This window comes from Ammodytes marinus (genome assembly GCF_949987685.1).
Source record: "Ammodytes marinus genome assembly, chromosome: 18".
Taxonomy (NCBI): Eukaryota; Metazoa; Chordata; class Actinopteri; order Uranoscopiformes; family Ammodytidae; genus Ammodytes; species Ammodytes marinus.
The window spans coordinates 15,178,507-15,250,595 of NC_137222.1; the positions used below are offsets into that span (position 1 = coordinate 15,178,507).

Below are 72,089 nucleotides of genomic sequence, written 5' to 3' on the forward strand. Positions count from 1 at the left end.
AAGTGTGCCGTTGTGCATAACCAAAATGCAAACAGTGGTGGCAGTCCTGAGGTAGTCCATCAATTTGAAGTTGGAGAAAAAAGATTGAAACCTGGAGAAAAGAAATAAGTCAATGGAAGGTAACAGGAAAATGAAACAATGGTCCAATGCAGGAAGTGTCTGATGAAGAGACAGCAAAATAACACATGTGAAAATAAAAGATACAAGACCGCCACCACTGGAAATATATCGACGTATACAAGGTTAACACCAGTGCATTGATTCAATACATATGCCCTGTGCGTTTCTTGGACGATAACATTGTGACAGTCATTCAATAGGCTACTGTAAGTCACATTTTCCCTTTGAGCCACAATAACCTGTCCACAGCAAATATCATGCACTGAACATATTGAAGTGGTTTCTCACAATGCTGGTTGACTCAGCTTGATGATGCGTGTGTATTTACATCTACCCGTTACTCATCACAGGAAACCCAATTTCATGGCTCCAGACAGACTGTAGCTCTGCAGAACTCTTGTATATATATGTGTGTGTTGGATATACTGTGTATTAAGGTGTGTGTATGGGTAGAATTGGATTTGCAATACACACAGACCGAAGTTGCAAGATATTGATTCATCCCCCTGGCAATCTTCTCATCTAACCATGTTTTTCATCTTCTCATTATGTGTGAGTTTGTGTGTTTGTGTGTGTGTGTGTGTGTGTGTGTGTGTGTGTGTGTGTGTGACCAATCATAAACACCTTCATATCAGACCTCAGTGGCTAATAAAAGCTCAAAATCTCTCTTAGGTAAGACTTTATCGCAGCATTAATCACTCCTATATTGTGAACAAAGCAGATCAACAGGCCTTTAAAGGTGCCAAAACCAAAATGATCTCATCTACACCATTCTCACACGAAAAAAAATAAAAATAAATCCTGATGGATTTAGCGGGGCCTCGTTTGAGAGAGGGTCATAAATATTCATGCATTCATTTCATACTTTGTCTAACCCCACCTGTGGGAAATAATGATAAGAGCCCAGGGGTCCCATTAGGACTCTTGACTAAATCCCAATAAATCCAATTTGCAGCCGCTGTGCAATCTAACTTGACTTGTCTCGCTCCTAAATAAAAGTGACAGCTACCAGCCCGGCACATTTGTCCCTGTTTCCACATGTCCTGTCCAGCCTGTCACTCATGGAACGGGGTCGCCTGGGATTGATGGCACCAACCTTGACGAGAAAGAGGAGCGTCATGGCAACAAGTCGGTTCCATTCTGACTGTCATACCGTGGGAAGCAGGTGATAAGGAGGAGGGTCAAAGGGTCATTTGTAAGGGGCCTCATGTCTGACATGGCCAGATGGATCCGAGCTGACTGCACTTTTAGCCAATTGGCTACAGTCACAAGGATGATAACAACCATCCATGCTTCTTTTGTAGGAATTTGTTCGATGCACTGTTGGATGCAGTTCGCTGCAACAATAAATCCAATTGTCATATTCGTTTTTTTTTATGCAAGGCTTTAGACTTTTCTTTCCTGTCATGCTAGCGGCGGGTTTTGACATGTGGCGCCAAGCATAACAAGCAAAAAAACAAAGTGACTCAACGTAGGGAGATTTGCAAATCTCATTCATACTGACATACAGTGGTTTGATGCATATGGGTTATGGTTCTCACTGTGGGGAATTGGAAGATTGATATTATTCTCCACAGAGGCAAATCTATCTAATGTGACAGTTTAATCCTCTCTGAAACCCATTCAGCAAGATCAAAGAATAGACTGGAAGCATTCAACGTTTCTTCTTGGTGTTGTTGCTGCATTCTAATGCCCTAATTCTGAGAGATGATTACTAAGGCATCTTTAATATGAGGTTGAAAATGACACTCTTTTTAGATATATTCATCCTCTCTATTAATTTATTTCATATTTTCTCAAGATCACTACTGCAAATCATAAAGAAAGACTGAAAGATGAAAAGTAATATATTTTTGAGAGACATCAAGGTTTACATTTTTTTTTAAAGGTTTAAAAAAAAGGCAAAGCAGTGATCTTTTAATGGGATCATTGGAGAAATACTAAGACCTGTAAAGAGAATTTCTAAAGGATTCTTTTATTACCAGTTCTCAATTTGGACTCACAGCGAAGCGTTGTTCCTGAGTCTCTGTAGACCAGCTATAAAGATGAGGCACTTGGTTGGATCCTGAAAACTCAATCTCACCCTCTCCTTTTAAAATGACGGCACAGTATTTAACAAGGACTGGGGTGAATGTAGTCGACGACAGATAAGACGATTTGCATAATATGCTGCAGGTGCTGCAAATTCGCTCATCATTCTGTTTTTTTTCAGTGCATGCATGATGCTGCATTGTTACAAGTATAATATTATATACTATTTATATAAGGTATAACTAATGTTAGCCTTATAGCCTAGTTTCTAATACCATGGCATATGTTCTAGTTAAACTGGTGAGGATATTTACTAACAAACAAAAAACTGTGTCTATTCGTACAAGAAAGACGAGTGTTCCCTGCAGCACCCCCGAAGCATTGTCTGAATCCTTTAGTGCACTCTGTCCTACTTGTTTCCAGCTGTGCTTTCATGAGTTTGTTAGTCTTAACCTATGGACAAATTTTAACAAAACACAGACAGGGGTTGTAAATAATAGAGGGGAGAGATGAAAGTTGTGTGGCGAGGGCTACGAAGCCAATCTGCTCCATCTCTTTTGTGTTATTCTGGTATATGATCTCAGCTGTGTACTTCATTAGGCTTAATGAGCTATACTCAGATTTTATACGATGTATAATTGGACATTATTTATACCGCTGCTTGTGTGCATGCATGGCAACTAATTAAAGTGTATTAATCTGAGTGTTCTGCATACACACACATAAACACATCATTACTGTCTCACATACAGTCTTTACGATTGATCCACCGAATGATCAGATGCCACGTAAATGTAAAAGATATCGATGCCAATAATAAATGTTTTTGCTATGTTTTCAAAAAGAAAGTCTCAAATAAAGCTTCAAAAACTTTTTTATATTACATTGGCTTTGTATGTCTTTTAATCTTTCTTGATGCATGCTTCTTGTAAGCTTTTATTTGACTGAAATATCCTCAAACAGGTCAAATCTAAGGACTTGAAATAATGGGGGCTACCCCCCAGTTTACTTCAACAATAACTTACACCTGGAACTTGTTTTAAACTGCTGTAAAACCCATTATTTAGGGGGGCGGGGAGGGGTGGGGGGTGATGTCATCAACGATATCTGTGTTGAGGTGGTTCCTCACATGAGAGAAAATAATCATCTGCTCTACCTCCCACAATTTTCCATTATTAATACACACGCTGACTGTGAAAATGTTATGTCGAGTGGTGACTTCGAAGACGAGGGTGCAAAGGAGAGTGTCTTCCCCTGTCGCCTGTGTGCTCCTTGAAGCATTATACAAAACAAATTACATTTCTTCATGAAAGTGTTGCGATTGCTTGTGACATGTTTAGTATGCTGCTGTGGCAACTAACTTTGCTGAATTGCCACTCTGTAAATACAGCTGATTGCGTTCACTAGGAGTGTAAGTGCACCTAGCAGTCCCTTCTTGAAACATAGACCAGAATAGAGAGAGAGGCAAATCAATAGTAATTTGACAACAGCAGATTTTTCTTTTCTATTTCATAAAAGGCCAGCTATTGGGCATCTTCAATCAATTGTTACAATGTTGAGCATCATGTAATTCTTGCTAAGCTACAGTATGAACGTGCCGTTCTGGCCCACTTCTAAAGTGCTTTGTTTGCAGTTTAGTTTAAATTGAATTTACAGCGAAAAAGTCTTGAGGACTGCTATTAATTCCAAAATATGTTTGGGCAATAAAATGTAAAAAATCTGCTTCTGCCAGGTGGCTGCTTTTACTGTCGCTATTTTCTTTAAGACTTTTGGCCCCTTGAAAGTTTAAGTTTACAGAAGGTCCTTTATGCTTTTAAGTACTCAGGGAATGCCATGCTGATTGGCCCTCCCTTCACTGCTTCACCTCGCTACCCACCTCATTTTTCTCCCCCTGAATGCCTAAATCATCCCAATTCAGGACCCCTTGGTATCTAAAATGTACTCACACTGAAGGTGTCAGTCTAACTAAATATATATTCTTTGGCCTCAAAAGCAGGCACATTTACAATTTCAAGACTAAACAAAATGAGGACTGTCTCGTTATATCTCTCTTCTAATTTTGATAACTAAAAGCTGTTAAAAACAGATATTACAATGTTATCTGCCTCAAGCATGTTTTGAGGTTTTGCATGTAAATATCCCACTGACATGAACAAACATCATGCTGTCAGGACGATAGTTTTTTTAAACAGCCCATTAATCAGTTTAAAACTGCTTACACATTGCACAACAACAATGTATCGACTCCTCATATATAATGGTCATAATAAATATATATATATATATATATATATATATATATATATATATATATATATATATATATATATATATATATATATATGCAGTAGGCCTATAACTTGACTTTATAAAAAAATATTAATTAAAAAACTGTCCATTTATTTCTTAGTTTGGTAGGGTTAGTGGTTAGTGTTATGGAAAATATAACTACAAGTAGCCTAATCATTTTCCACCACTGCATTGATGTCTAGACATTGGCTACCTAATGACCCTTGAAATGTAGCCTTACATTTATTGAAATATTAGTTAGTCGATCAGTTCAGTTCTGCTGTAACAGCACAGTGTAACTGGTAAGTCCGTTCACCTCCAGCACTTTCGACATACGTGAAAAGTTACTGTTATGCGAAGTAGTTACAAATACGTGTCGACGACATTATTACGCATATATTTATTTAATTCAAAATAGAACAATAGAATACATTTTGTGTATATGTTTCGCCTGTTTAGTCCTTTTAAGACTGAAGTCAAATTGTCGTATGTGCGGACCGGAAAAACAGCTGCACTTACTTGGTTTCCAATATGGCGTCTGAACGCACGTAGTATTTTGTTTTGAGTACAACATCACGGATTATTGTAACATTTGGACCACCTGCAAGCTATTTGGTTCACAGAAAACCATCGCTGTGCCTTCTTTAGTCTTCTGCCTCGCCACTTAATCTGTTTCTGAGAGATATTGGGAGATGTATCGTCGCGGGGCGGCGAAGAAAGGCCACAATAACAAAACGGTGAAGAAGGACGTGAGTGACAGTGATAAATACGCCGACCTCTTGGTGTTCGGCTATGCCTGCAAACTGTACCCGGACGACGAAAGGGCTCTTTACCACGATCATGGAAAACATCTTATTCCATGGATGGGGGACAAGAGCATCATGATTGATAGGTCGGTTGAACAAAACGTAGACCGAAACATTGTGCTAACCATCTATCCTGTCCGTTAGCCTGTTTCAAGGGGACCTCTTGGGAGTGTGTCTTGCAGAAGCTTGGGAATACCTGCAACTGACGACGATTGTTGTATTTCTTGTCTTGATAACTGGTTTTTCGGATGTCCTGAACTGACTACAAAAGCTATCTGAAGTTTCTAGAATAGCATGCGAAGATGCAGATCCTTCCCCAGTGTTTGCTAACAATAGCCATAATGCTGAACCCTCATGAAATACAATATATTTGACACACGAGCTTAACCTGATTAGTTGTTGCTGTTGTACCTCCTCAACTTTGTAATGTGGTGTACTACATAGTCAAACTAAAAGACAAGATTGGGTTTTTAGGTGGGCTTTGCATCTTCACATGTTGGAAGAATTTCCTCTGGAAACTTTTACTCCAGAAATACTTGAGATAGGTAAAATTAAATAAGATTGCAGACAAAATTGAGTTTGGCACGGAACATGTTTCATGCTTTCTTTTCTCCTTTTTTAAATTGACTGATATCAAACAAGGCCAGAGCAAATTCTAACCAAGACTAAAGTTACCGCAGTTTAGGTGATTCAAAATAGGCCACAACGTCAGTGACAAACAGTAGGGTTTTCGACTAATAAACGTAAGGCTTAAAAGGTGCTTCAAGCCTTTCTACAAAATGTTGATGCAGACGATTGAGTAATGTTTAACTGCCACCTCCATGAAGAAAACGTCAACGCATTACGCTTCCCTCAAAAGTGTGCAGTTATTCTGAATCACCTTGATCTGCAGTGACCAAACTTGTGTTTCATTTGTACAGCCTTTGTATGTGTGTCTTTATCACGTAACCCAGTTCTTTCCGCAGCAAGGTAGGCTAAGGGGTCCTGCCAAACCCTGACGCCAACCACAGCACCCCGTTTCTTTGTCTTCGTGAAGAAACTGCAACAGAGAGGTGGCGTAGAGGGACGAACCCTGGAAAATGTCGTCCATTTGGGTTCTTGCGGATAGGTATTTATGTACTCGGGTTTGTGTGAATGTAACTCTCTTTGCAGATGTAGAAGTAATGGTGAGTGTTACAGGGGGAGAATTAAACCCTGTAAGGTAAGAAAGAGTTGCTTTGCTTTTTTTGTTTTTTTTTGTTTTTGTTTTCTTCTGATGTAGGGTTGTTGCTTTGTAAGACTTATCAAGGAAGGAAATAGCAGCAGAAAGCTTGCTAGGTATCTTAAGAGCACTATCGAAATTTGACCCCAAGGACTTAACGAGGGCATTATTGTGTTTTTGAGAACAAGTATTTTAAAAATATACTCCCTCTTGAAAGACTTAGAGAGAGCTGGTAAAACATTTTTGTTTGGGTTTTTAGGTCCCCCTCCCTTGGTAAGTAGGTCCATATTGTATAAAAAACAACACTATGTCCACATCCCTCTCTCTAATCCTTGTTATCATTCAACAGATACGATGGGCGCGGTCACTTACATGACCTCTCAGAGTATGACAGCGGGTCATGGAACACATCCTACCAGCTGTCAGAGGAGGAGGACAGGATCGAGGCACTTTGCGATGAGGAGAGGTACCTGGCTCTGCACAGTGACCTGCTGGAAGAGGAGGCTAGACAAGGTGGGCACGCTGGGGAAATTGGAGGCAAAACAGGTTTTAATGCACAAATAAGGCTAGCTCATTGTGAATTCATTTCTTGAATGATTCATTGGCATTCGCACAACTCTTTTGGAAAACGGTTAGCCAGCAGACGATAAAGCAATTCTATAAGAGATTTTTACCGTCTTTATCTTCTGACGTGATGGTGTAATGATTCCTTTATCCTGACCCATAATCTGACTACATATACTTTTTTTAATTAGTATTCATTCTTATTCTTTAATAACCATTCAAATAAACTAAGGTTAGGGATTTCTGGTTACAACATAACCTCCAAGAATGTGACTTAAAAGATTTGTTTATTGCTGCGAACTATCTGAGTCAAGTTTCAGGAGCACATGATAGAAAATGTTGGCATATGTTGCTACTTTCCAACTTGCACAACGTTGAAACACTTACACTTACATAGCTCGATAACTCGATCCTGTCGGCAGCAGTGCCATCCATTGTAATGCTGGCATATACTGATCCTTGCCGACAGCTGTCACCAAGGCACATTTATTTAGTGATAGCCAAGGTTGCATGGCAAGCCATAACTAATCACCAACGATACACACATGGCAAAGCAGCATCGCCGCTCTCTACTGAAATTGCTCCCAAAACTTGTGACCCGGTGTGTAAATAGTTAAAATCTTCTCTTTTCTCGTGCATTCAATGTTTAAATTAGTGTCCACAAAATGTTGTATCTCAGGCCTCTTTTCTCTTTTAACACTTCTCCCACAGACTTATACATATTACAGACAGGGTTATATGGCAGACAGACAGGCTTATATGACAGGCCTGTCTGTACAAATAGAAAAGTGACAACCTTTAAATCTAGCAAAAAAAAATCTTAACAAAATCGTGATATTCCAGGACAAACTTTAAACAGAGCGGTCTTGTTCAGCTCTCCGACTCATTAAAAAGGACCAACTTTGACACTAAGCCCCAAGAGCTGCCATTTCTATGGAAATCACTTTAGACTCCAGGATAGTTGCATTTCAGTCGTTTTACATTATAGCGAAACGGGCTGTTTTGATGACAAAGCACCCCTCTGAAAGACAGACTAAATGACTGTAATTTAATTAATAAGCCACAGGTTTAAGTGAAATATGGAGTGTTATGCCCAAACTGGCAGGACAGAATGAGTCGACTAATGACTGTATCACACACGCACTTACACACTCACTGCAGCCGGTTCATCCCCCCAGGCTGGTTTGCCCTTGAATTTGGAGGCCTAACCCCATTCACTCAGGCTGTTACCCATCTGTCCACTGAGGGGACAGCCGGAAAGCATTAGAAAAATTGATCGTTTTAGTGGGAATTTTGCCCTTGCTTCTTTAATAAAGATATAGTCACCATGCATTTCAATAGAATATGGTTGGTCTCCGAGGCCAAGTAGCCATGTATATATGTCTTTAGGAGGCAGTATGTAAGTTCCCTGTCTGTCTTTTATATTGATCAGTGTGCTTATACCGCCATTTGGAGTAGAAGCTCTCAATCACAGGCACTTGAATAATATGAATGGCATCTATAACACAATTTTATGGTTACTATCATCATTTATCATTAGAGTGTCTAAGTCCAACTATATAAATGCCAATACAATCTTTGGTCATTATAGATGTATAAACCCTAATTTTAAAATTATCATTGATTCTGTATTGAATTTTCCTTCTTTTTCTCACAGAGGAGGAGTACAAACGTCTGAGTGAGGCTCTGGCTGATGAAGGCACCTACACTGCAGTGGCCTTCAAATACAGTGCAGACTACTATGACCCCTCCCAGCCCACCGAGGAAGAGGGGAACAGAGAACTAGGTGAGAACTCACATCACTCACAAACTTGCCAAATGAGGCAGATAGTTTGTTACTATGGAGTTAGTATTGTGTTGGTCATTTGGATATACTCACAAACTCACACTCAGTTTGTATAGGAACAGTTTGCAGTGAAGGCTAAAGCATGACCTTATGAACTAATGGTAATTCAAAGTAATACCATTATATTGCTTTGAAATGTTGGATCTTGTATGTGAGATTGAAAGTTTGGCTGAACCAATGGCTGCAGTCTGCTGTGAAGAACACAGCCACTCTTTCTAATCCATTTTTTTTTTCAATTTTCAATCCATGTGGCCATCTGCAGAAAACACAACCCTCCAGGGGGTTGATAGTGTTGAATTTCTGGCTGCAGAGCACCATTAGAACATGTCAAATATGTTTTAAAATGTTATATTTAAATTGATATTCCCTAATTTTAACACAATAACTAAAATGTGTATTATGAGTGTTTGTAACAACTCCCAAATTTAGGCCATAGAGTTATAGATTTTTGCAACATTTTTTAACCAAGAGTGGAATCAGTTTCTCTTTTTTTATGTGATGCTAATCACCTGTGAACACCAGCTTCAACTTTGGTTGTCATGCATCCATATCTAACCGACTAGTACTACCTGACACCGACACACACTCACACCCACAAACATACACACACACCCACAAACATTCACACACACAAACATACACACACACACACACACACAGACATACACACTCACATTCAGTCACTCTTGCAACTTTAAATATTTGATGTAGAGTTTGCCAGAGGCACTTTGTCGCAGCCAGTGCCCTTACACTTCAGCAGGCAAGAGGCCTGTCTCTGGGGAGATTGTAGAGCTAGTTCCAGGGTATGAATGCATATACCAAAGTATCAGATACCAACAGAATTGTACATCTGGGAAGAAGTCAATAAGGGTCATCATGGTGTACAGGTCAGTACATTTTGAACCGAAGGGAATTCAAGTAAATCGCTGACTTTTTTTTTCGACTTACAGTTTTTATTTGTTGTCAGGTTTTTTCCCTCCTCTTTTTAAATGTAAGGACAATATGGAATCATAGCCTCAAGAGACACTACTGTTTAGGCTTAGTAATTAAACACAGTGAAACATAATCACAATATTTATCAAGTCATTAAGTCATTGTCACCATGATTAGCTCATGAGTGACAAAGCCAAACCAGCCAGAAGGTTAATTGCAGGATAATTTGTTATCTGTGTTGTCAATGAAAAAATCTATTGTCTTATTGTTAACCTTCCTGTTATTATACCCCACACTAATCTTTAGCCAGTCATTTAGTAACCGGTCAAAAATTGGGAACATGATCTGAATGTGCATTATATGAAATAAATCATATTTGGGACTATTGACTGTCATAGTCAATGTGCGGCCGTAGTGTTGAATAGACAAACAGTTTGTTTCTTGTTCGCAGGGTGAATGGGAACAATGCTGGACTGCCCTCTAAAAAGAGAGAGTACATACATTTCGCTCTCTCTATGTGTTCAATTGTATTAACCATTGAGTTTTACATTATATGAAACTTCAGAAAAGGCAGCAAATACAAGCTGGTCAGCCATTGTGGTAAGAGCAAGACATTAATAGCATAATAGTCTTCTTTCAAAATGTAGGTAAACTGTTTCGAAGGCCAACACCGAATTGGACTTGAGATAGAATAAAGACATGGACACAGTGAGGCTTTAAGGCACTATTTTCAAAACTGTACCCTCGGCACAGCTTACACATCAAGCCAAGTGCAAAGTGAAATATGTATGAATGGAAATAGGAAGGCCGTTTTATCCCAATAAATGCAGTGTCTTAAATTAAGTGGCTCGTCTCCCTCGTTACTGTGCAGACTCCCCGCAGTACATTAAAAGTTAATCTAGTTTCCACCTGAACCTGTACATTTGTATTAAGTGCAGATGAAGGTACAGCAGCGTAGAGGACTTAGGGGTCTAGTATTTTACCATGATATATTTGTGGAGGGAATGATGTGGCCCACCCACCTTTAACATTTTTAAGGAACAAATGTATCTAAGGTTACTGCTCAACTGGGTGTAGATCCAGCAGGGTATATTCAAATTGTGTTCCAAACTCATTTATTTCTGTCTTTAATATCTCGTTTCCATGTGCAGAAGATGCAGAGCCGGAGGAGAGTGAGGAACCGTTCATCGCTCCCCCGGGGCTCACCATCCCCCCTGATGTGGAACTGGTGAGCAGCATAAAATATCCAGCTGTCTTTTACTGATGTTGATACCCTGATACCCTCTTAAACCACAGTTATCTAAATACAACACATACAAAGATGCATATGGTACAGTGGCTTTACACAATAACAGGGACAATCTGTAGACTACTATTACATTGGCAAAGGTTATGTGACCAGTCCCAAAGCAACTATTAAGGCTTACTCATACTTTTACTTACAAACTCAAGTCCTTCTCTATTCAAAACTCTGGTGTAAGACATTTCAGTTTGCAGGTTGGAATACCATAAGACACACTACCAAGTATTCACATTTGAGAAGCTGGAAAGAGACAATTGTTTTGCTTACATTTTATAATTCCTTTATTAAATAGTTTAGTGTGATTTGAATTGTTTTGTGGAATGCCCGTAACTGTAGAATGGTTGAGTGTACAGAGTAAATGCTTAACAGGGGTAAGCCCTCAAGATCCAACTCATGATTAATTAAGTTATTACATGACAATCTAATTCATAGCCATTCAAGCATTTCCATTTTAAAATGTCACCTATTCTTCTTTACCCTTAAAGTGACAGGTTTGTATATACAAATAGGTAATGCTTCACATTAACATGACATTCAATGATAACAACAGGCAACAAGTAATAGACTGAACCATTTTGAATGCTTAGTTCTTTCTGTTGCTTTTGTGTGAGCCAGTCTTCCCTCAGGATCAGGTCAGTCCACAAAGCAGAAACCTCAACGAACCCCTCCAGCTGCCGCTTTCTTATGCATGAGAAAAACACACCGCATGCATATATACAAAGCACAACATAGCTCAACTACGTGATGTGCATATACGATTGGTTTCTACACCCTAGATGTATAAGGAATAGCCTTATCTCTTACTACTTTTCGGTGTAGTGCATTTCTAATTATTTTTCTTAATTTGTTTTGTCATTTTTATTTGATAGTTACAGGCAGAGAGTGGCAGGCAGCATAGGCAGAGAACAAGGGGACTGCTGTGTCTATTTTTGATGTATGTCAAAGGGTCAGCTCACTTTCCAGGATCCAAATGCTAATGAAAAATATAAATAATTGAAATGGCAGACAGTGGTCAGAAAATACAATATGTGGAAAAGAGAGGAACGATATGAAACAAGGGTATTGGATCAGATAGGAAGGGATGTAACAGTTCATTTTGCATGCACTTCAAGGTGTCAGGGCAAAAGATGACTCTGAAGTTATGAGTTAGTTTGTTTTCCTGTGTTTATCACATTCATGTAAAACAAGTATTACACATTCCCTTTTCCCTAATGGATAAGCTCTTAAATGTCAGTGTGAAAAGGCCCTTGTATGTCAGGAAGTCCTTGGCAGCTCAGAACACAATAATGGTCTGCTAGTGTTGGACATCTTTTTAAGATATGTGTGTTCTTTTGGAAATTGCTGCATTTCTCCAAACTCCCCCTAGCAAATGACAGTGATTAATCATTGAAAGCACACAAGGGGAACAATAATGAATGAATAATGGACCATTCCTTGTTCCACTGATTTTCACCCCATGTGTATTTTAAGAATTAATGTCTTCACAATGAACATAAGAATGCTTCGGAGACAAACTGGCTTTTGTCCTTGGTACGAGAAGGAGCCGTTCATAAACAGAGCATTGCATCTTGATGTTATGTGCAGATGTCAGGTTCGCTCACACTTATCCGATGGTTATGATTCACCATTTTGGCTCCAGCTTCAAAAGTGTTTCAAACCTTAACAAATATTCCCTATCTCTTTCTGCACACTGAGTGAACTACATTCACTATCTGTGTGCACACATCTTTTCAGTTTAAAACATAAATGTTAATTTCTTTCTTTCTTTCCTTACTTTTTTTTTTTTGTAGCCGGCAACCATCAAGACCAATAACATCATCGAGAGGACGGCCAACTTTGTCAGTCAGCAGGGGGCTCAGTTTGAGATAGTCCTCAAAACCAAACAGTCCAGCAACTCCCAGTTTGACTTCCTTAGTTTTGACCATTACTTGAACCCTTATTACAAACACATCCTGCGTGCCATGAAAGAAGGTCGATACAACATGGTCTCCGCCAGCAAGAAAGAGCAGTCGCAGGGTGAGTGATTATACAGCGGCCATCGGAAATCAATCGATGTTAATGTCCTCACACACACACGGACATTGCATTCGCCAAAAAATAAAGAAGTGTCATGTGTACTTTAATCAATGCAGAAATATCAGATCTCTAATACATGTGCAACAAAAACTGACCAGAAGAATACGGTAAGAAACATTATGATTCTGCAATAGTTAACATCTGTTCATACACATAGTTAGTGTTGTTTCTTTTTCTCTCACTTTATTGCTTTAGACTCCAACTCGGATGATTCAGACGACGATGGGGATGGCAATTACCTCCACCCCAGCCTGTTTGCCCCTAAAAGGTGCTCTCGCCTGGAGGAGCTTGTAAAGGTAATGTAAATCCAATGTTGGCCACTTGATGCTGTTGCTACTTTACATTACATCTATTACATACTAGTACATACTTTACGGACTAATGCCTGCCATGTGTATTCCGTTTACCGGTACATCCCGCTAGTCCTGTCCCTGTCTGTTACGGCAGTCTCACTGATAAGTCCTATTCTGTTTCCTTGTCTTCACACTGTTACAGTTTTCTGTTAGCACTTTCATGTGCCTCTCTAGGACAGCCATTACTCTTTGACAGAGCCGCAAGCCTGAAAGAATTGTATTTTTAAGTAAAACATAATGAGCTCCTTTCTGTGTCAAGCTGTCTAAAAGTTTCCTCCCATCAAGACGCATTTCCTTTTCAAATCAGCCTCTCAAATGTTCTACAAATGATTCATATTTTACGCGTTTAACCCTTACATACTTAACACTATTACTGTTAAATGGTTCTCTGCCCTTTTAATGTGTATACGGTGTGATCTCAATGACTTCACCACTCCTTACGAAAATGGTGGGATGAGACTCTTTTTCACCAAATGATTCCTTATTCTCCCTGCAGCCTCTGCAAGTAATGGACCCAGATCATCCTCTGGCAGAACTTGTACGAAGAACCAAACTGGAGAGAAATGGCACAGCAGCAATAGCACCACCAGAAGAACCCAAACCAGAGGAAGTGCCAGAGCCAGCCCCGCCCAGCGCACCACCAGCGCAGTACAGTGCTGACCGTAAGTCAAGAGTTTTAGTTCACTCTTCCCTTTTGAGAACAAAAGAAAAAGCATCTGAAATGTATGAAAACTCCTGTTGTTTTCATCACATGTGGGGGGCCTTGCTTACTTTATGATGTTCCCTCTTTTTAATGTCCTTCTGTTTGCGTTCTCGGTCATGCAGGGTTGCTCTTGTTTGTCTCCGACTTACCACAGAAATGATTTCAAAAACAATAAAAACTGAAAACCTCCCTGCCCTACTTCACAGGTATTAAAATAGCATATTTTCTTATAGTACTGTTGACGACCGAAAACGGGTATTTAATTCCTTCTTTTGCACGATTTTATTGCCTTTAGTGTTCTGCTACTGCTGGTTCAATACAGCTCCCCAATACTTACTGCTGAACATAGTCTATAATTGATGTGAAGGCATTTCCAATTCAGCAAAGTAGTATTGAGCTGTGAGGTGTTTCAGGGCACACTAGACCTCCTGAATATCAGAGGACCTGACCTCAAGCAACTCCTTTCAAGTCGGATCGGACTTTAAATAGAGTTTTGTCCTTGGTGTGTGCAAAATTTCGATTGGGCCTAACAGATGGTTTGATAACACGAGCAACACACATCTCAGCACATCTCTGACAGGTTGACATTTTTTGAAACTGAACGACAGAAACAATTTTAGAATGAATGAAATAAAACCAAGCTCTTATATCCACTTGGAAACAATACCTGGATTCTGTACATACTGTGTGCAAGGCCATAGCACTGATGAGTCACAGCCACGCACACACCCACTCCACTTTATTCATCACTCACTGCTGCTTAAGTCATTTCTTTCATGCATGTTTTTATCCTGCCTTGATAAAAGTCGCTTAAATAAACCCACTCATTGGACCTTTCTGACCTGTGCGTGTTTACTCGTCCATTACTGCAATTTATTCATCCCTGGCAACACTTGTGGATGGGTGTCCTTTGACCTGGTCTTTGCTGCAGGAACAAGGCTGTTAATGTTAGTAAATTGGTTGTGGATGACCAAACTGCTTAATGCTGTTCATATTCATTGTTGCTTAAAAAAAAGGTTTTTGTTGCCCATCCTGTGTAGCTTTACTTGACCTTTTCATGTATTTTGAGCATATTTTTTTAGCCACTTATGATTTTAATAGAGTGTGTGGAAAATAAGTGCAGAATGCTTGTTGTAAAAATCACTTTTTGTCAAAATCATTGAATATCTCCTCATCCACTCCCTGTCCTTATTGTGTGTGCGCTGAAATTGGTTTTGACATAAAGTGGTTTTGGCAATAAGCTGACACCACCTTTTATTGTTTTTTTTAATTAATGCTAAAGACCAAACAAGAGCAGCTCCAAAAACACGAGCTTTCTTTAAAATTAAAGTCAGACATATTTCTTGATATATCTATCTATATGCCTAACCATTAAAACCAAATGTTCTCGTTGGCCTTCCACTTACGCGTCTTGAGTATTTATCTCAACTGTAACACGTGTCAGGTTTGTAAATAAAATCACCCGCTTTGGTTTTCCATTTTCCTGACTAGAGAAATTGGTCTATGCCATTAAAGTCAACCAGCTGTGTGAGTAATGTGTTCATATCAAACTGTTGACCCTTTGACACTCACCATTTATTTGTATCGCTGTCCCTTTATTGCCCCCCTTCATTTTCCCCTCTTTCTTTTAAATAAAGGGGTCTTTGTAATACACACCCATTGATACGGGAGATGACCCTTTTACACAGAGGTGACATTTGATTTATATTTTCTTTTTTTGATGATTTAAATGATTTACTTCATAAAGTGCATACAGATAAAAACACAGGACGTAAAACTACTGCAACACAAACTGAGCTTTTATAGCACCCTCCAGCTATACAGAAGGCCCTTAGAGCCATATAATAAACAGGACATATTTAAGTAGCACTTGCACATAACCAGCTCAGTTTGATTCAGACTTCACTTTGACTTTCACAGACTTTCACAATTTGCACATTTATCGCATATTTACATTTAGAAAAAGGTGACAAACCAAGGGTCTTCCTAGTTCAACTGAGTACCTCAAAAGTTTATTGGATCGGTTGCGGCGGTCAGAAAGGGCTTAAGCTTTGTCCAGCCTTTCCATTTTTTCCTGTGATGTAATTTTCCACACAGTGACTGATCACAAAATGTGACATTTTTGTCTTTTATATTCTCACTATACAAGCTTGATTGTGAAAATGTCCATTTCCAGTGGCAGATGGCTTTTCCATTGACCCGTTGATGCTCTTCACCGAGGTTGAAATGAGTCAACATGATCATTCACAAACAATGGTTCTCTCTCAACCAGGTTTCTTAACCCATTGATGACTATGGCAATCTAGGATGCATGTCCTTACTGCCTGAGGGTTTTCTGAAAAAATAGTATGAATTGTAAAGTCTACCAAAACCTTAATATCTAAGCCTGTGTAGCACATAGAAACATGAAATAAAATACATTTAAAAGTTAAGGTTCACAGGTTTTATTTAAACATGCTCCCTTAGCGCTTACAAACCAACACATTTTTCAAAGAATAGTCAAAATTAGATGGGGGAGAAAAAAAAATAATAGCCTAATAATATAAAATATTTTAAAATAACGTGCTAAACGAGGTTATAATCCTGCTTCCTTTTAGCATGTATAGTAGTGACTGAGTGTGCAGTGGAGGGATAAAGATAGACAGATATAGGAAGGAGAAGATAGCTTTATTTTATTATTTAGTTCAGTTATCACTGGCACCATAAATCCGACTTCCCAGTACAACTGGAATGCAGACTGACTCCTGCTGTCGGGAGCCGATCAGCTGGTCCAAACGGCTGTATGAAAACGAAACTGAAACTTAACTATCGCCTGGCTGGGCTGAATTTGAGTTGGAGCAGCAAAATATAGCCTAAATTCATAAATATTGTTAATAAATAGATGCAATGTGTTGTGTGATTTTCGTCAGTAGCCTATAGTAGACCTTGATTCTGCGCTCCAAACGCCACTAACTGTTCTGTAATACACTATCGCCGACACAGCTGTCGTATTTTTTTTATTATTATTTATTTATTAATTTTTTGATTGGCGTGATTTTCGGCAAACCACACATTTTTTGGGTGGTCACGTGGTCTTAAAAAAATCAACAAAACCCCCCGCATGTGTATTTGAACCAATGACGGTGCATTCTATGTTGCGCACGCCATGAAAATTAGATAAAGTAACAATGCTGCGCAACGCAGCATCAGGCAGGAGATACAATGTGGCATCGCGCAGCAGCCGTCATCAATGGGTTAAGTGAACAGAGAATTTACATGAGAAAAAAAACACCCTACATTATAAAAGTCCATAGAATTATGGCCGTCAAGGTTGCCATGGAGCTGCATCAACGACATTGACGGTCTCAAGAACCTCTCAAAGCTTTCATGTCTTGCTTGGGTGTTTAGTATGGATGGCATTACATTGTGCAGTTTTTTGTCCTCATGAAGTAACAGTAAATGTCTGTTATCTGGCACGATTGAGGCATTTCTGGGAGGACTTTCATATAATGGTTTTCTCCTCCATTGCATTTCTGCAGCAATGTACTATGGGTACTACATGCTTCCTGATGGAACGTTCTGCTTGGCCCCGCCTCCCCCGGGCATAGATGCCACCGCCTACTATAACAGCATGCCCTCAACTGTCATGGCTCCGCCTACGTCCACTTGCACTTTGCCTAATATGGCAACCACACCCACCCCTCCAGAACCTGTTGCCATGGCACCACCAGCTGCAGCCCCTGTACAGGTCACCAGCTCTGCTGTACAAGAAACCAGGTAGGAAGTATGGACATCCCTGTGTAATGACATGTTCTCCTTAAGTGACTTCACATGTGGTTTTCGTATTTCTATACCAATACCTCTATATCAAAAATCAATTACTATTAACCTTTCATTAAAAAAAATACTCTGGCATAGGGGTTAGAGAAATCCTTGACTTATAATGAAATACTAATTTGAAAGAGCAGTTAGACCCAGGAAAGAACAGAGCACACGTTATGATAGCTGAAACATTTCTTCCTCTTTAATATCGTTTAATTTCCTCCAAAAACAGTTTGAAAACCGACGTTTCTCAAGTGCCCACACAGGCAGCACCAGCAGCCATCATTCCCCCGCCTCCTGACATCCAGCCAGTCATAGACAAACTGGCCGAGTACGTCGCTAGGAACGGGCTCAAGTTTGAGACCAGCGTCCGTGCCAAGAATGATCCACGGTAAGCAGAAAATAAATCAGGTCCTGGTTTTTGGAAGCTCTTATCAGTAACTTTCCCTTTTATATACTGCAGAGTCCCTCCATCATCCTCTGACTCATCTCTTTATAAGTGCTCTTATAGGGTGTCTGTATTCTCTCTATACTCCAGGTTTGACTTTCTGCAGTCTTGGAACCAGTACAACACCTATTACGAGTTTAAGAAGAATTACTTCTTGCAGAAGGAAGGAAGAGTCTTTGCAGAGGTATCATAACCTGTCTCTCTGTCTGTCCGTCTGTCTGTGTTTTTGTGTCTCCGTCCATAAGAATCACATCAATCTTTACCATACACCAAAACTTGTTTTTTGGACACTTGAATGCGTTTGATACAGTTGGCAGTACAACTATCACATTGGAATGACATTTGGTATGTGTGCTCATGGTCCCAAGTTAATCAATTTGAATGGTTATGGTGAACCGCACAGGCACAGTTTCATCACAGATTCATTCTTGGTAGAACACTCTAACATGGAGTAATAGGTTAATAAAGCTTTGCTAAGTGGCTCAGGAGTTACACCACATCATGGATACTTGTGAAGATGAGATCCAGTAAGTACATTTTCCAAAAGAGAAGCCGCTGTAATAAGGGTTTTATCAGTCAAGCGAAAAATAATTATTATTCATAAGTTCGTAACTCTGCAATTATAATCCATTGAACTAAAATCACTTGGAGAACTAAAACAATTGAATACCAGCAAGCTCTGTGTGCACAATGGAATGGAAAAGTTGTTTAACAAGCATTTAGAATCCATTTAAAAATATATCCCTCGTATAGTATGCAATATTAAAATTCCCCTAACCGTCCTATAGAAACACGTCATTCATATATCTCTTCACAACATACATCATTTATCAATAGTCTTTGTACGATTTGTTTTATCTTAAAATGATGTTCTATTTATTATTTTCGTCATGACCTTATCGTAATTCTGTTGCGTAGTAAATGTAGCAAAGCAGATACAAGATTCAGTAATTGCAATGGTAATACTTCACCCCGGCAGGTGACCTTCACAGCAAGGAGAACCCTTATTCTCCCATCTGTCTCCTCCTGTCACCCACCTCACACCCGTGTATAATTCTTTGCATTTGCGGCGAACGTTTAGACATTGGATAAGGGTGTATAAGCGTTCACTGCACTTACAGTCAACCTTGAAATTAGCTGCTTCTCTGTTGCTGATAAGCCGGGACCTGCCTTGCTAAAACTATAGGTATCCTTAATCCAAAATATGGAAACGAAGCGTGAGAGGTGGAGAATTTAGAGAGCATTGTCAAAAGGCATATTCAGCCCTCTTACAGCAGTATTTAAAAAAAATAATAAGTGTAATCTCGTCATCCAGTCTCTTATTCCATCTACAAGACTTTTAAGGGGCAACATTCTATCAGCGAGGTTATTCCAATTTCCCCCACTTTCCGGAATTGTAAACAATTAGGTTTCAATATGTTGAAACAAGGCAGTGCTGCATTACTATCACAACTTACTTCTTGAAACAAATGGATTGGTGGACAGCCCAGTCTCCCGAGTGCTGCTAGTTTTTCGATACCTACCCTCTATCCCTGTCTGAAAACCTGCATCAGAACTGAAATCCAATCGCGGTCTATCAGGACCTTAATGAGGCGTCTCACCCAATTAGCTGCAGTGCCAACAGACATGTAGCCCTGTCACTGACTCTATAGCTGGCCAATTTCTTGATATGGCTTATATGCTGTAAGGCCCTAAGAGGTAATTGTTTTCTGGGATACATTCCCCTTTCACAGAATGTTCTTCATTATTTTTTGTGGTAGGTCATTTGATTCCTGATTTCCTCCCAGTATCTGACATCATGCTATTTTTTTCCACTTCCAGATTCACCATTTAAAAATATATATATATTGTGTTTAAAAAAAATAAAAATAAATACAATAAAAAATATATATATGTAGGCCTTTGAAAAAGCATCTGATTGTTTATGTACTTGTAATAGAGCCCCACACACACTAAGTGTATGGTGTTGGCAGGATATTGGAAAACATGGCAATCTTCTTAAACTATGTATTCCTTTTAAAAGACTTAATATGAGCATCAGCAATTCATGTAGCATCAAAATATATGCTGAGTTCAATTAAGTTGTCCTCAGAATAACATTAGAACAATAATTATGAGAAATTATATTTCTCATAATATTATCGATCAGACATAAAACATTTATTTCTTTGTATAACTGACATAACTTAAAAACAACCACAGCAACATAAGAATGCATTCAGATACATTTTTCAAACACCATTTTATGGTGATTAAAACGACTGCATATTGTAACACCTTTTAAACAATTAAGACACCTGATAACCATGCTACACTATGCATAGTCCATCTATCTTAGATGTTGTCATGAGGTCAGATTCTAAAGGGCCCTTGGCAGGAACTTAGGTTGGGCTTTTAAGGAGATGAGCTCATAACTGACTTTTAATTTGTGCAGAATGCAAGATTTATCACCAGTACAGAGGAAAATATATGATGTGTCTCTTGTCCTTGTCCATCCATAATCTAAGTTTAAGGGCCCCTTTGGTTGAGTCATTTTTAAAATAATATATTTTCACATCCTTTAATCCGTCTCATAACAATAATCACATGCCCATTTGTATGTCCAAATCCCTACTCTTCACTTTGACTACTAGAAGATCTACGGTCCTTGATGTATTCAAAAATGCATCCTTAAGTTTAGTTGAAGCCAAACCTAGGCTCTGTAAATGGGTATGTTAACAGAGGGTATATAAACAAAGGGGCCCACCATAGTCAGCAACATGCCTGTTTACAGAGCCTAGGCTGTGTATTAACACCAGATTGTATTACAGAACACACACAGTACCGACAGGGTGCGGATCTTGAAGACTTTATAATTGATTTTGACGAAAAGTGATTTTGACAACAAGCATTCTCCAGAGAATCGCTGACTTCACCTTTAACCACACATAAGGCTAGATGGGTAGAGGGATGGAAAGGGCCTTCTAAGATATGTACTCTACATATTGCATGTATTCAAAGTTTGTTGAGTCCACTTTTTATCAAAGTGAGAAAAAAAGCAGATGACAGTTTAGTGAGAAAGTTTTGTATTGAGCAATTTGTTTGTCTTCTGACGAATCAAATCAATTAGCTTGTCAGAGTGCAGAGGAGTGTGGCCCATTACCACACAGCACAGGCTGCTCCAACAAGCAGCTGCTGGGCTTTTCCATCAAGAAAGCTGTCTTGTGTTTGTGATTGGCACTGCCTGTAATGGAAGGCAGATATCGTTGCCCTCAGCCAGTACTATTATATATATCTTGCTAGAATAAAATGAGAAAGGGCTAAAATCAGTCAAAGTAGGATGTGGGCCTGCTGGGGCTCTGTATAAGTATCAACACAATATTTCAAATGTGGAACTGTAGGAGTGGATAGATAAAACAGTCATCTAAAAAGGAGCATTTTTGAAAACAGTCGAAACCATCAAAAGACTTGTCTGCTTCCAATCTGGAGAGCTTTGCTCATAAGCTGTTTACAAAGTCTGGGATTCGTGTTGTTATGCTGGGTGTAATGTTATACTCCACAAGTTTTTACGTTTTAAGAATCAAATACATTCTTATAAAAATGTGAAATAAATCTTTTTATTCTGATCTGGCATCAAATAGAAAACTGAAGAACTGAAGTCCCGCTCCAATTCTGGGAACAGATTGTCAATAGAAGAAAAAAAACACCAGCTGCATTCAACAGCACCAAGTTGGCATTGGCACTCTGTTTGTAGCTAAGAAGTGAATAAAAGCCTCCAAAAAAAGGGTGATATTTTAGCCAATCAAAAATAATGAATTTCCGTGGAGTCATATTTTTTAAAATATTAAAAGAGGAAGTTGCGTCCTGACACATTCACCACAGTTGTTCATAAAGTGAAGTCTTAACGGGACTATTGTATCTGGCCACAGCTCATTTATCAGACCATCTGCTGTCAGATTATCTGGGATTGAGGCATTTAAACACATGAAGTAATAGTGTTTGATTTTTGGCAGAGCATGCTTCTATATAAACTGACATTTTTTTCTTATGCAGTGAAAAGCAATTTTTAGAAAATCTTTGAAATCAAACAAAGCAGCACTCCCATGCATTACATTTATCAGTTGGGGAGGGGTCAAACTCAGGTGGCATGTCAAAGTAAGTACCCACAATTTTTGAGTGCACATGGGTCAATTATTGGTGCCTGTGATGTGCAACAAAATCTAATGGTTTGGCAGCCCTGCTCTGAAACCCAGGCACAAGTTCCCATTCAGAGTTTGAGGATCATTACCTTTGCATGAGTCTGAAAGTTACAGAAATGCTTGTGGATCAAAGTAGCTGATGATTGTGAACGCCAAGCTTAAAGTTTGCAACTGAGCAGGCTTAGATTTCAATTCCAATTCCAACTGAGGGTCTCCCAGAATGGTTTAAACTTTAGAGTGACTCCTATTGATTCTGCTGTGAGCTTTGATTTATTTGTTTATTTAATTTTCACGTTTTAAAAGTTTAATACACTGAGGCGGTTGTAGTGCTTCGACTCGACTGTTCAATTACAAGCTGAATGGCAAGAAGCTTCCTTTGAAGCGTTCTTTGATATTTGTATTTGGCATGAGAGAGCAGGCCACCAGGTCCTCAGGTATTATGTACAGAGGGTTACTGGTTATCTGGTCTGTGCACACAATCCAGTTCTAAGAGCCTTGTGAAGGTACTTTGTTGATGGGGGCATTTTAGAGAGCCAATTACAGATGTTAAAAGCTACTTGAGGAACACGCCATACAGCTGGATAAGTAAATGACAGAGAGAGAGGGATATACAGGCAAACACTGTATACTGAAATGAATTGATCCAGATCTGATATGTTCATGAACAGTGGGTGAAGTAATGCCATGTTCAACATATTTGCATTAACACCTGTTAAAAATAGGTATTTCAAATGTACAATTGCAATGCCAAGGCTCTTCCTTTTACGTTGTCATATTAAAAAATATACCTATATTTTTTTCTAAAAGAAGCAGGCTGGTTTAACTGAATGTTCACCGAGATTGTTGTAAGGTTGTAGTATTGAATGCTATATGTAGACATTGTTTCTTTTTATCAGTGTGCACTGGAACTAGAGAGTTTGTCCAGACAAGTTCACAGTGTATATTTAATTCTCTGTTTTTCTTTCTCTCTACTCTCCCTTCCCGTCATCCAGAGTGACGCAGCAGATGATGGTGATAAGCTTGAATCAGACGCCTCAGTCCTGGACTGCAAGCTGACAAAAGGTAGGATATTTACACAAGAAGAAAATACACAAATAAACAGAACTCAACTGTTTGTCCTTCCATTTCTTTACCTAAGCGAAATGCAAAGCCTGTTGGTAAATGTGTGGAAATGTGTGGGCATACGGGCACATATTTACTCTTGTGTGTACTTGACATATTTTGGTGCTTTTTGCACAGCTGCCTGTAAGTCTGTTGGTATTTATGCTCTGCAGTTTCATTTGGTGGTATCAGGCCAGAAATGTTAAAGCAGCTTTGAAAGAATCTGCTTAGCACAATGCTTGGGGATCCATAAACATGCACATGTATGCACATGTACGCATGCTTTCAGACAGACTACTGGGTAGGCGACAGGTTGAGGAAAAAAACTAATAACTTGTCGGAGCAGTGTACAGGATCCAGCCTTCCACAACAAGGATCCTATAATAAGGTTATTTCTTTACTGGATGAGGCGGATTGTCTCTGCTCTTCATTCTGTTCAAGAGAAGCTGCATTGGATATGCAAAATAGAAATCAATGTGACACACCATTGCTGCCTAATATTTAGTTGCTTTGTGTCCAACTCTACATCACATTCTGCCTCTTGTCTTTCACATTTTCTTTAGCTCTCCCTCTCTACTACTTCTCCTTCCTATGTTGTCATCTTTCTGTTCTATCCCTCCTCCATCCCTCTCTCAATCCTTCCTCTAATCTCTCCCTCTCTTCCTTGTCCTGAGCTAATTTCAGCACTTGTCATTGTCAAGAAGTCTAGTTGCTTTAGGCAATGCATGTTTCTTCGTACTGTAAATTACGTCTATCTACAGACCAGGAATACATGTCTACTTATATTATACGTTATATGAACATGTACTTTTTGTTCGCTCTACATTTTTCATTCCCCTCCTGTCTCCCTTCTTTGCCACTACAGCCTCTTTTGCCCCGATCTGTTTTGCCATCAGGGCAAAGGAAAACGACATGCTGCCACTGGAATACAAGAACAGAGTTCGACTGGACGATGACTCGGACGAGGAAAAGGTTCTAGTTTTTAGTTTCTGTTTCTTGTTGTACAAGTATATCTGTGGTTGATGTGGTATTGATAGTAAACTGATTATTTATAATACAATATATTGTTAGTACCTTGATATTAACAATAAATGCAAATGTTTTTGCTCAAAGTTGCTGGATGACGCTCGGCTGGAAGCTGTGATTGGTGCAGCTGAGATGATTGTCAAGGAGCCGTCTCTAGTCAGTGCACCAGAAGAGAAGAAACCCTCTCTCAGTTTGGAGGAGTTGGAGGCAAAACAAGGTACCATTATTAAACCGTTTATCCTGTACCGCTCAAGGCAGTGTTTGACGTCGCACTCGGGTATTAGACAGCACTATTACAGAAAAGCATTTTGTTCCATTTTAAAGAAAGGACAGCTATTCATTGCTAACATTTTATTATTTGTCTCAGCGTCAGCATATGAGTACAGGCGCTTACAAGATATCTCTGTCACGGACTGGCACGCTGTTTTTGGGAGGGTTAGAATTGGAGGGAAAAACAAAGGGGAAAGAGTGGAGATAAATTAATCCTTTGAGTCTCAATTATAAATGCTCTCAACATGGTGTACCTGGCAGCAAGAGACAAGCAGTGTAGCTCCGCTAAATATATAATTGTAAAACATTATGCTCTAGCTTGCCTTGGTCCTTCTCAAACTAAAGTAAGAAAAACACAGACTCTTATAGTATACTGTAATTTTCTCCTACGTCAAAATACTCCCACCCACAAAACACATTCTTTGTCCTGCGAGGGGTTTACTCTGCTTGTTTGGGTTCCGGACCTTAAGGACCTACCCTATTTAAAATGGAACACTAATATAACCCATCTAATAACATCATCGCTCTGTTGTTTATCCTTACCATTTTGCAAGCTCCCACATAAAGGACTGAAAAATAAAGCACTGCTTTTGCCTCATGCATGTTGCCAATTTCCGTTTCAAGGTTACAGCCACTTCAAATATTAATATATTCTTATGTGCCACTAGCCATTAATTTCAAAGGTAATAGGCTTTTTACCGGAAGCTATTGTGCTTGAAGTTGATTCATTGCATCCTGTTAGACGTTTTGCCACCCTCCAAATGTTGTAGTTGCACCGTTTTCTAGCTTCAAAAGCCTTGACAGCTTCACCCTCCCTTTTGCATGAAAAATGATCACAAAGCAGCTGAGACGATGGGTGCGATGATTAATAAACCATTTGACCTGACTGGTTAACCCGACGCTCAAGTTTCCCATTTCAAAAAAGTGTGAAAAGTAAGATTATTACTGTTGTTTCACAAAATAACCATCATATGTCTGTGTGAGTTGATTAATAGGGACAATGAGCACTTGAGCAGAGGCTGTGATGTCCGCCTCTCAAAGCTTCCCCCATGAAAGCTGAATTCTCAAGCCAAGAGAAGCAAATGGCCTGGAGTAATATTACCAGTCTTTGTCCCTAAGATGTATTGCTTTATTGCTACATATTTATGTTGGATATTTTATCCAACATAAATATTTTACGCCTTGTTGAATTGAGGCACTGGTAGTTTATTTATTTATAGAGTATATAGGTGGAATGCTTAACCATAATGCACTGCGGGAAACACTGGTCTTCATTTATAGTTAAATGCCATAGTATGAGGCTTTTGATTTCAGTATCTTGTTAGATCCCGCGGAACCGATCAAAAGTCTAGTTTTCTCCCTTAGACCAGAAAATACAGCGGCAAAATAGAGGCAGTAAAGATAGAAAGACTGGCAGTTAAGACAATGGTGCTACTTTTCAATATCAAGAGGGCTGACTGGGTTCTGTTGAGGTTCAGTGGTACGGTCTAGGAGTGTAATGTTCTCTCTTTGACGGCCAGAGAAAGAGGCTGCAAAGGCTTAATGAATATCGGACTGAATTGACTTTGCTGTGTGGCAAAGAGGCTGTCAGTCAGCAGACCTAACTTGATCAGATAGCAGGAAAATCAGTGGCACACAGCACAACGCTAATCTGTATTGACGGGCTGGAAAAAAGGCCACACACACACACACACACACACACACACACACACACACACACACACACTAAATGCCTTTTCCAGTGCTAAGTACATTCATTGTTTAGGCAATGGCAAAAACATTTTTGGGTGGATGTGCATGTTTAACTGTGGTAGAATACTTCAAATACCATTGTATTCTGAACTAACCTGAAGATTAAGAAAAGATAAAGATTCAGAGATGCTGTTGGATATACTGTAAACATTCTAATATTTTATACAATATTTTTCCTATAAACATAAAGTGTGGACTAAGTATAGTAAAATATTTTCACTTGGGGGCTTACAGAGACTTTTTGCATGCCATGTAAACCATTTTAGGAAATTGAATAATTAATATTAATGTATTAAATGACAATGTGGAAGGGGTCGCTCATAGTGATGACAAGGCACTTGCAGCTTCATAGGAAACTGTACACTGAAGACAACAACCACAGTGGGGCATTTAGCATCTTAAGAGCCAGATATTTACTTGATTTAAAATGATGGCTTACATGATCAATCAGTTATTTAAATCGTTTTTAAAAACTTTTCTTTTATCGATTGACTTATCAGTTAATTGGGAAAGATTCTCCTTCATAATATACTTTTTGTAAAATAAGTCTATAAGTACAGCAGTCAGACTCACAACACACAGGACTATATGTTGTGTCACTGTCTGGGGCTACAGTTGGATTCCGTCGCACTTAGCTATTGTTCACACCGCCCTTAAATATGAGTTTGCCTCGGCAGCCAGCTTATTTTAGATCCTGAGGAGATAACAGGTTGCATAACTTAAACTTGTTTTCCAGCAGCATTCAATTATACTCTGCTGTGTCTCCTCTTGTCTTCTCCCTGTCTCACTCATCCCTCCGCTCTCCGTGGCCCGTCTCATTCTTGTGTTCTCCTTACATATCTATCCCCTTCCCTGCAGCTCTGTCACTTCATCTCATTTCCATATCTCTCAAAACTCCTCACATATTTTCCAACTCCAATTTCACCAAGTTTCTGTCTGTGAATGCCTCCTCCACCGGTATGTTCTTTCCCACTCTGCTCATTATGTGTAAAGCTTGAATTGCCTTGCAATTACCTATCGTCAGACATTCAGGCAGTCCAGGCATCATTTAGAGCTGGAACTTTGTCACTCCACAGCAGTTGGAAACGACACCGCAAATTGCCAGACATCTCTTTAGCCGGATGTGACAGTGAGATATGTCCTGTTTCTTAGACTCCTACATCTTGCATTTTCTCTCTCTCTCTCTCTCTCTCTCTCTCTCTCTCTCTCTCTCTCTCTCTCTCTCTCTCTCTCTCTCTCTCTCTCTCTCTCTCTCTCTCTCTCTCTCTCTCTCTCTCTCTCTCTCTCTCTCTCTCTCTCTCTCTCTCTCTCTCTCTCTCTCTCTCTCTCTCTCTCTCTCTCTCTCCATTCTTTGTATTCCAAAGACTAGTCACTTGGGAGGTCAGGAAAAAGCGGGCTGCTGAGTGAAAAGCAGAGCAAAGCCCCTTTCTTTCCCTCCTTTTCTCTTGTCTTTTCAATAATTTTCTCCATCCTTAAAGCAATTTCGTTGAGGTGAATCTCGCCGTGCTTAAAAAAACAACAACAAAGGGACAATGTCTACAATCTTTGTCCAACCGTCTCACTCCTTTTTGTCTCTCCCTGCCCCCTTTAGCCAAACAGAAACTGGAGGATCGCCTAGCAGCTGCAGCCAGGGAGAAGCTGGCGCAGGCATCCAAAGAGTCCAAAGAGAAACAGCTCCAGGCCGAGAGGAAGAGGAAGGCGGCGCTCTTCCTCCAGACCCTCCGCGGCCCCGTCCCCGGGGAGCCCGAGGCCAAGAGAGCCGAGCTGGATCTGTCTGCACAGCTGGAGGTATGTTACTGCTTGGTTAAAGAGGTGGTTCAGTATTTGTCAGGATTTATACTTGTATATGTTTTTAACAAAAAGTTTAAACGTTTTAAGTTGGCAAGGAATGCCCCAAGTTCCATGAATGATGAATAAGGGCTTAGTGAGGGTGAGACTTACACTGTTTAAAGGAATAGTTCAACATTTTACATTTTTAGCAATTTGCACTCACTCACCGGCTCCCTTTTTAAAGGTCACCTTTTGTGCAACATGCACCTTTTTGATGGAATTTCAACATGAATATAGGTTACATTTGTCTAGAGACTCCCAAACTATGAGAAAAGACCACCTTCAATCTTTTTCTCGATCCTCCACCTTTCTGAGAAACCTGTGCTCACAAACCCCAGTCTGATTTCCCACCCCATATGATGTCATGAGGGAATAGCCACACCCCCTTATTACTAACCTAACTAAGCACTACCTCAAATTGTGATAGCATGGACGTTTCAGACAGACTGAAAAGAGGAGATTCGGCAATGGCACTGTGATAAAATATAAAGGCTTTTCTGGACACGTATCTACACGCTGAAGTCCTATATTTAAAGTGCTCCGATGCCATGAGTTAATGAAGATACTGGACCAAAATTGCAATGCTTTTTATCACTAGCATTTAACAGTTGTACTGTGCGGGATGATGAGACAGTACCAACTGCTTTATTTTAGATTGCAGTGTCATCCTATCAAGGGAGAACTTATTGTTTGGCCTCTACTATCACAAATGACACAAGTGTTTTCTAAAGGGAGACTCATGGCTGCCAAGCGTGCGACTTTCATGGGCCAAAAGGGATGATGTGAGTCATTTTACTGAGCCAAATTGCCAATGAATTTAGAGGGATACTGTGTCTACGGAAGCTGAATTTCAAAGTTGTTTGGCTAAGGGGCTGAATTCACAAACACAATGTTGTGTGTTGTTTCATTAAGATAAAGTTAATTGACTCATTAGGTAGTGGCATGAAATGTTACAGTCTTAGCACTGAGTATACCGGTCTGTCAAGATATTTTGAACTGACATGCAGACAAACTAAACAGACCCATTAGCAGCCTTGTTATTTACACCTATGCATTTTACACAACAAACCACTGTGCCGTTAAATTTTTTGCACAGAATTTGATATTGTTGTACCGCCACATTCACCACATTGTATTCTATCATCCTTGAATAGACAATGGAGCGGACTGCGGTAAAAGTGAGGCTTTTTTTTGTGATATGTAGTTGGATAATTCAAAGTAGAAACATGAAACCCACTATGGTAACAGTAGCAGAGAATGGATAAGGACACATTTTGTCGGTGAAAATAAAAAATGGAGCCTGCCGCATCAAATTATCATAGCCCACACCCCTGGCAAGACCTGTCCACCCTGAGATCATGGAAAATCCCATTTTACTACAGCTGCCTCAGTAACCCAATACTAAAACAGCTTCAGGCTTTATGTCTGTGTAAGATTTTAAACATGTTATTGATACCAAATGGCATGATGTGTTTTTAAATAGATTTTTTTTTTAATCGAATGTCTGGCTGCTGATATTTCAATGTACATCACTTGCAAATACGTGAATATTTAATAGGTCTCGTATATACAGCAGATGCCCACATTGTTACTGAGCTGAGCTGAGGCTGCTCTCCATGTCCTGTATTTTCACAGCAATTCCAATCAATCATTTCTGTAAAAAAGAAAAGAAAAAGGGAGCTGTGTTCCATATGCTGAATAGGTTTATCACTATGCAGCCGTTGCCACCAATAATGAAGCCTAGTGTATTTCCCATGATTCGTGATATAATGTAGTAAACAAAGACTGACCCTGTAGGAGCAGAGAATGGAACCTTTCCCAAGATCTAATAATCTTGTTTTGACGTCCTTATTGCAAGAGTTTTCCGTCCAATAGAAATCAATTGTGTTCATGTGTGTTTGTTGTATGTTATTGATTACTGTATGTCTTTATCTAACACAGTTTGTGGACTAGGCACTTGGGCAAGCTGGTGAAGTGTTTTGTTTTTAGTTTTTTTAGAACAACACAGTGTTGTGTGCATTTGAGATACATGTCATTACTGGAAGAACTATATATGAGAATGGCTGTAAGATCACCTACACAAGATCGCTATAGAAGAGTCAGAGATGCTCCAAATAAAGAGATAAAAATGAAATAAAATAAAAGTGCCTTTTTTTCTATCCACCAACTTCCCTGTTCTCATTTTTGGTTCCCCAGAGATAATTCATGCTAGTCTGTTTAAAAGTTTTCCTTTGTTAAGTTGCAAAGGAGTTCTACAGTAATGCAAAATTGAAAAGCCCTTTGTCTGTCATATTTAACATGGACACAAAAGGCAAAGGTACTTTTATAGTGTAAATGAGATGCCGTGGTGGTCATTTGATGTGTAGATTACCTGCCCATGTGATGAATGCTGCACCGTCTGAGACGTATGTTAGCCCAACCGATGCGTGCTGAACCGGCCTATTAACTGCTTGGCCAGGTGTCTGTGGGCAGGCTCCTGTCACTATTGCACCACCTATGTCACACTGCTCCAGATGGCCATCTCAGCCTTACATATTCAGGTCATTGGCCTATTATTATTATTATTATTATTATTATTATATTATTGGCCTCCTTATGAATAGCTGAATGTTGCAATTGAATGCATGAGCAGTTTGGGATCGTGAGCTTGTCTTGGTTTGTGCTATGTCTACAATGTAGTGTATGTCTTAACGGTGGCGTCAGTCTTTTGGTCAAAACATTTTTTGGGCAAAATCAGTAATACCCCCTTAGTACGGACAAATAGCAGATTATGAGGAGATACTTCACTGATTTGACAAAAAGGGATTTTGACATCAAGTATTCTCCAGAATCGCGGACTCTTCCTTTAATGGATTCTAACAAGATTGTCAATATTAAGTAATCTGTAAACATAGGACAGGCCATGCGTTTTTTCCCCTTGATTCTAGGGATAGTGAAGTAATGAGCAGTCTGTTATCAGAGAGGACACAGCATAACGTTCGATAAATTGGAGCTTGTAGCCTTGTCTAATTATTTGTTCATAAGAAGAGCAAATGTTAGCTGAATTTTGAGCAAGCAAAGTGAGATGACACATTGCTATGATGTTATTCAAAGGTTGATGTTTTATTTTGGAAGACTGGTAAACGGACTGCAATACTGCAGTATGCTGTGGCTTTAGATTAGGTTTGGGGATGGATGTGAATGCTGATGCCATGTCCTTATATAGTTGGCTGAGTTGAATCGTACGATGTAAACTCTAGATTCAAGTGTTTTGAGTGAACAGAACCTGCTGAATACGCTGACTTGTTTAGTGCTGTCATTCTTTAACCTTGCTATTTCTTGGTACATTCTGGCCCTTTGCTATGGTGGAGGTGGTTCTAAACTACTGTTTACTACTTACCCCCTGCGGGTTTACAACAAACAAATAAGGTGTCAGTTTGGCAAAGTCTTAAAGTTGAATTCCATAGAGTTAATGTATTGAAATCTATTTACAGGGGAGTAAAAATAAACATGTAAAAAAAAAGTTGCACAAAGCCTCAAGTCATAGTAATGGTTACATCAGAAAACTTCAACGTCAGCCTCAGTTGAATTTGATTACTACACATTTTGAAACTGAAACTGTGTGTGCGTTGAGTTAGAAAGAAAGGGAAACTCACCAGACTTTCATACTCCGCTCCTTAATTCTGCTTGAAGCAAGCGCCTCGATGCTACATCACCTTCCATTACTAATAACAATCCCAGAACTCCAGCTGAACTGTCTCTGGTAGCGTTGCACTGTTGGCAATACGTTTGCCAGGTTTTGGGTTTTGACAAGGAAGAAGAATGTGTGAGGAGACGCTATCTCTGGCTCTGCTGCATTGAGTTTGATCCTTTTTTTCTTTTCTAACTGTCCATCAGTCCAACAGTGTTAAAGAAGTAAAATGCTAATTCGATTGGAGTACTCTTTTAGATCCCTTTTCAGTTATGGACATCGCATGTCTCATCTTTAAACTCCAAGTTTTTTTTCTTTCTTTAGTCAAACATAGGTGCCTTAAACATTAATGTGCTTTTCAGGTTCAATCTTTAAAAAATAACAGTGGTTGAGAAGGGGGCGGGACCCTGCTGGGAACAGCTATGAAAGGCAGGCTAATAATATGAATGAAGGAGTGAGAGTGTTCTCTGTTCTCTCACACATGCCGACATCGGTGCTGAATTTTAAATATGATTTTGCAGCTGAAGCCTTGAATAATGACCGCTTGTAAGAAAGAGGGAGGCTCGCCTGCTTCTCAAAGTCAATCTCTTTTATAATGTCCAACAGTGCACAAGTATTCCCATTGGATCACATGCTGTAGAGGGCTACTCTGAATATTATTGTGACCATATGAGATACGTTTTTCTTTTCTTTGACTGATCTGACGTGAGAAGAATCTGAATAAAATGGTTTGATTGGGTCAGTGTTACAAAGTTAATAACACTGATTTCATTTTCATTTTGTGCATGAGAGATAAGGTTTCAATTATAAATCTATTACTATGATTAGAAATAGGGATAAATACATGTGTTGAATCCCTCTTTGTGCAGGTTTAGCTCAAGTGCTTGTTTAATTTTCATGTTCATCTTACAGCACTACATTCAGACATGTGAAATTGGCAGTACATTTATGTAAGAAGGTGCAACTATGATAGGGGCTTCGACATTAGTTGTAGAAGAGAAATCATCTTCAGCTATAGGTTACCTATTCAATTATTTTCCATGACTTTGATTGTGTATGAGGTTGTTTTAGTGTGACCAAAGCTATCAAAACGCAAAAAAGGGCTGTTGACAAATCAATTCAGTTCTGTTTGGCTTATCGAGACACTGTCACTCTCTCCTGTCCTCTCTCCTCTCTCATTGTTCCTCCTTTTACTGTTGGAACTTTCCTATCTTGCCAGAGCAGTATGAGAGGGCAGACGTTTTTTCTCTGCCTGGTGTGGGGATAAGCATCCCATATGTCAGTCCTAATTTTAAACCAAACCCTGTCTCCTGTCATTCCCTTATCTCTCCTTTAGCCCAGACACCAGATAGTGTGCCAACAGAAAGTTGTAATAAATATTCTTCCCCTCTCTACTTTTTCCTGGCTGTTTTTAGATACGTATTGATTGCCGTCTGTTGCTCGCGAGCACTCTCTCTCTAGTGTGTTTTCTTGCCTCTCTCCTTCTTTGCCTCCCTCTGCCCCCTGCTTTCATAATGACCCTCTCCTTCTACATTTTGTTGCTGCCGCCCCTTTTAGAAGACGGGTATACGAGGCAGGCTTGATTGAATTGGAGCAATTTGAATTTGTCACGGCGCCCATTCATTTCTTCTCCGTCTCCCTTGTTCATTACTTAGCACTTGGGCAGTCACATCGTTTATGTTAATGCTAGCATATAACGTTTGTCGTTTTATTTCTCCCTTTATCCACATGCCCTTATAACACGGGCGACACTAGAAGCAAATGCGATCTGAGATCTGACCCTTGAATATAAAATCTGACCTTGGAGGATTCGGTGTCATGTTTAATCCACTGATGGACCCAAGACGTCTTTTCACCTCCAGGCTGATATCATATGAGCAGACAGACCCACACCGGAGTAATCAGAGGAACTTTTCAGCTGACAGTTGTTACTCCGAGAGCTGTACTGTTTTGTCTACCCCGCACCATTTTATCAGCCGACTAAGGTTTTTTCTTCCCTTTTTTTAAGGGTAGCCATTTATGCTCCTTAGCCCCTTTATAGTGCACATACTGTATAGTTATGAATAGCACCGTCCTTAAAATATACCCCTATGTCAGTTATTTCCACCACCTATATACTGGAAATGCAAGATTAGAAGGGGGCACAAGGATGAATTAAAATTTTTCTTTGTAAAATATGGTTATCCTTTCACTTATAGGTTCAGGTTCACTCTTATTTATTTTCATTTATTCATTACCATTCTACTCTCAATACACCTCCAACCAACCTTGTGCCTCAACTGCATCTCTGCAAGTAGTGGACAGACGCCTATATTGATTGTCCAAAGATTTGTAGAGATATCAAGCATTTGTGAATTAATTGGGTGTGCCTGATGTCAAACAGGAAGACTGACAGCTTTTAAAAAACAAAAACAAAGGTCCAGTGTTCAAATGGGGCTGTCAAAAAAAAGGCATTCACTGATCATTTTGTTTTCTGCCCTGTTCTATCGTTTGTCTGTAGTTGGAAGAAGCCCTCTCTATTCTAGCCGACCCGGCACCTCTTCAAGTGTCCTCTGCAACACTCGCGTATCCTCAGGATCAAAGAGCTGTCGCAGACAATCAAGGAAGCCATCGCAGCAGGGAGGCCCCATCCAGCACGCACTCCTCCTCCACCTCCAGAGGAGCCAGACAGCGAGACAGAGATCGGGATAGAGACAGGGACAGAGAGAGAGACAGGGACAGAGATAGAGAGAGGGAGAAGGACAGAGACCGGAACAAAGGGAGGGACAAAGACAAAAAGAAGAAAAAACACAAGAGGAGGTCAAGATCCAGGTCAAAATCAAAGTCGAAGAGCAGACACTCCCTCCCCAGTGCCTACAAGAAATCCCGCAGGTCCAGGTAAGACAGCTGTGTATACTCTGTGTGACTCTCAGTGGTAGAACTGTCAATCACTAAGTGTCTGTCCATTCTCTTTGATCTTGTTTCAAGGCTCTGCGATTCGATCACAACGTGATTCGTGATGCAGCTCAATTTCGGATGTTTGCGTTTTTATTGCTCACTGTTTGACTTTGTAATTTTAACTGTGCAGATGTCCAGTTTCCTATCTTCATTGGCCACTGCTGCTGGTCACCACTCGTCACAGCAAGGAGCACTTTCATTGTGTTCTGTTCTTGTTTTGTTTATGGGTTTTTATTGTTTTTATGCTGCCCTCCTACAAAGAGAATTCCCTTCTTTGGGACAGTTATCATCTGGCTTAAACTGCTGTCTTTGTACAGGGTTAACTACTCATTTAACCAGGCAAAGATCACACATTCAGTACATTTACATTTATATAGTATTTACACACACACTCTCTCTCTCTCTCTCTCTCTCTCTCTCTCTCTCTCTCTCTCTCTCTCTCTCTCTCTCTCTCTCTCTCTCTCTCACCTACTCACTTTGTATGTAAATCTTACCAAATGTGTTTGTGTATACGAGCACTACAGATCACATCACTTATTTTCTCCTCAAACAGTATAACAACAATATTACTTGCCTAGTTGGAGAATCAAGTCTGTGATTGGTGCAACTGCAACAGAACAAGATGGTTAATCAGCCACTGTTTTTATATTCCACTTCAGCTTTATCTTTAGCTGCAGCCTTATGATCCAAAGTGTTACTAAAAGATGACGTAGCCTTCTTTCTCTGTTCTTACTTCTGACAAAAGAGAAGGTCCCTGGTGAAAGAGGCTAATGAAACAAACGCACCAAAGAGATTCTATAGAAAGAATGGAGGAATACATTTATGTATGAGAGAGAATTAACAGAGGGATCAAAGGTAGATACTGCTGCTTTGCTTGTGCTGTATATCTCTGGCTGAAGTGAACAGTATTGAACGGACAGCTTTGGTTTGCCACTTCAGCACAGAGGGACAACAACTCTGCCAGGCCTGTTCTATTCTAGCTTTATTTTTGTTTTAGAAAAGTGAAATAACGTCCTTCTCTCACCCTGGCTGTTTCATGTGTGTAGAAAAGGGCACACATGCCCTACGTACTATCCAGTGGGAGACAATGGATTCAGCCCTGCTCTTTATGGAAAGACATCTAAGAATCTCTTGCCCATGAATTGTTAATACTGTTTTCTTAACAGGCGAGTGCAGCAAAACAGTATTTACATATTGAAAGTTCATGATGTGGTGTAATGTTTATTAAAGTAATTCCCAGAATTAGGAATGTGTATGCGTGTTTTGTCCTGTGGCCCAGTTGCATAGTATTTAGACTCTCTTTAACTGCTCTAGCAATCCAATTAAATCCCTGCAAAGTTTGCTCAAACCAAAATTGATTATGCCTACTTTTGAGTTTCCTTTAAAAAAAACATCCTGATTTCTTGCTTTATTTCTTCCTCTCGCGTTTTACCTCTGTTAGTGTCTCTTATCGCTTTAGATTCACCCTTCGTCTTCTTTGATTTAATCTTACACTTTTGTTGTGCTCCTGTCTGGCTAGATCGCGCTCACACTCCCCGGGGAGAAGGGACAGGAGAGGCCCCTCGTCAGACAGGAGGCGTGATGAGCGAGATCGCTATCATCCTAGCAGCAGCTCTGGCCTGCACAGGGGGCATTCCAGATCCAGGTGAGCCCAACAGCGGGTTCCATAGCACTGTGATATAATCAATTATTCTACCTGTCGAGGCAGAGAGGGGCACTAACACTGCCAAAATAGGGTGTGCAGCCTTCAAAGTAATTGCTAAATCAATTGGTAGCCATGATTTGGTAAACTGATAATGTGTGTATATACAGTATCTACTGTGCATTGAGCATGTTTTAGATTGTGTCTCCTTTAGGCAATGACTTAATTAGAAACTCCAGTTTCAAAGTCAAAACCACTCATCGAAAAGGCAATCGACAGCTTCTAAATGCATTCATTTTAGATCGGGCTTTACTGAGGGCGCACTCACACTAGGGCCGCTGTTCCGTGCCCGAGCTCATTTGCATACTAAAGTCTAGAACGTTTGGCTAGTGTGACCACGCCATCCGTATTCCAGCACGGAACAACCCCTTGGCCACGGCACACTTGGGAGAGGTGTGCCAGAGAGAACGGCACAGATGCTAATGAGATGACACGCGCACACGCACGGGTACGCAACCTGAGCTGGATGACGTTGTCCATGCGAGACCCTTCTTCCCCACAATAATTGTAAACAATGGCGGCAAGAGGTTCACGAGTGGGTTCCGGTGCGATCGCGAAGTGGCGAGTTTGCTAGAAATTTGGGCCGGCGACAGTATTCAGTCCCAGCCATGGTCGCAGCTGGATAAGACCCACAAAAATTCGGAGGTATTTGGGGCAATCTGCGATTACTGTTGTTCTCCATTGTTGTTCTACTAATTCCGGCAGTGAGTACGCTTGGTGATGACGTATGTATCGTATTACGAAGTGATGACCTATGTATGATGGAGCAATCGTGCCCGGGCCGCGGCGTGACCACGGGCCAGCGGGGGAGTGGGGAGGGGGGGGGGGGGAATCTTCCTGCAGCACGGAACAGGCAAACTTGCCTAGTGTGAGTGCGGCCTGAAAACACAAGTGCTGTCTTCAGAAATGATTCCACGCCCTTAGTACATTGTGCATTCTGTGATGTAGCTGTCTGAAACTGCAACGTTTTAGTTCCTGCACTTCCCCTCTCTGTCTCTCTTTTGTCTCCCAGGTCCCCTCCTGAAAAAAGGAAAAGCTCCTTGTCATCCTCAGGACAAATGAAAGCTGCACGTTCCTCCCTATCACCATATTCTTCCCCCAGCAGAGTTTTGTCCCCATCAGCTAGCCCCGCCTCCAGCCTGACCCACTCCAGGTAACGCTCTACAAGCCTGTCAATCAACCTGTTACGACTTAATGTTGGGGCACTAAAGAAACACAAAGGTTATTGGAGGGTTACTCTGGAAGGATCTGGAAAGATGAGGAGCATAGAGGTGTAGAAAGTGCTTGTTAATAAGATCCAACATGTTAACATAAAGCATGTCATCATCAGCATACGAAGAATCCTGAGCCGAGCCAACAACTGTCTCTTATTGGATGGACAGGTTCTCTGTGTTGTTAATGTGAAACCAATGATGCGTGTGTCCCTGAATATTAAATTGTCAAGTTAATTATGCAGCAAAATAGCCTTTGGAGGTAAATCATTTTCTACTTAATGGGAGAAATAAAACTGAGAAATATCTGACGTTTTTGAAAGGGATCGAGCGTGTTGTTGTTTTTTTGGTCCATTCCAGTCATATAAAGATTCTTGAATATAAAGTATATGACAAGCATATACAGTATATGGCCATCAGCAAACTGTTGTTGCTGCATGTAAGTTTAACCTTGTTTTCCAAATCCAATCTTTACAATTCTTGGCCGCGTTTCCCAGAATCCCAAAGAGCCTCTTTGGGCAGAGTTCTTCTTTGGAGCGCACTTAAGAACGCTGTGAAAGAAGAATGCGTTTCCCAGATTCCTTCTTAGCGAAAGTAGTACTTTCACTAAGATGGAACTGTACGACGGAGCTGACCCACTCTTTCAACCTTCTTAGCGACCAAATCGTCAGTGATCATGCCGCGTAGGGAAATTTATTTCCTCCACTTTTCGAAATAATAAAACAATGCTCAATGCGGACCTGGCGCAATAAACATAAACTAATAGAGAATTTTTTTTTTAATGAATTACAGGTTTACGTTTTCCACACACAAGAGTTTATAGTACTACACATAAAAAAACATCAACAACCCTGTGGCATTTCACAGATATCAAGGAAACAGATTGAATTGAATTCAGCTGAACCTCATTGAGAGCGGATCCACCTGCTACTCTATATAAAGGCGTTGCCAAAGTCCGCGCGTGTGAGAAACCATGGCTGCAATACAGCAAATTCTCGCTGCCAACCAGCCGCGTCGCCGTGCGCGAAGCCAGACGGTTTACATTAACGCCTACGTGCGTCAGAACTTCTCCCCACTGGACGTGCTGTCAGACCGGGCCGTCCAGGCAAAGTACCGGCTGCCCCGTGCGGAGATCCAACGACTAATAACTCTGGTGTCTCCACACATCCAGAGAGCAACCCGCTGCAATTTTGCCCTCAGCCCGGAGGTGCAGCTCCTGGCTGCTCTGCGTTTTTACGCAGTGGGGAGCTTCCTGGAGGTGGTGGGGGACGGCACCGGCCTCAGCAAGGCATCGGTGTCACGGAGTGTGGCAGCTGTGACACCAATTCTCCTGCGCCATGCCCGGACCCATATCAAGATGGCCACCACACGGGACGAGGTCCGCATGGTCCACCAAGGGTTCCACGCAGTGGCTGGGATCCCCCGGGTGATCGGTCTGGTAGATGGCACCCTTATTCCAATCCACAATCCCTCCCTGGTGGATCCGTGCTGGATTGGTCGCAAGCACTACGCGGCCATAAACACGCAGGTGGTGGTGGATCACAATGGCCTCATCACTGACATCGTCGCCAGGTGGCCAGGCAGCACTCACGACAGTTTCATGTGGGCCAACTCAGCTGTGGGGCAGAAGGCTGGCAGAGGAGTGTTTGGCCGGGGCATCATCCTAGGGGACAGTGGCTACCCTCTCCGGAGTTACCTCGTCACGCCGGTAACCAACCCAGCAACACCACAGGAGGAGAGATTCAATGAGGCCCACACAAGCACCAGGACGAAGATCGAACGGGTGTTTGGCATTTGGAAGTCCCGCTTCAGGTGCATTCATCGTTCGTCGGGGGGGCTGCGCTTGTCACCAATCAAGTGTTGCCAAGTGATTGTTGTCACCGCCATGCTGCACAACATTGCAGTGCGCGTTGGCGCAGATGAGCCGCCTCCTGTTGAAGAGCAACATTCAGAGGACGAAGCCCCGAACCCCGCCCCCCGCAATGTGCGAGCAGTACTGCATCAGGCCGGAGCCCAGACCAGACAGGAACTTATCCACCTCTTCTGAGGTCCAACAACCCCAGCCCCTACCCCTTCACCACAAGTCGCCAAGCACTGATCACTAATAAACCCACAACCATAAACCCACAACCATAAACCCACAACCATAAACCCACAACCATAAACCCACAACCACTGTCAGGCCTGAAGGCTGAAATAAATAAACAGAACCAGCAGATGTAGGCTACATGTAACGTCCTGCACACTGATTAATTGCTTCAGTGTCCGGGTGCTTTACCTGAAAGTATGGCACTGGATTGTTAAGGAAATATTGTTGCATACAGTATGTGGGAGTATAGTGCCCACATTTCTGAGGTGACCATGTAACAAGTGGGAAATTAGCGCAAAACATGCTGTGCTGAAAGGGCGCACAATACGCACATGTCATGAACCTACGCTTAGATAAATTACAAATTGCCTGGGACTTTTTGTTGCTATTTGACACCCTCATTTCAATGCAAAATGATCCACACAATACATGGTTGAAAAGGAAACCAAAGTAGTTTATTGAAACCATATGATGGGGGGGGGGGGGGGGCTCCGCGCTGCATTTACTGCTGGGCCTCTGCATCACCTGCAATGAAGGGAGATTGATTAGTGAAATTGAACGGGATACATTGGGTAATGCAGATAAAACATTGAAATACCCATACCTGAATCCTGGGGAAAGATGATTGGCACCGAGATGGAGGGACGGTTGAACTGGGCCTCTGCAAGCGCCAGCTGTCTCCGGTGCAGCTCCAACCTCTCCTGCTTCATCCGGACCACCTCTTCCTGCAGGGCAGTTTGTCTTTGGAGGTGGCCCTCCATCCCCCGCAGCACCTCCAGCTTCTCCCTCTCCAGGCGCACCAGCGTCTCACTGCAGGTGCAGGTTGTTATCGCGGGCCGCCATCGTGAGCCTCCACGCATACGGACACCGGGCCCTGCTGGTTGGCGCGCAGGGACAGGCCATGGTTGTTGGGGGTCGTCCTCTCCTGGTGGCGTGCACGTCCCTGCTCTGCTCCCGGATGGCTCCTCTTCATCCTCACTTAATGAGAGCCCCTCGTCCCCCAGCACATCGATGCCCCCACTAATGCCTTCAGAGGCCGTCTTCCCGATAATTGAGAGGACTTTCTCCTCGTCGGGAGTGAGGGTCGTCCCACCCGGTGCTCCACCACCCGTGCCCATGGCTTCGCTCCTCACCTTGGCACTCTTCCTCTTAGTCTGGCTCTGGAACTCCTGCCACTTCTTTCGGATAGCGCCCCAGTCACGCAGACCACATGGGCTGGAGGGGGACATCTTTTGGGCTATGGCCTTCCAAACATGGTTCTTGACGGTGATATTTTTTTTGCCCTTTGTTCCCCCGAATAAGATATCCTGGTGCTGCCAGACCTCGTCCACCAAGACGCCCATCTCCTCTGCGGTAAACGCCGGTGCCCGCTTGCTTCTTTTGACGCCGGTTCTTTCCATTCTCACATATGTGTGCCTATATCCACGGGGGTATATATGCGCTAATGGGCCTGATTACTACTTGGATACACCTGTTGGCACACACACACACACACACACACTCGCACCCACACAAACGCTACATACTTAAACTAATTGAACCTGTGCGGGGGACCACGGGGCGCTGTGTGTGACTTATGCGCTGATAAAGAGGTGGGTGATCGATTTGCCTGGCATCGATTTATTCAGTTTCAGCACGACCGCGGTGGACAGCTCCCACCAAAGTACTTCTTTCGATGCTTCTTTCGCTTCATCTTACGGCTCTCCAAAGAAGGGACTTAAGAAGCCATCTGGGAAACACCCGTATCTTAACGCTCCTTCTTTGGCGAACCCTTCTTTCTTTGGCGAACCCTTCTTTCGACCCTTCTTTGGCCCCAAAGAACGATCGCATCTGGGAAACGCGGCCAATTTCATTTCATGTCATTATTTTTTGTATATCACTTGCATACACTAAGTGAACACCAACATAGAAACACCCGTAGGCCCAATGCAATGTGACTGCCCTGTCATATCTCATATAAGTTAAAAAATAAATGTTATTCTCCAACCTGGGACATAATTTCTTTGAATTTCTTGTAACAAATGTATCTTATAAACCACAAAGTCATGCCTTTAAGGGCATATATTTTGTCCAACAATAACATATGCACATATATATTTGTGAAGGCAAGAATGGTTTTGCGTGTTGCTGAAAACTCCACAACCTCAGCAGCAGCTTGTTCTGCAGATTTGTGTCACCTGTTGTGTTCAATCAACCCGATTCTATTTTCGAAATGCCTCAGTAAATAATAAAGTGTTACACAGTGGGAAGATTGAAAGCCTTGGACAGAGCCACAAAGTTCGATTCAATGGCTTCGATTTTTCACACGTTGGCCTTTTTGTCTGCATGATTATATTCTTTGCTCCTTTTTGACATTGTTGATGTCACATTCATCTCTTAACGCTCTTGTCTTTTCCATCTTATCTGCACTCACTCCATGCAGCCCTTTTCACCACTCACAATGCCTGTCCAACTTTGAACATTGCAGAAGTTATGAATATTGTATGGCCTCGCCTGTTAACATGATTTGTTTTCTCCCTGTTTTTTCTTTGTCTCCATCTCTTCTCTCTTCAGGGGTGGTTCTCTGGAGAAAGACAAGGCACTGTCCACATCCATAGTATCCTCTGTGCAGTCCAAAATAACTCAGGTATTGTTCTTTGCTTTTATCCCAACTACGTGCTCTTATGAAATGTACAGTCTACCGAATGCAAGAATTGAGTATTGAAGCACTCTCGTCCTTCCTCTTTGCCTGATGGGAAGATGGAAAGTGCTTTTTCACAGATAAAAATATAGCCTAGTCTTTGACCTTTAAAAAATAAAATAAAATATTGTATAATGTCTTTGTCTTTGAAGCAATATATAACGTTATTAGAAGGGGTTTCTGGTACTTTGTTTACCTCTCACATGGGAAGTCAACACCATCATTATCATCATCATCCGCACCATTTTAACATACCAACAAAAAGTTTACAATTGCTTATTTGGCCACAGACTGTGTAGATAGATATTGCCTAGGTGTTTGTTGTTTTTTTCAATCTGACCTTGAAGCAGCTATTATGAATATTTCATAATTACAAATATGATATTACAATATGCAAGGGACAGCTCATAGTGATGAACCCACAGAGAATTATAACCCAAATCTGCTGAATCCCTTTGCTTTTACGGAGCCTTGACGTGCGTTTCAGCTCATTGTTTAGCTGTTAAGCCGGCAACTTTATTGTGTTCTCGCTGATCACCAAACAGCAGGCGACTTACTTAACATATTGGAGCAGTTAGCTGCTAAAGAAACAAATAGTTGTCTTTGAGGTTGATAGTGACCCAAAACAGAGCTAAAAGAGAGTGAATGGTTGGGCTTGTGTTCAACAGGTGGGCACAAACATGACTCCAAATGATTTAAAATGGTTCTCCGTAACCATATAATGTCTCATTCACTTGTATAAACATATACAGTTATGTTCTTTGCCCCACACATGCCTAAAAATCTGTTTTATTGCAGGTTTGACGTAAACATGTGCTGATAATGTTTTTGACAGGATGACTACCACTAATATCAATGTCTCACAGAAACCAAGGTCTCCTGTTTTGTGTTAAAGTCAGCAAAGATGATTACCTCAGTAAACATTGCAGCAATCACACACTAAGCCCTGCATGAGGCCACTTTCTCAGAATGACATTGCTTTGTCGATCATATTTGTCACATCAGTGTCCTAATGGAGAAATTGTACTGTTGCATTGATAAAACATAACACTTCCATGATAATGCTTTGGACACAGTATCTAAGCACTAGACAGCAACTAGATTTTCTCGAATTAAAACGGTATTAGCCCACCAATTAATTTTCTGAATGATAAATGCTCTACATGGCCAAAATATATGTGAACACTCGTACCCCTTGACTTTACAGTCATATGTGATTGTTGAAATTCTCATTCCAAAACCATGGGCATTAATATGCTGCCATAACAAGCCTCCACTCACCTGGATAGGCTTAACTCAAGGTTTTTGGAAATCTGGCTGCAGGGCTTTTGGTCCCATTCGGCCACAAGTCAGTGAAGTAGGCTTACCGATGTTCTGTGATGAAACATGGCCTGAAGTCAGCAGCATCCAAACAAAATTCATCCTGAAGGCATTTGATGGTGATTGGAGTCAGGGCTCTTTGCACGTCACTCAAGTTCCTTCACACCAAACAACAATTTAAATATGTTCTTTCCCCAAACTGTTGCCAATTTGTTATAATGCAAACTGTTGTCCAAAATATAACTATTGGCTATAACATAAAGTTTTCCCTTAAACCAGTTATATAACAGCTCCAGACCAAATTACACAAAAGTGCAGTATCTAGTTGCGTCACATACTTTTGGCTATAGGGGAGAGTGGCCTAAGTTGTGCATTTTGGAAGTTGTGCCACCCCTTGTTTCTAGAAAACCGTGGAAGAAATTGGAAATGTGACCACATATTTAAGAAGAGCCATCCATTTGACTCATCCTGTAAAGAAGGGAGACACAATGAATAAGATATAAGCACATTTAAGCTCAAAAAACTGTGTTTTGCCTTTCAAAGTAAAATTTCCATGATCAAGGTTTTTTGATTATTGTGTCTGAACAATTATAGACAAGTTTGAAAACATTTGACACATGTTTTAGTGCTTTGGTATGCTAAATTCTGAGTCTATACAGTTAGCACAATGTCAGCCCTAAATTGCTGCATCATGCTTATTATCCAAATTTCTGGGATTGGGGTGATTTGTGCCAAAGGGCCTAGGTGAGTTATAAGTAAGTAAGTAAAATGTATTTATAAAAGCACATTTATGACAGTTTGCACTGTCCAAAGTGCTGTACATAGTGCATTCAGTAGGTAAACAATGAAGGTAAAATAACAATAACCAAAATAAAAGACGTAAAACCCATACATCCACATAAACACAGATAGTAGTACAGAGGTACGATAGTTAATGGGGAGGAAACACCAGGGTGTACATATGGGTTTTGAGCCTTGATTTAAAGGCAGAAATGTAGGGGGAATCACATTTGTCAGGTGGCAGTTGGTTCCACAAGCACGGAGCAACTAGTACAAAGTACATTTCTGAGAGTTGTGCCAGTGGCATGGCTGTATACGCTGGTCACCAAAAGGAAGTGATTGTCTACAGTAGCTCAGAAGAGAGTGACATCTCAATTCCACTTAACAACACCACTGATGAGAGTTCAGATGGCCAGAAAGATGATGATGGTGACTTTGTCATTGTGAGCTTTGCAGGTAAAACCATTAGATTTGCTAGGCCTTGTTTAAGAAAATTGTCCTTCAATCTTTGTAAAATATTTACTTTATTTACTTTAAATAAACCTTAAATAAGTAATTGTCTAATGGATTTGTCTTGCATTACAGTTTATGATATATATATATATATATATATATATATATATCAATGGCACAATTCACCCCATGGTATTCTCTCCAACCGCACAACTTACACCACACCGGGGGCAAGTTGTGCAACAAGACAACTTTTTTTCCGAAAGCTATATTTCTTAAACAGTTTATTCCAGATCCAAAGTTTTTATTGCAAGGGATGCACAACACCCTGAAATATATGTACATATTTGAGTTGGAGACTTTACTGTCAAGGCCTTACTTTAAAGTCACTTTGAATGAAAAGTTGCACAACTTAGGCCATTCTCCCCTATAGTGTATTGTGATGGGTCCACTAGGTCTTATGTGAAAGTTATCTTCAGTAAGTGATGAGCTGTGTCTGTGTTTTGTTTAACCTCCTAAACATAGTGTTTCCCATTTGGGCATTAGAGCTTATGGTAAAGGAAACACTTCCTCTACACACATTACTCACAAAGTAACCTCACATTACATACACACACACACACAGCGCCAATCAATTCTGACCCCGGTGTACATTCTCCCTGCGCCACCCTGTTTAAAATGATAATGTCCAATTTATGGCTGATATCATACTGCTAAATGCATGCACACGTACCCGTTCTAGAAGAAAAATATGTATTAAACATAGACATAGGCGAAAGGCAATAAGCTGGATGGGTGACAGGAAGGAAAGACGTACGGAATACTAGATTCATTCATAAAAAACTTTTAGTCATTTGTCTTTGTCTTGCCTCAAAGTTTTTATCTTACTCTCATATATGTGGTTAAATGAGCATAAAGGCTCCAATGTGCTATCAGTACGAGCATGAGATGCAAGTCAATGTTCATTTCAGTAGGTTATCATTTAGACAAAAAGTCACACCCTCTACACTCTTTAATATACTGCTTTTTCATTTCTTATTTTGTCCAACTCGCCTTCCCCTCCCCAACCCCCCCCCCCCCCCCCAGCACGTGCAACATATTATGATGTACTGTTCATTTACAAACTTAAAAATCAATTACCTTGTTTCTTTCAAAAGCCTTTCATCGATTCCATGATGAAAGACACTTTGGGGCTTTCATGACTTGGAATTATTTGTGCTTCTTTTCATTTGTATTTCCAGCCTAGATCGTCATCTATTACTAATAATTCCGAAACGTCTGTAACTTAATTTCTACTTGTCCCTACATTGCTCGAAGTGATGAAATATTTTGATGTATTGATGTTCACGCAACCAGCATGCAACTACATTTATTCATCACGGAGCGCGAGGCCCAGTGTGAATTTATCGACAGTAAAAGTGAACTGTAGCCGCTCTAATATCTTGTTTGTAAATTATTTAAAGCTGTAAATATAAAACATGTGGTGTAGGAGCAGTTATACCTACAAGAAAAAGCAGGGTTGCACTGAATGTAAAGCGGCTGCAGTGTATAAGCCAGGATGTAGGAAGCATTGGGACTCTAGTAATGGAGGTCAGTAGAGTGAATGGAGAGGCAACACTAGCTATTCTGTGAACACCAGGAAAACCTCCACAAAATTAAGAATGCGTGTGTGTGTGTGTGTGTGTGTGTGTGTGTGTGTGTGTGTGTCTGTGTCTGTGTCTCTGCTGTTTAATCACCAGATGGACTGCAAACCACACCTTTCCCATCTCTTTGTGCTTCTCACCAAAGTGAACATCTTATCTCTTTGTCGTCACGTCGCGCAAACTAACGCAATTTCCTCTATCGCCTTCATCTCAAACTTACCAACTGAAGATGACTCTTTACAACACGTCGTCCGCTGCAACATGCACAGCTTCACAACCACTAACTACTTGTAGCCCATCTGTGTTTTACAAACACATCTTGAATAATTCAGCACATCCTCATCTGCCTAATGGTCTCTTCTTCCCCGAGGCTGCCTGGTTGCTATTCGCCCCATCCCGTCTCTCATTTCCCTCCTGTTTGTCGTTGTTCCAGTGTTCCGTCTGTCCTGCCTGTTGTCTCTGCTACACATATGTCACAGTTTGAAAGATGCGTTTTGCTCTTTGAGGATAGTTTTCATTTTCAAGTTATTCATTTTATTTTTAGGCTTTTATTTTGAATCCCTAACATTTTAGTCATTCTGAAAGGCTTCACCCAATCTTACTTATCTTCACAACATGTTTACAGATGAAGAGAAATTTTAATGAGAATTTGCAGTCAAGTATATGAATGTGTGTGTGTGAGATGGTGAGGAAAAGTATATTTTAGTGACATCGTTTTACCTTGAAGTGTTGACTTGTTTGCCATGAGAAGCAAATATGCAACCCTTTTCTAATATGTGTGGGTGTGGGTGTGTGTGTGATGCAACATCACTCATGCTGGGTATGATAACTTCCTCCCTTTTACCATTTAAGTTTTCAAACACTTAATGAATGAAAAAAAAAATTGTGAGGAGACATGTCTCTGCCTCTTAGAATGGATTTGGTTTAATTCAAAAGTCATGATGCCGTAAGCAACCGTGACCTGATTTCACACTCCATGCAAAATTAAAAAAAAGATATGCGGTCAAAAGATGACGGAAAAAACTTTCAACAAGCTATCGTGGTAAGTGTTAAAGATGCTCCGAGGAACTTTCAGTTTTTGTTAATTATTGCGAAACCTTTGGACGAAAGCAGTAGTGTCTTTAACTATGCCAGCTAAAGTTCCAGGGTGAGGGACCCATGACAAAGGCATTAACACTAGAACCGCCAGCATTCTATTTATACCTAGAACCGCCAGGCGGGTCAAATTGACCCATGCATTTCTAGTGTGGTATAAAGTCATAAATTAGTTTGTTTAATAATCATCTGTGTTTTGGACCTCTTGTTTTATAATCTAAGTATCTTTAAGAACACAAATCACGTTTCGTGGCGACTCAGTAATGAAACTGAAAGTAGATATAATATCGCAAGTATAGTAATGAAAACAGAAGGTCAAAACAGCGTCCAAATGAGCTAAAATCATAAATACAATAAACAGTAACATGGCAAACTTATTTTTAGGTAAGCTCTAATTGATTATTCATTAATTTTTCCCCATATTGACATGTTTTGAGGCGGAGGATCCCTCCTCCGCTCTCTGTCCGGCTCACAGACAGCACTCAGCTGTCTGTCAGTTGAGCTGCGAGCCACGGTGTGTGGAACACAGCGCTCAGTTCAGATCTCTCGCTATCAGACTCGTATCACTCATTTCACTTAGTAACTATAATGTTGTTAGGTATTTATCTTCATCTCTAATTTATTGTAAGTGTTTATGAATGATTGTACGTAGGCTACAGTTGTCAGATCGCGGACCCCAAACAATGTCGTTGCCTAGCAACCTGCTCGAAAATATTTCATTTTCCTGTGCGGGTCAAATTGACCCAGTGTGGCGGTTCTAGGTATAAATGCCTGTTTTTTTAATCCAGTTTAATTGTGACTTTATTTAACCATAGGGAGAGCATCACAACACAATTTTAGGAAAAGTCAAAGAGTTGGGGGCTTCAATATTTCGTAAAAGTATAGTTATGGGCAGTTGAAAAACCGCCACGGGTCAAATTGACCCCGTGGCGGTTCTAGTGTTAAGAAAAACTATATAGAAATAGCATTATATGCACCGATGGTCTGATTTGCTGTTACATGTCATTAATGACCATCAGAGGAAGAATTGGACACTTTCAGAAATATTTAAAAGTTCCTCGTAGCACTGTGGCAAATACGCTGTGTTTACAGTACCTGCCTTCACAATGATGCCACCCCATGTTTTTGTAGTTCATTGCTTTTAATGTGAACTAGTAGCAGTAGGAAATGTTGCGTTTACATTAGCAGTAACTTAATTCAGCTCTAATAGGGAACAATAACCAGTGAGGCTGATATCAATCAGTGTGTTTACATGCTCTTAAGTAACCAAGTCACGCTCTGCCTTCCTGCATCTTATATCACTGGTTCAGTTAAGAATACGTGAGCCTTACTTTAAATGTAAGTTTAGGGGTAAGGAACAAATCTGTTTACTGACCATCAGTTTATAAAAAAGGATTTGACAGTAACTAGGTAACTACACAGTAGGTAAACTCAGTGAAGGAGATAACGCGACAAAGAATAACACTGGTTTACATGCTGCATCATCCCCTGTGTGAATCTTTCATGTAGGTAGGCAATTTGAATCCCATGCAGGAATGGTTGACTCCTTCCCCTTTCAATTAAAAACTGCTATATAGAGAGGTCATAACAGAATGTGAATGAGTATTGTCGAATAACATGCCAACCATAAACACTATCCAAAAAGTGTTTTAATTTACGAACATCGGAAGGATTATATGTTTAAAAAAGTGATACACAATTGCAAAATCACTTCTTAAATGTGATGATTTATGTAAAAAAAATAAAAATCACCTTCAAGTCACACCATAGCAGACATTTAAACAAAAAGTTTGCAAGAGACTGAGGGTGTATTCACACATGCTGTGTTTAGTTCGGTTGAAACGAACTCAGGTGCACTTCCACCTTCGGTGCGCATCTTTCAGACAGGTGTGAATACAGCAATCGCACTCGGGGGCGGACCAAACAAACGCTCCAAGACCCAGCTGAAGAGGTAGTCTCGATGCGCTTCAAAACGCACTCTGCTGCAGTTCGTTTGTGGTGTGAATTTGGCCGGACTCGATCCGACTCAATTGCAGGAAGCACTGCGCCTTTTCTTTCTTTTCTTTTTTAATAAATCGCCATCAGCTTCACATTATGGGAAAGTGTTGTTGTCGCCATTGTTAGGAAGATTAGTTGTGGTTTGACCGGGAGCCCCGAGCGAAAATATTACATTTGATAATGATGCGTGCGGATCAGCGATCAGATGGAGAGGAGCGTCTCCCGTAGCCTACAGTGCCAACAGGTTCACGCTGCGCTTTGCATGAAGTGTGTGTTTTTATTGTTCTTCCCAACGGGACCGTCAATACTGTCCCCGTGTCAGTTTGGTGCTGAACTGCGCCGAACTGACACCCAGCTGATACACAGCTTAATCAGCTGTGTTTCAGTTTGAGCCTATTCTTCACGCGAGTCGCGCGTCCAGCAGCAAAAATACAGTAAAAATGATGTTTCACATCGTAGGCTAGAAGCCACATAACGTGGCATTGTCATAGGGCTACATATTATAAACATATGAAACAACAATAATTAGATTTTTTTCTTCTTTATTTATAGGCTAGATGTAGGCATTTTTATTATTTTTAACTCCATATTATATCAATGATAAATTCGCAGTTTTTACTTCGTTCTTCCTGCTTCTCTCCACCCCAGAATGTCTGTCCAATGAATGAATGACCTTAGATCACGTGTGGTTTTGCTTCGTAATGCTGGTTCACTTGCAAAAGGGGCAATATGAAAGTGGACCACACCAAACAAAAAAATCCAAATTCTATTTGGTCTGGACCAAAGCAAGTGAACTAACGGACTTTCCATGTGTGAATACACCCTGAAAGCAAAATCAAATGGACCACCTGGGCCGCTGATCACCACAGGCCTTTTACATCTAGTATTAAGTCAGAAAAGTTTGGCCGCTTCCAAGTCAGTAATCTGGGTCTTCCCTTGAATTAATGACATACTAAGAAAACATTCCAATTATAGGACCACCGCAGGGACATTTTCCTCATCCGATTCAACTATGCCACGGCTGACTGTCTGGAGTATATTGTTTCTCAGTCAGGCTGAGCAGTCAGCGGTGGGTTTAAATTATAAAACTGTGTTTGGAAATGTAATCATCTATTATGTTTTAGCAAATATCAGATGGCATAAGGAATATTTAGGTTAAAAACTTAAAATCCTATGCATTGTATATTGGAATCCTTTGTTGTCAGTGGGCTTCATTCTTTTTTCGCTTATGTAACCGTAGTTGGTTATGCCGTGTGTGACAGCTCTGATGTGATGATCTATTAATGTCAAACAGTTTCTGTTCTCGCAGATGGCAAGAATTCAATTGTAGTTAGAGCAAACTTTTTACTCAGTTGATAATAATTTAAAGTTTTTTTATGTTGTTTGTCACATTCCTGTATACACGTGTGTATATTTCGGATACACTGGGATTTAGAGAGAAACAGCCTATTAAATGATTGGATATGACGCTCCTTCCCTCTGTGAATTACAGCTGTTAATTTGTCCCGTCTGTTTGGAGAGCTCAAGGGTGGATATTTGTTCATGCGTGTATGAATCGATGTTGAGATGCAAATTAACACATCCTATTCAGCAATACAAACATATGCCCCCTGGTCAACACACTTGGATTTCTACCTGACGAGGGAAGGGCTGAAATTTAGCATTTTAACAGCTCCCTACTACCTACAGTCTTTTATATTTTTCTCTTTAGCGATATATTACATTTTTGCAACTGCAGCCTTCACAAAATATTTTTTTTTGCTATTATTGACCTATAAACAAAATAAATTTAATGTTGGCTGCTGCAGGCCAGCTGCTGAAATTGAGGATTAGGTGTCTGTATATGTAATATTTTGTGAAAGAAGGAATGCATCCAATTCTAATGTGTTTACAGGGTATAATTCCGCACTTAAAATACATATGTTTAAAGATGCATTCATGAGTTCTTGACGGCTCGAGGGCAGGAAGCACACTCCAAAATAAGCCTTAAAATATAAAAGTATAACCTTAAACTGAATTGTGGGTGGTGGTTGTGAAGATATGAGAAAAATACTCTGGGCTTTTTCTGCCTGGGGCAACCAAAACCATACATAAACAGTTGATTCCCATTGGAAAAGTATAAATAGCAGCTCTTTCACAATACAGAGAATAATATTAATTAAGAATTGTAATAACAGCGATATTTCTAAATTGGGGATATGTATTACACTGGGTGTAAGATAAAAGTGAAGCAAACCAATTCATTCTATTTTCCATCTACTCAAAATAAATCAACTTGCTCACTGCTTTTCCACCGACACTTCCAATGGTTGATCCCAAACTCAACTGTTGATTGTAGACTAGAAGTTGGATTTTTCTTCAGTTTTTGCAGTTCTTTATTGGAGTTGGAGCAGGATCAATGAATGGGTCTAAGTCAAACAAAAACAGAGAATGAAGAATGTTATTGGCAATAACTTTATAAGCAGTCGGCGCAGGATCTAAAGTCGGCTTCAACAACACACACTGATGTAAATATCCTGCAGGCCCTCAATTAAATGTGGTTTCTGTTACACCTCAGGGTTGTTGTTGTTGTTGCCAATGGTTTCTAACGAGTCTACAGTCTTGGTAAAAGTCACAACCACATTCCTGGCACCTATGATCCTTTTCATTCTGTTATCTTATGACATAGAAACCTGTGAAAATGTGCACTGAACTCTCCCTTACTGTGTTTGCTTTCTGTTTTCAGGATCTGATGGCCAAAGTGCGAGCCATGCTTGCCACATCCAAAACCTTCCAACCTCCAAATTCCTAAAGGCCAATCGGTGCGCCCCATTCTCTGATATGCTGGAGATACCCCTGGCCTGGACCTGCTTGATTTTTGCTGTGTCTGTCCTTGATTATTATTTTATTTTATCTTAATTTGAGCGTCTGTAGATTCAGTTTGGCTTCATAATGTCTCTTGCAGCATTGTAAGCGGGATGTGAAAAGGCACTCACTGAGCTGAAATATAGCTCAACAGTTGGGAGATCATACCGGCAAGTTGACATGACATAATCCACATGCATTCAGTTTTAAAGCGCCCTTATCCATGGTGACCGTCATTTTTTGCAGCATCACCTAAAGCTGCTGGAGGTCTTTATTCTCTCCTTCTATGAAGGGTTGTGTTGTTTAGATCATTTCAAATATCACCCCCCGTCACTCATAAACTATTCTCTTTTCGCTCTTATTTCCTTCTCCAGCACCTCAAACCCATCCACTTGAGAAGCCATTTTGATTTTCTTCTCTGTCCCCCGGCTCTAGTGCGTGCCCCTCTATTTCTGTTCCTGGTTTGTACTGTAATGAATTTAATGCAAAGCAACTTTGTAATCCAAACTGTCAATAAAGTTTCGATAATGAATTTCTTGTGGCCCTTTACTCCTTTCCTTTTTTTGGGTAATTCTATATTATTATTATTTTTACACAAAAACTAATGATAAAAGTGTCAATTATTTAGGGAAAGTTATTTTTTTTTTCATAGTCTTTCTCACCTCCACAAGTCCAAATCTGAAAAAGTCCAAAGGACAGACTCAGCCGCTGTCCCAGTCCTCTTCACTGTCCTTCATTCGGGCTACTCTGATTAGATGGGAGATACGATGTTTACTGCCCCCTGAAACCTTCACCTCCATTGACTGTGCTGTGTTGAGTGTCTGGGCGTATTTGCCGATAAAGCTGACAAACATAACTGTTGATCTGCTGATATCCTTTGGCTGTCTGCTGCTGAGATGCTACTTGTGACCCAGTGCGCTGATAAGCCAGAGTACAGACATTGTGACTATACTCCTGCATTATTACCTCGAGTACCAGCTCATAAGGGGATTAACTGTTTAGATAGATAGCCCTTTCAAGACTGTGCAGTATTAAAAGTAATAAATAAAATGTCAAAATAATTTCTTAAAACCGGAAACCAACAAAAAGACAATTCAGGGGGATATGTTATCTCTCGTTTTTCTACAGCATTGTGTGTATACTGGTGCTGTCCAATGTTTGGTTGAGACAGTGAAACAGTAACAGCACAGCAGCATCCTTCAATTTATTTTATCACCTCTCCCTTATCCATGTTCCAAAAGGAACGTTATAGGTTCAGGGATAGAGAATGGTGTCACCTGTCAAGAGGGCTCGGGCAGATTTATGACGGCACAGCCTTAACGCACAATGTGGGGCCTAAGAATAATAAGTCAACACATCAACTCACATTGTTGCTATAGTCCTCCGTAGGAAATGCTCAAGCGACAGCTGGCACATTTCATGTCACAGCCCATGTGTATCGTTAAGTAAGAGTTCCTGGGATGCCTTTTGTTTGTGTAGGACAGATAACGAGTGGATTGTATTTTTCACACTAATGGAATATTTGTGCATTGTGCGTCATCAACAATGTCCTAAAATAAGTAGACTCAGAGAAGAGGATGATGGCATACTTTATTAAGCCACTAGGGGGAATTACATTTTCACTCTGGTTGCGTTCCGAATCGCATACTTTCTACTATATAGTATGTAGAAAAAAGATTTAGGATGTCCCGATTCTTGTGGCCAGATTTAGGATGGTTAGAATACCCGGATGGTCTACTTCATGCGGCCAAGATTGTTAGTGTTGAAAAGTGCATCCTATTTGGGCGATTCTGACCCACAATCCAGTGCGCACGTGAAGTGACGTAACATCGACGAAGCCTATAGGTCCATGTTATGAAAACAAACGGGGATGCGACGGATATAAAAGCAAGAGGCAAGATCAAGGCGCAATGTTATGATGAAATAAGAGAGAAAAGTATGTCCCAATAGTATGTCTACTGCATCCTAACTAGATTCTTTTTATCGTCGGATGTAGTATATAGAATAGAAAAAAGAAAGAGTATGCGATTCGGAACGCAACCTATGTTATTGTTTTGACACACTTAGGCCCAAAATACACAGGAAGCATACTTTCAAGATGGTGGTCCTCCGAGCAATTTCCCTGTGCTCCTCAGCATTCCATATAAGGCGTATACTATTCTGATCGCATCAAATTGGCTAAGGTTTGATGATTCTAGCTTGCCGGAGAGACTCTTATCTTTCACTGCAGAATACCAAAGATTGAGTGAGCGTTCACTTCAGTTGCTCAGGGTCTACCTCACATATGAGCTGACATTGAACATAGTTTTTTTAAAAGTGCACCGACTAACTCAACCTAAGGAGAGTCAATGCTTTATCCAGCCCTCGAGACGTGTTACGGATGCAGCATCAAAAGTATCCCAACCGCTTGGCTGACCCCAAAGGCTCTACAGTGGGCATATAGTTCATGGCCTCCTCTCTCTACTAAAGCAATGGTAAATTTCCCTTGCCCCCTCGCCACAAGGGAAACTACAGGAACATTAAAGGCCAGAAGAACAACCAAAGGGTTGCCTCGGGCCTGGAGAACTCTGGCAATCATAGCAAATATAAACAGCTGACTGACACACACACACACACACAGTTAGCCACTTGATTTAAAATTCCATAGTTGTAAGTACACATGAGGAGTTCATACAGCATACACAAAATTCAACACGGCAACTCAACTCTTTTCCTAAGCCCTCAGTGTGCTCTCTTTTCTCCACGGTGGAAAGCAAAGTATGAGAAGAGCTGTCAGTGTACTCTCGCTGCAGAACCATCGCTGTATAAACAACTGTTAAATTCTGTGTGACCATGTTAACTGTTCCACATCTGAACCTGTTCCCCAGCTGCGTCGATACGTCTCTAATGTGTGTTTGTGAAGAGCTGCAGTTCTGACTTTTAAATGAATAAGTAAACCCGTCAAAAAGTTGTCAGATAAAATGTTTACCTCCCTTGAATTTTGGTCCCATCACAGCACTCAGCCTTGTACAACGATTCTGGCAGTAGTTCAGTATGTTCTATCTGATTTTAGCGCTGTGTTGTCCAAACTAAAAGTGCTAGACAGAGTGGAAAATTGGGTTTGATTGGATTCTGCGTCATTACAAATACCAGGACTACTTTGTTTCCATTAGCAGGTACAGCGTTCAGACACAACATCACCAATACGAGAGAATTCATTGTCTGTCTGTTGGCACTGTGCTGATTAGACAATTTAACGTGTCCTAATTGATGACATGTAAGAAAATGACTGCACTTATATGGAGCGGAGATATGTAAAAAGTTGTTTTAAGTACTTAGAGTCACTGACTTGCCACTATACTGTCATGGCGTAATATGGATTGGAAGGAAATTGGTACTCCACAAAGACCATTTATGTACGAGATTTCCATTTACTTTTTTAATAATGACATGAAATTAATGAATGAAAAAAGGTTTGAACAGTTAAGGCAGAACATGTTTTGTATTGAGAAAAAAAAGAGAAACCTGACAAACATAACTGTCGATCTGCTGACATCCTTGCGATGAAGGTATATCTGACAGCCAAAATCATAACTGTGAACCTCGGTATACCTTGGTTTGTCACTATGGTTTTTTAAACCAAAACTCTCAGTCACTCACAAGCAGTTTACACAGTTTTTCCAATTACACACAAACACAGACTATCACTTTAAAACTGCAGGTTGGATGAAAAGATTTGTTTAGCTTTCACCAGGCAACTTCACCTATAGGCTGCTGACCCTCTGATGCACGGCTGCTCTATCAGACAGACATACTGCGCGAGTTATATTTTAGCTATGAAGCTAGATTTAGAGGCCTCACTTTACTTTTCCACCTGAGTCTATCCACCTTGAAGGGGTTTGGAGCTGAACATCATAGAAAGATATAAAGCATCAAAATGAGGCTAACTGTTGGAAGCTAACACTAGTCTTACATTTTCCGGCACTTTTTGCTTTGTACAAGAGGGTTCTTCAGGGAAAGCTGAGATATTCTTTATTGATTTCACACTGGGCTGTTAGGTAACTGCCGAGCTGTTAAAAGTATTTTAGTGTAGGTTCAAGTGAAGCCGACTCAAGTCCTTTGAAACAGATCCAAGTTTTTTGACGGATGAATGACAGTGAAGTATGAGTTTCGAGTCAGGTAAGAAATCCTTGAGGGCAAGTCAAAAGTCAAGTTGAGGCCTTTCATGTATTATATTTGCAACAACTGTGAAATGTATGAACAAATTGTAAAATAAAAAATGCAGGCATATGGCTACAAGAATAAGCCTGCACTCTTATACAACATTGGTACATCAAAGATAGCTGAAACATGTTGACTTTAAAATCAAAAATACTATTGAAGGACTCATTTGATTTACTGTATATGCTTTCTTGATGTGGCCCACAGGACTGGATAATTAGCAAACACAAACAATGGCTTGTGTCATTGAAAAACTGAACATTTCAAAATCCTTGAACAAGTTTAATTGAAGATGTGCAAAAGTTTCTTGCTGCATATGTGATTTAATGCCGCTTGTCTTATACTGTTTATTCCAATAAATGATTACTTGCAAATGTCCAACACAACCATTTATCATTTAAAGGAGAAGTCAGCAATTCTGGAGAATGCTTTTTGTCAAAATCACTTTTTTGACAAAATCAGTGAATATCTACTCACAATCTGCTACCGTGCGTTGCGTGTTACTGTGCGCTGTGGGGAAAAAACGCTGTTGTTAATACATAGCCTAGGCTCTGTTAACTGGCATGTAAACAAAGAGGGAAGAGAGAGAGAGGTATAGGAAGGTCGATGGATGAATGGAAGGCGGTGGGTGGGTCAAGGAATACAAACAGCACTGAATGGGTTGACTATAAAGTAGGCTAAACAGGTGATTAGAGCTGTGTTTGCGGGAAAGCGCTGCTACTGAACTTAGGTTAAATCATTGCCTTTTAAGTGTTCTCTGAAGGACTGTTGATTGGCTAAAATGTCCCATGTAATAAAACAAATTCAAAGGTTACCCCTAGGCATCACTTCAAAGAACCACTTTCGTTTAACTTTTAATTTTAACGTTTAGATTCGAAGGGAGTGCTTGCATTACCACAGATTGATCATTTAAGAACATTGGGGCAAAGACCATGAATAATACAACGTTTCTTATCGTTACAACATACGGATGAAAAGAATTCAATTGTGATCCTCGATGTTTTACAGAAATGAGAAACAGCTCTATGAATATCAAACTAGCAAATTAATACAGAATCTGTGAGCCAATATTGGATTCATTGATGTGCCGAACTCACACACTGTCTGAAGTTAGTGAAGTCTTACGGCAGATGAGTCCAATTCAAGTAGCAGACGTACAGCTTGGTGAAGGTGGACGAAACAAACGCACAGTATGCATTTTGTTCTGGTTGGCCACTTTTACAGTTATTGAAAAAATTATAAAGGTAACACCATTACATTTTTTCAACCAATGTTTCAAACATGAACTATGTATGATCATGGTGGGAACTTAATTTGACTTGACAACTATAAATCTGGACATGTTTTTGCCCACTTAATTAAAAAATTGAGAGCTGCTTTAAAATGGAACAAATTGTTTTGTGTGTGTGTGTGTGTGTGTGTGTGTGTGTGTGTGTGTGTGTGTGTGTGTGTGTGTGTGTGTGTGTGTGTGTGTGTGTGTGTGTGTGTGTGTGTGTGTGTGGTGGGGGCTTCCCAAATCTGTTATACAAGGAGCCTCTGTAATACATTCATAAACTTTTCAATTAAAAAAAGATTCATATTTTTTTAGCATTTTTTATTCCTATCACTGAGTGTCTTGCCTTGATTATGTGAGACACATGGGTCAAAAATTCAGCAGACAGTTCATCTGGCCAATTCCAATGTGTGTGAAAAGACACGTATTTGATTACTTTTGCCCTTTATCTGTCTGTGCAGCTGTGGTGGCTTTGATAAGGCAAGAGAGTGATGCCTTATGCAGCACTTTTCAATGGGTAATTGTGCGCTACCACTGAGGAATAGATAAGTATATGAGTAAAGCAGGGTCTAGTGAGAGATTTATATGGGGGGGATGAGCCCATAACCCAAAGCAGATAGTCCTATACCTTCTAAGCACGTATGCGGTTTTCGTAACATTCAGCAAAGGGCTCTAGGAACTGAGGGGAGTATGTCTTAGCAAGGGGCAAACAAGGTAATCCTGACTTTGTTTCATCTTTGGGCACTTTAGCATCGTTTTCACCCCATCTACTTAGAGCAGCAATCATAAGAATGAACACGGGGAAAAAGCAGTGACAATGGCCAAAAGTAAACTACATCTTGAAAGGGTCTACTTCTCAGTATCAAGAGTAAAGTTGAAAATGCTTGTGTCGAGTTGTTAGCATCCTTTAAAATGTATGGACTACTGAAAGGTTCTAGTTTTACTGCAGGCTTAAACACAAGCCTTCACTCTCCAGTCAATCAGTCACACCTGCTCTGCAATCAAGCCAACTGGTTTCACCTGGTCTCAACACTATTAAAGCCCCAGTTCCCCCCAGCAGTCCCTGCCAGATTGTTCTGCAGCATTACACAAGACCTCCAGCAGTTTCAACTTTGCTTTCTATTTGGAAAACTGATTTAAATGATGACCGCGGTAATGTCAAGCTATCTGCTCGTAATGAACATTATCACCTGACCACATTTATTTTGTTTTGAATATTTTGAATTAACTTTTAAGAAAACAGCTTATTTGTGTCCCATGTGGTTAGAGCCCACCATAAGATGTACTTGTATTGCGTTCATAGTCTTGTCCACTATTGTTGTTGATGTATAGCCTTAAAAAAGCTGTAAAACGTATCAGAACCTCACATCTGAAATGATCACAAATAAAAAGGGTGAGCGCATACATAAAAAAGAACCAAACCAATAAATTCATTCAGAAAGACAGGGCTCACTCATAGGACAAAGTCTCACATATGTAGAAGGCAATGACAGACTTCCGACAGCCTTTGCACCCACAATAGTGTAAAGGCTATATTTCCATGACCCGACACATTAGCGCAAAACAAATAAGTCATGTGAATTGGCACTTCTGTCTTGCCTGGTCATAACCCCGTCAGGGATGACGGTAACAACCGCAACGCTCCAGCCAAACATTAAATCACAATTTTATATGTAATCAAATCGAGCTCATCACATCTGTACTGATTGATTCTAGACTCAATTGCAGCCTGGCATTTGCAATTTCATTAACTTATACTGGCAGGGGGAGATCGTGTGTGTGTGTGTGTGTGTGTGTGTGTGTGTGTGTGTGTGTGTGTGTGTGTGTGTGTGTGTGTGTGTGTGTGTGTGTGTGTGTGTGTGTGTGTGTGTGTGTGTGAAGCAAAATGGGAGAGTGGGAAAGCAGGAAAGCAGTTAGAGAGAAACATGAGAGCACTGGAGTGGTTTGTTTGTTTTACGGGACCTGAATGCGTCGTAATTCAGCAAGAGATCGGAGGAGGTGGCAGGGGGCACGGCAGAAGTTGGTGGTGGAGAGGAAGGGTTTCATTCCAAATGGCAATTTATGTTTATTAAAAATAATAATGCTCCATATTAATGGCTCTATAACCAAACATTAAGCTGATTCAAGACTCCGCCTTAACGTCTGTGTGGGTTATGTAGCTTACGCTGCAAAGAAGACCGATTTAATTCTAGCGACCCCAACCGTGATAGGATTTGACGTGATGTTGATCTACTATGATTTCTACTGCATAGCTACTGGATGTTTCATTTTGAAGAAGTGCTGCTGTACCCTAGTGTAATCATGGTTTCAGACGCCAATATATTTGGATGGGGTCGCTGAAGTGGCTTTGACAGATGCAGTCTGACCGCCAACGAGAACACCGAGCGACTTGGGACACCTTGGCCACAGACCCAGACAATGACACAGTGGTCTAATTAAGACGTGTGGCACGAAGACAGAGAACAGACTGGCAGTCCCTGTAGTAAACAGACTCTGTAGGATGAGACAGATTTCCATTCTATCTATCTATCTATCTATCTATCTTATCTATCTATCTATCTATCTATCTATCTATCTATCTATCTATCTATCTATCTATCTATCTATCTATCTATCTATCTATCTTATCTATCTTATCTATCTTATCTATCCTATCTATCTTATCTATCTATCTATCTATCTATCTATCTATCTATCTATCTATCTATCTATCTATCTATCTATCTATATAATCTTTGTCTGATGCACTTTGTTTACCACCGACTAGACTTTGGAGACTGAGACTTCTTTTAGATTCCTTGCTGCCTCATTGCCACTGATCTTAATTAGACCCCTACATCTTTGTCTGGGAGAAAATGCCCTCAGTCCTCACGCCGGCCAGGTGGGACAATCTTTGTTTCCTTGCTCACCTTTGTTCACTCCTAGCAATCTATGTTACTTTATCTCTCTGTCTCTGTCTCTGTCTCTGTCTCTGTCTCTGTCTCTGTCTCTCTCTCTCTCTCTCTCTCTTTTTTGTGTTTTCTTACTCGGTAGCAGTTCCTATTTGTGTGTTGAGTGGGGCGATGAATACAGACAGTAAGGTCACACCTGAACTGAAACATGCATTATTGGCTAGGACCTGGCAAGCAAACTGCAGGTCCACTACTTGCTTGTCATATGCTACCGTGTGTTTCTTAACTGCTTCTTCAGTGTGTGTTCTGTTCTGTTGCTAAGGTGGAAATCACTACTGACACAATTATATGGTAGGCCTACTTGGCTTCAGATAAAGTACCTTATAATAGGTGTTTGGCCTAAACCAGTCATCTGCTCAGCCATCCCTCGTTCCCTCATCAACCTCCAGGTATAAATAGAGGCCAGTCTTCAAGGTCATACATGGTGTCTGTGTTGCATCTGTGCCTTAGCATTTTAGCTATTACTGTCTGCTGTCTGAAATCAGTGTTGGTATTTTTTAGTTTAATTTCCAATCAGCCTCAGCTACAAATTGAGTATCACTGATTAAACTGCTTTCACACCAACCAGCTGTGCATATGTTTGGAGCCAATAATCTTTTGCCAGTTACTGAAGTTACAGTGAAGTTTCACTGATTCAGTGAGATAAACACACCTTTTTATTTTCGTTCGGATAATTTACATTTAGTAAACTGATACAGTAGTTGCACATTTCAAGGTTAATTTTGTCATTGATTTAAAATGTTTGTGACAAGAAGCATCTCTTAAGATATGTGACTATTGCTTCTAGTGCTACACTATAGGATAACCCTGTCTTAAACAGAACAGCATGCTAATCAAACCCTTTTACTCCCTGACACAGTACAACTGAGAAGTGGGGGCTTAAATAAATAGACGGACCCAGTTTTTACCAGGATATCAAAATAATGCACAATTCAAGGGATAGGTGTAAAGCAGCCCAAATATTCTTAGAGCCCCAAAGATTGTTGCTCTGGCCCTGGCGTTTAATGGCTACTTACAATTCCTCTCAAATAAAATCCAATTGATCGTATCATTCTTCAAATACTTCTTTTGCAGTTTATCATGCAATATAGCACTAAATATTCACTAAACCTGATTGCTGCCAGCACTGCACCTCTGTGGGAGCTATTGAAAGAGAAGTGCTCAGGAGTAAATGGTGGATTGTCGTGATGGATAGGGATTGCATTCCACTTTCCCTTGCCAGATTTTCTAGCTCACTGCTATCTGCCAGAGTTAAGCTTTGCTGTGGGACCCAAAAGAAAAAGGCCTATTATCCAGCATGCGCCTTTAGTCCAAAAACAGATCTGTGGTATTGTATGCTTGAAAAGGGAAAAAAATATGTTTTCCTCTATGGTAAGAATGTCAGCTGAGCATTTGCAGGATTGTGTGTGTGCAGCTGTGTCTGATGAACAACGTTGCATTGACTTTGTTGCATTATGTGTGTCAAAAATCAAATAATATTTTTGGGAAATAATTCACTATTATGTGAAGAAACACAGATGGTACAACACTCACAAACACGCCTGGTGGTACTTTTATATTTAGTCACATCGTATCCGTTTCTTGCAAAAACAACAACAACCGGATGATAGCCCCTGGGATATGAAAGTCAACAGATAGGTATTCTTTTATCAGATTGAAGATTTAGAAAATAGACTGAAAATCACTTTGTAGGTAAAAATGAGTGAGTGTGTGCCAAACAAATATCAGCCAAAAAAAACCTTCTTATCTTTGAATAGGAGATTTGGTGGCCTGTCATCGCTGGCTGGCCTGATTGCATGGCATTTTATTATAACTTCAATCACATCCTGAATCCCGATCTAATCTTGGCTCAACTGATGCTGTACAGTTAGACGCTATTGTCCACAGTGACAACTATTATCATTACAACTCTCTTGTCTGTCATCACAGCGGGCTGAATGCAAACTGGAGCTCTCCCTGATTACATGTCATCATCCAGGTTTTTTTTCGATATTGCGTTCCAACCTCCTATGTCCTATTCATTTTCCTTGTCGCCTTATTAGTTTGATGTAATGCACTGTCTAGCTCACATTGACTCCTTAAACAGTAGTTTCATAGTTTATTACAGTACATTACATTGAACACAATTTTTTCACTATTTTCTAAGTGATTTTGCGCAGCCCATATTTGCTTCTTTCCTAGGAGCTCAGATCTTCTAGTATGTGGCGCATGAGGGGAGCATGTCCTCCCGATCCCTAGTGTAAAATGTTCCCCTTGACAATATCCACGACAACTGGGCAAACTTCAGTCCTGTAAGCAAAAACGAGAGCTGTCCGTGTCACGCCAAATCTGAAAAGCTCCTGATCTGTGGGTTCCAAAGTCAGCAGCAATGTAATGAAGCCATGGGTTGCTCTGGGTCAATACCGTGGGTGTGAATGGGAAATGAGAGAAATGAAAAATCTGACTTTTAGTAAACTGAATATTCAAAAAGGGTCATTGGTCAACGGCTTTTTGTGTCCTGAGCCAAATTTTAATTATTTTTTTGTTTGGCCGAAGTCCTGGATCCAGAAATGTGAGACAGTGTTCAGAGTCGATGAAAATGAGTCTGGAAAATGCCTTCTTCTGGTCTGTGCCCACATATTTATTGACAGCGAGTGAGAAATCAAGCACAGGAATTACTTTGTCCAGCCGGTGTTTGCCCTTTTTTGGGGATTAATTTAAGTCTGCGAAGAGAGTATCCTTTTTTTTCAGACATGCACTCCTGGTACAATGCCTAGCGTCCATACATTATGTGAGACGATTAAAGATACAAGGTAGAAAGTTTCTCTCTGCAGACCAACACTCAGTCCCAATCTGCCGCTGAATAATCTAAACTTGTTGAGAGATATCGAAGAGAATTTCAGTCCCATTCACTGCTGAGCGGCTCTGACACAGAAGTCAGAAAGAATGCTAGTGTGTACCTTGGAGAATAGTTGGTGTCGGTAATGATGCTTGTAGGGAGAAGATAAAGGGGGTTCCAGTCCTCACTTCACTACTGAGAATTGCTGTTGTTGAAAGCTGTCAATGAATATATAGTAGTCGTCTGCTTGGAAGCTCAGGGTACAACTATGAGCAGGCAGGTTTCAAATTGGCCAGTTTCTTATTTTCTTGCTATGTCTTACTGATTTGACAGTATAGATTTTGTCATAAAATATCATCAGTTTTTTTGGAGTGCTTTCTTTAAAAGTTGGCTCTCTTACTGAGAGTAAGATTGCCTTCTGAAGAATACTTACTCTATTCTCTTTACTCTGCTCTGATTTGGGCCATGTCCACACATAACTTTGGTGGAGGTCAACGCTCCAATGCCACAGTGTGTTTCATCTACACCTGCAATCTCACATGGTTTGGTTAAAGTACACCATCAATTTTGAAACCCCAAACCAATACCATCCAAGACCATCTGCAGTAGAGTGCAGTTTGATTGACAGACACTTTCAACAAAATGCTTGGTCTATTTGGTTCATGTTTCACTCACATGCTGATGGGAGTGTGTATGTTCCCATAAGGCTCTGTTTAAGTTTTCTTTATGACTGTGTTGCATATGGAAAATCTGTAGGAATAATGGTGCCTGATACGTTGTGTTATGTAGGATTTATATACTCTATATTCTATATTTTTTCCGAAGGAGTTTGACCACTTTGGCACAGATTGCGTACATCAATATGCCTTTATTAAATGTCTCACTATATACTGTTGGTTTTATGTAAGACACGTTGGTGGATGTGGGGTTTAGATCCTTTACTTAAGTAAAAGTAGCAATACAACTGTATAGAAAGGTCTGCATTACTAATGCTGCAAAAGTAAAAGTACAAAAGCATATATGGGTAAATGTACCTAAAGTTTCAAAGCAAAAGTACTCTTTCCCCTCTAAGATGCCCCGTGTGACTGATCATTTGTGATTTATGACATAATTAGGTTGTTAATACTGATGCATCACTGTGTAAGTAGAATTGTACTAGTGTAACTGATCAATGTGAAGCTAGTTTGAACTACTTTATACACTGTTAGTGTAGTGTAGTCCAGTCATTTCCCTCTCAGAGGGTGACAAAGACAAATCTGAGGTGTCATAAGATGATTAATGGGAGAGGAAAGAAGAACTAACAAAGTCCAGCTACACATATACTGTATGTTTCCATTTCTGGATTAGTCTCTATTATTATTGTATGTAAAATACAGAATCTTAATTAATAAAAAATGTTCCACACTGTTAACAAAAACCTCCAGTGCTTACAGAGAGAACTTTGCTTTTCTGTCTATGACCTTGTCTTTGATGTTTGTCTAAAGTCCAATGCGTGGGTCATTACTTGTTGTGTAGGCTTTATACCAGATTATATTCATATAAAACACATCAATACTTCCATTGAATATAAGGCCTCAGTTTATCATCTCAGTCCAGGTTGTCAGATGAAGTTTGGCTCTAGCCCTAATGACATTCCTCTGGGATCCAGCTTCTTTAAAACAAAGGGCAAATTTTTTTTTAGGGGCACGTTGACCATGTTCTCTGCATTAAGTGTGCATCCACTGGTGCCCAAGCAACTATCCAGAGGAGCACAGTTGGTTACTAATGAATCAAACCAGGACAGTCAGGTCAGAGTACGCGTTACATCTGTCCCCTTGCGCTTCTCTTCAGCTGCCTGTCTCTCATCTATGTGAAAACCATACCTTCTGCCAAGCACTTAATGTCTTGAAAAATAAAAGTCTATGAACCTGTGCCATTTACGTGGTTGTTTTTTTCTGTGCCGAACTGATCAGTAATTAAGTACATTGACATAAATATAAAGGTTTTTCAAGGTAGGCCTACTACCGGTACATGTGTTCCCACAGAAAAGTAAGTACAAAATGTTGAAGTATCAAGGGGTATAAAATGCAAATACTCAATATAAACTGCAATGCAGAGGTGCACCTACTGTGCAAGACAGAGAAATAAAAATAAACTAAGGAAAAGTAAAGTAGTGATGGTGACTCACAAGTCAGGAGGGGGACTTTTCCAGCTATGGGAGAAAGACAGACATAAAGAAAGTATACCCCTCATTAGTGTTACATTAGACCTAAACTGTACATCATTAATCAGAATCAGCTTAATGTTCAGCAAATGTATGGGAATCTGTCTTGATGTTACTGCTGCAGAGACATTGACCATGGGGTCAGGGCTGCACCAGGAAATGGGGGATGGACTGAATAGCAAGAACACATTCAGTTTAACAGAACAAAGTAGAATTGAAATAAAACGCTATTATGAACTTGTCTCTATAAAGTCTTGTCTCATACATTTTCAATGTTATGTATTAATTAGTGGTGGGCCGATAACGGCGTTAACGTGCTGCGTTAACGCCAGACTCTTATCGGCGATAAAAAAAATATCGCCGTTAATCTCTTGTTCCTCTTATTTTAGCGCGGATATATACCTGGCCGAATTGCACTGTAGTGCACGAGTCAGAACGAGTCCGACTTCGCACCTGTGTAGCCTACCACATCAAACGTAACGTGCTGACATGGATGCAGCTAGGAAGCCGCCGGGTTTGCTTCAGGGAAAATGTATTTTTAAGAAGCTTCCCAATGGAAACCTCGACAAGACCAAGGTTGTTTGCACCTTGTGCAATGCGGAATTGGTTTACTGTAGGAGTTCTAACAGTCTGTGCTCTCGGAAGCGGCCGGGGCATGCGTGTGTGCAATGGGAGAGCTTTGTGTGGAGAGAAAAAAAAGAGGCAAGGGAAATCGCCAAAGCCAATGCATAGCCTCGACTCATTAAAGGTTGAAAATCACTGAATTACACAACATGTAGGCTAGCCTATGGCTTAAGGCTATGGAAATCATTATGGAAACAATATTTTTTTTTATCAGTGATAGCTCAGCTGATCTCGTTGATATAGAGACCACGTCCGTCCGCTTTGTTTGACAACTGACAGAGCTGCCAAGTCTCACCCTTTTGGCCGTGAGACACACTCATATCAACCAGCTCACACTCTCACACGCTAGCCTACAACTCAAATTTCTCACGCGGAGAAGTTAATCCCCAAAATAACGATTGTTTTGCGGGACTTTTATTTTGACAGTCTTATATTGAAAAGCTAACGGACATGAGTTCTGTGACATCCTCTTTCTGCACGCAAGTTAACTTGATGCATTAGGTGTGCACCTGCACAGGAGATGAGCCCCTGGTCTGATGCACCACCTGGCTTGAGAAACACGTTCTCAAAGACTTACTTTGAGTCATTATTTAGGGAGCACACACATATTATGATTGAATTCAAATGAGCCATTTTAATCTAGATTAATCTAGATTAATCTAGATTAATTCCAAAATTAATCTAGATTAATCTAGATTAAAAAAATTAATCTATGCCCACCTCTAGTATTAATTGTATGCCAGGGTTTGACTGTGTTACTGCTCTAACCTCAGAGATGATTTTGGGAATGTCTTGGTCGTTATCGTCTTGATATTTTCCTTTGCTCATTCTAGAGGTTGCAGTTGCCTTAACTTAAGCAGATCACAAAATGCTTCAACAAGTCATTGAGGTTATTTGAGGAAGCTTAGGGTCTGGCAGTACATATTCTACAAACAAACAAGTAAAAACTAAATAAATAGATTCATCCTTTTTGAGACTGGCTTACGGTGCTGTTGAATTGGATTATATTGAGAGGTGTTTCTTGCATTTTGTATGAATGAATACGATTAAACATCACTATCTACAGTCTCGAAAAATAACATGATTTACATGATATCATATTTGGGATTTCTTTGAGGGAGACATTCCTCTGCTGAAAAAGAGAAAGTGCACTTTAGTATAATTGTCACTAAAGACCTACTGAAGTTGTTCCTGGAGGGAGTAGAAGCCATGGTGCCTTGTCTTTAAGAGCTCCACAAATCAGCTGTTGCAGTAAACAGGAGGTTGAACCTGAGCATTGTTCTGGATTGAATAACTCAGTACTGTATAGACATGTTTCTATGAATGTGTCCTGAAATAAGGATTTTTTCTTTGATATTACATTTACCTACTCTTATTAGTTTTTGGACACTGCACCCTGACACCCCCAGAAACAAAAAGAACATTGGAGTTAAATCAACTTATTGAACTTAGGTTAACTCAAGTGCATTTTCAAAGCAGCAGGCGAACATGCATTTCAAAGTTACACCTTGACCTGAACATCTCTCACAGTCTAAGGGGTTTTTAAAAGCTGCCAAGGTGTCTGCCTCACCTGCACTTCTCTTTCCTTACGGCCTTGCCAAGGCTCAGCCTCTTTACCTGCCCCCAATGTGAAACACCTCGGCTCTAGCACTCCCACACTGCATGCATTGCCAAAGGACTACTTTGGAAAACCCTGCTAACAAATTGATGTCAAAAAGGTGTTGACACAGCTGCCTGCAGAAATGCCAGACCCCTTTGTAAATATACTATAGTGTATAATGTTACAGTGTTCTGATGTTTTTTAATATGATTTTCAACTGCATAATCATATTTTGAATTGCTATTCTGACACAATGTTAAAAGGTGTATATCATATACATCTTTGACCTGCACTGTACATCTATGCAACACACTGGAAAACAGTCAAACTAAGGGGTCAAAACATGCACTAAAACATAGGCACACATGCACACCCCGGTACATTTACTGTTAGTACAGCCGTGGACAGTGCTTAGCTTTACCTTCTTTTTTCTTCGGCTTCTCTACAGCCAGCTGAAAATCTCTGAGTGCCTCCAAGTGCATGCTTCAATTGTTTCACTCCTCTTAGTGAAGCATCACAGCGAAGAGGGACGTCTTCCCTATAGTGCTTTCAAAAGCTCTCTGTACACACACTCTGTACACACAGGTGTAGAGCTGGGATGGCCATTAGTGTTAGTCCTACGCATGTATTCTTTAAGCTCTCATTATGATTTAAGCTTGCTGTTGCCTCTCCATTATCTATGTCTGTTTTTCACTGTTTTCTCCCGTGATTCAGTCTGTTTACATCTTCACTCCTGTATTCTAATGGCGAGATGCAGCCCAATCCGTCTGATTGTACATGATTTCCGGATAGTTGCAGCGTTTTTCTTTGATGTAAGAGCATTTTACTTTTCTTTAAGGTTGCACTTGCATTGTATTCAACTATGTGTTGCTGTCTTTCTCTATCGATTCTTTTTACGAAGGACAATCAAGGTGTAGGAGACCACAGGGGGAAAGAACACCTGGGTTTTTTCTTAAGTGTGAGGACATCAACAGCAGTGGCAATTCTACAGTCCTCGTGTCCAGCCCAATTCTTTCGTCTGTGTGTGTTGGAGCCTCTTGGTCTGCTCTCACGGACGAACAACCCTGCTTCTCTGGACTCTACTCAGTGTAGAGAAGCCATTGTTCCCTATTCAAAACATAAACTCCTTTATTTCAAACCCTTCTTGTGCTCCAAACTCTGGAACACGGGGCCGAGCTGTCCAAACAATGGCCCCCTGAACAACCGTGACGCTGGGTGTTGCAGACAGCTCCTATACTGTAATTAGAAAGGACCTCTAATGAGTGCGTCTGAATGCCTGCCCACGCGGGCCACCAAGCCTAAAGGGCCCAGGAGTTAGTATTGTGTTTATTCTTTGAAGTATTTGGTTTGGGACCATTCCGGGTATTGTCCGTGCATGTCCGCTTGTATTTGAGTATTCGCCGAGAGAATATTCATGCGGGAGAAGCAGGTCATTCCCACAGTGCACATCCTATCCTTTATAGGTCTTGCCTGATTTGCATTCACAGTAAAGTGCTGCACTCCTATTCACTGATCTGGCCATTGGTCTCTCCGTGCATCCTAACTACCTTCCTTTGAATGTGCATACAATTCTTTTTATATATATACAGACTTTTTTATTTTATATAAATCCTTATTCCATCTCCCCTCCCCTCTCCATGACTTGAATAGACATGGGTTAAGGACAGCTTGCTGAGTCTTTTTGATAATGAGCTTCCAGTCAGCGGAACAGCCCAGTCACATCTAATATCTCCTAATGAAAGGAGAGTGTTTGCTTCCCTATGCAGGGAGTGCTATTCGGCTCAACCCTGGTCGGACCGTACGGTGCGAGGAACGCCTCTTAATTACGAGCCATTAAAACTCCAGTGGGAACGCTAAAGGAAAAACCTATGGGTCCCATGCCTCCCATTGACCGTTGGCCCTTAATATCGTATCATCCCATCGTAGCCTTTTTCTTGGCTGCCAAACAACTAAAGTGACACATCAACCCTTTGTCTTCCTTGCAACAGAACGGCAGTGCTTCCCTGCTCTCTTTGATATTACAAACCAGCCTCTTCACATCCCGCGAAGAGAGAGGTCGCCACCTGTCTGAGCTTCATTCTGACTGGCAGGCATGATGGCCCTGCTGGGTTCCCTCTTAATAGTAGAGTCATGCATTTGATCTGGCTCTCGACCAAGCCGGGCCATGTGTGTGCGCCTCTAACAGCACAACCTCTACCACCTACGAAGCAATAACAGAGCTGTGACACTTAGCCCCTGTGTGTTTTCAACTGGGAGGGAGCAAGGATTTTTCTGTTTTTTTTCTTCTCTTTTCATGCTGATGACAGCCGCATTGACCCATTCCCCCTGTCTGCTGTGGCTTTGAATTATTATGTATAAATACACCCCGTTGTCCGCTGTTAAAATCTTATGGTCTCCTCAGCAGCGCAAGCTGAGCACGAAGGCTTTTCCGCGAGCAGCTGTGGTCTCCGGCAAGACAGGACCACTGAGAGTTTAGCAGCCGTGTCAGTGCTTAATTAGAGAAGCAGACCAAAGGAAACAGCTCATGTTCCTTGTTAAACATGCTCAAGGCCATAAGCTCCCCCGCGCAGAATGTCTGGGGGTCAGTGGGTCAGACGGGGAGGATGAAGTTTCCTGTGCGTGTTTCCTGAGTTCATATGAGGTAAGGGTCCATAAGGAGCATTTGTTATTATTCACCGGCTGAGATTATGCCCACGTGAATCAAGTGGGGAATCTACAATGTTATACAAGAGGAAAATATCATCATGGCCACAAGCTCTACCTTGAAAACTGTGTATTTCCTTTTTAGATAAATACAGTATCAGTATGTTCACATTCACAGCTAAGTCAAGATTGGGGTGTAGCTCGACTAGGCCATTTAATTGAACTACTGTCCTTGTCCAAGTATACAAGCATCGGAGGGAAATCGATTTATTGACCAAAGTATGTCCAACTCCGCTACAATAGGTGGCGATATTCCCCCTTTTCAGCAGCTTTCAGCTTGTTATTATTGGACGCTTTTCTGGTTGACCTATTACGTCCCGTGTGCGATCCGTGTCATTCAATGCTCAATGCAGTGATATGGATACATCTACAGCTCTGTACATGCTGCACCCTTTATTTTTCGCTCAAATTAGATGTACACTACGTTATTGACCATATACATACTCACAGAAGGCTCGACTGCCGATCACATTATCTCCGTGTTAGCTTGAGTTTGAAATGTTCCATTAAGTACGGTTTCATTCAGAAAAACAATTTTATATGTATTTTAAAAATCCGATTTTGGTGGGACTAACACAACAAATAGATTTTCTCTAACTTCATGTAAACGTACTGAATGTTTTCCAATCTCTATTTCTTATAAATAGGGAATCCAGTCTGTAAA

General features: G+C 40.6%; 1 protein-coding gene across 2 annotated transcripts; it reads left to right on the top strand.

The window, feature by feature from the left end:
• The first annotated feature begins 4,976 nt into the window (after window positions 1-4,976).
• sfswap (splicing factor SWAP) lies at window positions 4,977-53,585 on the top strand. Of its 2 annotated transcripts, none has more exons than XM_080046315.1 (19): window positions 4,977-5,332; window positions 6,797-6,960; window positions 8,669-8,797; window positions 10,942-11,018; window positions 12,884-13,109; window positions 13,365-13,465; window positions 14,019-14,184; window positions 17,744-17,981; window positions 18,259-18,417; window positions 18,565-18,658; window positions 23,645-23,714; window positions 24,619-24,725; window positions 24,867-24,996; window positions 28,393-28,589; window positions 34,802-35,178; window positions 36,758-36,883; window positions 37,953-38,093; window positions 42,794-42,866; window positions 52,935-53,585. In XM_080046315.1, the coding sequence occupies exons 1-19, from the start codon at window positions 5,133-5,135 to the stop codon at window positions 52,998-53,000; spliced, it is 2,841 nt and encodes a 946-aa protein (XP_079902441.1). In that variant the 5' UTR covers window positions 4,977-5,132; the 3' UTR covers window positions 53,001-53,585. The 2 variants fall into 2 exon arrangements, with proteins under 2 accessions (XP_079902441.1, XP_079902442.1); XM_080046316.1 differs by having other exon boundaries at window positions 5,196-6,354.
• Window positions 53,586-72,089: the final 18,504 nt, after the last annotated feature.

Excerpts from the sequence above, each read along its gene's own strand:
- sfswap (XM_080046315.1), top strand. The coding sequence starts at position 5,133 with ATGTATCGTCGCGGGGCGGCGAAGAAAGGCCACAATAACAAAACGGTG. Across the intron at positions 13,466-14,018 it reads GCCTGGAGGAGCTTGTAAAG|CCTCTGCAAGTAATGGACCC; the intron begins GTAATGTAAATC and ends TTCTCCCTGCAG. Across the intron at positions 35,179-36,757 it reads AAGAAATCCCGCAGGTCCAG|ATCGCGCTCACACTCCCCGG; the intron begins GTAAGACAGCTG and ends CTGTCTGGCTAG.